The 70,983-nt window shown below is 49.5% G+C and overlaps 4 protein-coding genes, 1 long non-coding RNA gene and 2 pseudogenes across 8 annotated transcripts; 2 read left to right on the top strand and 5 right to left on the bottom strand.

Moving 5' to 3' along the window:
- Positions 1-19,121: 19,121 nt before the first annotated feature.
- On the bottom strand, positions 19,122-19,817 carry LOC136537979 (uncharacterized). Its single transcript, XR_010779181.1, has 3 exons — positions 19,698-19,817; positions 19,394-19,477; positions 19,122-19,317 (listed from the first exon to the last, which is right to left on the bottom strand). It is a non-coding gene; the product is annotated as an uncharacterized lncRNA (long non-coding RNA).
- A 5,123-nt stretch (positions 19,818-24,940) lies between these two features.
- On the bottom strand, positions 24,941-26,194 carry LOC136536112 (uncharacterized). Its single transcript, XM_066528512.1, has 2 exons — positions 26,034-26,194; positions 24,941-25,340 (listed from the first exon to the last, which is right to left on the bottom strand). The coding sequence occupies exons 1-2, from the start codon at positions 26,192-26,194 to the stop codon at positions 24,941-24,943; spliced, it is 561 nt and encodes a 186-aa protein (XP_066384609.1).
- A 476-nt stretch (positions 26,195-26,670) lies between these two features.
- Positions 26,671-44,354, bottom strand: LOC136517390 (protein arginine N-methyltransferase 2-like). The gene is given in 3 exon segments (XM_066510946.1): positions 26,671-26,961; positions 26,964-27,202; positions 43,604-44,354. Coding segments are annotated over 3 exon segments (870 nt in total). The 5' UTR covers positions 44,160-44,354; the 3' UTR covers positions 26,671-26,886.
- On the bottom strand, positions 28,585-38,996 carry LOC136513191 (uncharacterized; annotated as a pseudogene).
- Positions 44,355-44,524: 170 nt separating the features above from the next.
- Positions 44,525-47,330, top strand: LOC136537978 (pentatricopeptide repeat-containing protein At1g77360, mitochondrial-like). 4 transcript variants are annotated; one of them, XR_010779180.1, is made up of 3 exons: positions 44,525-46,150; positions 46,318-46,933; positions 47,299-47,330. XR_010779180.1 is itself a non-coding variant. In XM_066529956.1 (2 exons), exon 1 carries the CDS (start codon positions 44,669-44,671, stop codon positions 46,130-46,132), a length of 1,464 nt encoding a protein of 487 aa, XP_066386053.1. In that variant the 5' UTR covers positions 44,525-44,668; the 3' UTR covers positions 46,133-46,150; positions 46,345-47,196. The 4 variants fall into 4 exon arrangements, 3 of the variants coding, with proteins under 3 accessions (XP_066386053.1, XP_066386052.1, XP_066386054.1); XM_066529956.1 differs by lacking the exon at positions 47,299-47,330 and having other exon boundaries at positions 46,345-47,196; XM_066529955.1 differs by lacking the exon at positions 47,299-47,330 and having other exon boundaries at positions 46,318-47,196.
- Positions 47,331-56,952: 9,622 nt separating this feature from the next.
- LOC136517380 (subtilisin-like protease SBT1.7) lies at positions 56,953-59,697 on the bottom strand. The gene has a single exon (XM_066510935.1). The coding sequence runs from the start codon at positions 59,475-59,477 to the stop codon at positions 57,192-57,194; it is 2,286 nt and encodes a 761-aa protein (XP_066367032.1). The 5' UTR covers positions 59,478-59,697; the 3' UTR covers positions 56,953-57,191.
- A 9,974-nt stretch (positions 59,698-69,671) lies between these two features.
- The window catches only part of LOC136537977 (uncharacterized), a 1,813-nt pseudogene continuing 501 nt past the window's right edge, over positions 69,672-70,983 (top strand).

Genomic DNA, 70,983 nt, shown 5'->3' with positions numbered 1-70,983 from the left:
TGGTTACGTCATGAGCTTCGGGTCTTTTCACGAGCGTGGCCTCGGCCTTCCGGCAGACCAGTTCATGTGGGCGCTCCCACACTACTATGGTGTGGAGCTCCATAATTTCAATCCCAATTCCATTGTGCAGGCGGCCATCTTCATTGCTGTCTACGAGGGGTATCTGGGGATTGCTCCCCATTGGGAGCTGTGGCTCCACCTCTTCCGTGCGGGGCACACCACCAAGCCGACGGGTACGTTGGGCATGAGGAAGGTGGTGAGGGCTGGCAGCTGCACTCTCCAAGTGCACCAGGACCGTCAGCACCTCTACATACCGGCCCAGCTCGCGTCAACCAATCGCCGATGGTACACGAGCTAGTTCTATCTTCGCAATGACGACGGTGGACTTCCCCCCTACACTAGGTGGATCATGGGGAGCTGCTTGGGGAGGTGGAAGTATGGTGTCCTGAGGGAGGATCAGCCCAAGCTGTAGCCGCTCCTATAGGGGCTGGAGAGGCTGTGAGACCATGGCCTTACTATGGCAGTGGTCGTGGCCGCTTTCTACCATTGGAGGGTGCTACCGCTGATGGCTCGGCGGTGGCGCCTGTTCGAGATGAGGCCGGATGAGCTAATCAAGAGCATCCGAATGTCTGCCTCCGCCCTTTTCGATGAGGAAATTCTTCGCCGGGTGAGGGAGACGGTGGAGGCGAAGCTGAGGGGCGGTGGCCTGACCCCCTTCGTGATGTGCCCATCACGGGGGTTCCTCTCGCTGGTAAGTCACGTGCCGCTGCAGCTCCCGAGGCCTCCCCATTTCTCATTGTTTCTTATTCCCTTATCCGTGTTTGTCATTCCTGTAGGGGATGAGGGACGTGCGAGCCTCCCCATCGCCCATTCCTGAGGACACGAGGCAGCAGGCGATCAACTGGGTGCATGCTGAGGCACAGAAAAGGTAGAAGGACACCAAGGTGGCGAAGCGCACGAAGAAGATCCTTGCGCGCGAGGAACTGGATAAGCGCCACCGGCAGCAAAGGAAGGATGATCTCCCATTGGAGGAGTCCCTATCACCGTCACTATCGATGGATGCCTCGGATGGAGATGATGAGGGCGAGATGGGGCGGGGTCCTCTGGACCATCTCCCAGACATTGAGGAGACGGTGCCCGAGGCGTCGGCAAGCAGCCCGACGTTCCTAGGAGGAGGAGGAGGAGCTGCCCCGGGGTTGGCGATTGCCCGCCTCAGGGTCGAGGCCGACACGCCTAAGGCACGGGCACTGGGAAAGCATGCCATCAGCCTGGTGGGCTCGACGGCAGTGGTGGAACAGGTGGCGGCGGGGGCAACGCAACTACCCCCTAGAGGACCGAGGGGCCGCTGGGGTCCGTTGAGGACCGGCCGGCGCTGGTGGATGCAGAGGCCATGCCTCTGCCGCCGCCGCCACCTTTGCATACGAGGGTCGCCGTGCCGAAGCAGTTGCAGCCCTGCTCGAGGTAAGCATATTTTTGGTGGAGCCATAGTATTTTGTCCTTAGCCGGAAGCGACCTGCGGAGGTGCCTACCTTGGCGCCCCTTAAGGTGCTCAAGGTGAACCCTGGCTCCACCACCCACTGAGTGGCGGAGGCACAAGCCGCCCTACAACGTGGTGTAACGTCGGCGAGGGCCGACCCGAAGGAGCCGACCACCCAAGGAGGGGCTGCTAAGGCGGCCCCGACATAGATGGAGAAGGGAGCGCCTTCACCCCACGATGGCGAGGCCTATGAGTTGGATGGGGCCGAGGTGCCCTCAGTTGCCGAGGCCACCGAGATCGAGGTCCCCGGGGTCTCGGAGGTCGAGGCGACGGAGGCCGGGGTGCCTAGGACCGCTGAGGCCGCAACGGCGGTGGCCAGAGCCCCCGCGACCACCGAGGCCACGATGGCGGAGGCCAAAGCCCCCGAGACCACTGAGGCCATGATGGCAGAGGCCAGAGCCCCCAGGACTACCGAGGCCGATGTGATTGTGGTGAGGCTGTCGGCCCAAGAAGTGGAGATGAAGGTGGCGGAGGCCTCGATGGCACCCTTGGTTCAAGGCCCGCCATCGTCGCAGGAGGGCGCCCAGGAGGTGGAGGTCCATACGATCTCCTTCGACGATACTTCCCGGGCGCAGGAGGTGGTCGACACCGAGGTGGCCGGCGCCGTGGAGCAGCCGATTCCGACCCTGGGCGAGGGAAGCTCAGCCCTCGTGCGGGTTCGACTCGAGCCCCATGGGTGGGGTCACCCACGTGTCCTGTGGCATAGCCGGGACAACCCTAAGGGGGAGCCTCTGTTTGCCCTCGAAGACGCAGTCGAGGGTGGGCGATGGGACACCTTCGAGCAATACCGCCAGCTGGCGGAGCGGTCACTACAGACGGCGCTGTCCATGGTGGCCGACGATCTGCCTGGAGTCACCCAGGTTCGCACTTTCTTTTCTCATGTAGTGTTGTCTTTTTTCAAGTTTTCTTGTAGTGAATGCCCCTAGTTCTACTTACACAGGAGCTCGAGATCCAGCCCCTCGGGAAGTCAGTCTTTCTCCGACGGGAGAGGGATGTCTGGGACCAGCTCTAGTGGCAGAAGGGCCTACTTGCCGGCGCCAACGAACTTCTGGTGGCACAGAGCGTGGAGGTGGAGGACCTCCGCCTTCATTGTTCCAATGCAAAGGTCGAGGCAGCCATGGCCTACGAGCAGGTCACCCCTCTGGCGGCATGGGTCAAGGAGTTGGAGGAGGAGCTGACCCGCGTGGCCGGTGAGCGGGACGCCTTTAGGTCCCGGGCTGGAGAAGCCATGGCCTCGGGCAAGGTCCTTGCTGGGCAGCTAGGGGTGGAGCAGAGTGTGCACCAGCTGATGAAAGGCGCCTTGGATGAGTCCCTTACGGTGGCTGAGGCCTCCCGGACCGAGGTTATGGTCTAGAGGGGAAAGGCCGAGGGTGAGTCCTATTCCCCTCATTTTATTTGTTTTTCTTGTGTTTGCTCCCTAACTCCCTGGTGTAATGCAGAGCTAGGGAGAGAGGCTTCCAGGGCGACCGAGGCTGCTCGGGTCGAGGCCCAGTGCCTGAAGGAGAAGGCCATGGCATCTCGGGTCGAGGCCCGATGTTGGAAGGAGAAAGACAAGGCCTCGTAGGTCGAGGCCTGACGCTGGGGGCAGAAGGCCAAGGGTGAGTTCTGTAGACTTCCGCCCTTGTTCTGGCTTGTACTCCTTTGTGCTCAACCTTGTTTCGTTGCGTTTGGTGTAGAGCTAGAGAAGGAGGTCACCCAGGCAGCCGAGGCCTCCGCCGTAGTGTAGGTGGTGCTTGAAACCGAGATCGAGGAGCATGATGCGCTGAAGAGCGCCGCCCGTACCACCTACGAGGCCCTAGAAGTCAAGGGGTCCAGTTAGGAAGCTCTCTCAGGAGTCGCTTGATTGCGTTGAGTGGCCAAGTGGGCGAGCGACTCTGAGGGGTGCTGCATACGGGCGTCAAGCACGCGCTAGCCGTCATCGCTTCGCACTACGTTGGTGTTGACCTCCAAGCCATCAGCGATGGCTACGTCCTGCCCGATGATGATGAGGAGGCCGATGAGGTGGTCGCGAAGCTGATGGAGGCGGCGGAGGGCCTCGGCACAGCACTGGCCAAGCTGTTCGAAGAGGAGGTGGTCCCTCCCCCGCCTTCCGCAGATGCTGGAGGCCGTGAGCCTTGACCTGGGCCCAAGAGGCCATGTAAATAGACTAGGGATTAACTTTGTATCGTGACGCTTGTGGCCGTCAAGGCCTTTTTTAAAGTAATCATGCTTCTTAATCGTTTTTCTTGTATTTCCGAGCCTCTGCCCTCTGTTGTCTCTGATCAGATGTCTTTTGCAAAAAAACCTCTTTGGAACCTAAGCTGCCCCTTGGGCGAAAGGTGGTGAGGGAGTGCCGTAGCCCGGAGGCATAGACCATCTCATGACTCTACTGACCTTCTGGCCCTGAGATAGACTTTCAATCCTTGGGTTTTTCACAACCAATTCGTCAGAGCGTGCTAGAGAGTTTTAGCGTAGGAATTTTTTTTGAAAAATGACTAAAAAATAGTGCGTGGGACTTAGAGGGGGAATCCCCCATCTAGCCCCTGAGGGAGGCTCGGTTCTATAGAAGCAGAGCCATGTCTCCCTTGTGACATTATCGTAATGTCAAGGCCTTTGATGGGCTCGCGGGGTTTCTCAAAGAATTAGAACAACTAAAGAACGCTTCTTAATTGTATTTTGAGAAACCATGTATACAATGCTTGGAAATTTAAGGGTAAAAGTGATGTAGTTGTTCTATGTTCCAAGCATTGTTGAGAATTTCGCCCTTCTCGTCGGCTAGCTTGTAGGTCCTAGGCTTCAGCACTTGGGCGATGATGTATGGTCCTTCCCACGGCGGGGTCAGCTTGTGGCGGCCCTTGTTGCTCTACCTTAGCCTCAACACTAGGCCGCCTACCTTCAGGTCTCGGCCTCGAATGCGCCGGGCCTGATAGCGCTGTAGGGCTTGCTGGTACTTGGCTGAATGTAGTAGCGCCACATCTCGGGCTTCCTCTAGTTGGTCGAGGGCATCTTCGTAGGTGGTGCGGTTGCTTTGCTCGTTGTAGGCCTGTAGCCTCAGGGAACCATATTCCAAGTCAGTGTGGAGGACAACCTCAGCTCCATAGACTAGGAAGAAAGGTCTAAACCCCGTGGCTCAGCTTGGAGTGTTCCTCAGGCTCCAGATGACCGACAGGAGTTTGGCGAGCCATTTCTTGCCAAACTTCTTCAACCGATTGTAAATTCTTGGCTTGAGGCCTTGTAGGATCATGCCGTTGGCGCGTTCTACTTGGCCATTTGTCCTTGGGTGTCCTACGGCCGACTAGGCCACACGGATGTGGTGGTCGTCGTAGAATGTTAGGAATTTTTGGCCGATGAACTGTGTTCCGTTGTCGGTGATGATGGTGTTCGGAACCCCGAACCTGTGGATGATGTCAGTGAAGAATAGCACCGCTTGCTGGGATTTGATTTGATTGATCGGGCGAGCCTCGATCCATTTAGAGAACTTATCAATTGCTACCAACAGATGGGTGTAGCCCCCGGGGGCCTTCTGTAGAGGCCCGACCATGTCGAGCCCCCACATGGTAAACGACCATGTAAAGGGGATGGTTTGGAGGGCCTGGGCCGGGAGGTGCGTCTGCCGCACATAGTACTGGCATCCCTCATAGGAGCGTACTAACTTGGTGGCATCAGCAACCGCCGTCGGCCAGTAGAACCCTTGGTGGAAGGCGTTTTCCGACGAGTGTCCGAGGCGCCGCATGGTGCCCGCAAGTCCCCATGTTCAAGTCCCAAAGTAGGGCCTAGCCTACCTCGGTGGTGATGCATCGTTGGAGGATGCCAGATGGACTTCATCGATATAACTCGCTGTTGCAGAGGACATAAGTTTTGGCTTGTCGTGCAAGCCGCCGGGCTTTGGTCCTATCAGTTGGAAGCTCTCCACGAGCGAGCCAATAAAGGAACAGGACCCACCAGTCCGTGTCCTGGTCGGTCTAGGGAGGCTCTGTGTCGACTTCCATGACCTCGGGCTCAGCCGAGGGAGTCTCGGTGGCAGAAGGGGCGTCGAGACCTGTGGTGGGTTCAGCCGGTGGGCTCTCCTCCACTGCCAAGGCATAGTCGATGGAAGGCTTATGGTGGTCTCTGGCGAAGACGTTTGGGGGGACCGGAGCCCATGCCGACGCCATCTTTGCCAGTTCATCCGCGGCCTCGTTGTATTTCCGCGCGATGTGGTTGAGTTTGAGACCGTCGAACTTGTCTTCTAGGTGGCGTACCAACTTGCAGTATGCCTCCATTTTGGGGTCGAGGCAGTTTGACTCCTTCATGACTTGATCGACGATGAGCTACGAGTCGCCTCAGATGTCGAGATGCCGTACCCCAAGTTCGATGGCGATTTGCAAGCCGTTGACGAGGGCTTCATACTCGGCTGTGTTGTTGGAGGCGGCGAAGTGGAGCCGAACCATGTAGCGCATGTGTACTCCGAGGGGCGAGATGAAGAGTAGACCTGCGCCTACCCCGGTCTTCATCAGGGACCCGTCAAAGTACATAGTCCAGCACTCCGTCTGAATTTGAGCAGGTGGTAGTTGGGTGTCGGTCCACTCAGCCACAAAATTGGCCAAGGCCTGAGACTTAATCGCTTTTCGAGGCACAAAAGTCAAGGCTTCCCCCATAAGCTCGATGGCCCACTTGGCTATCCTACCCGAGGCCTCCCGGTTATGGATTATCTCTCCCAAGGGGAAAGACGATACCACGGTCACTAGGTGGGACTCGAAGTAGTGACGCAGCTTGCGCCGAGCCAGGACTACGACGTAGACTAGCTTCTGGATGTGGGGGTAGTGTGTTTTGGTCTCAGAGAGCACTTCGCTGATGAAGTAAACAGGTCATTAGACGGATAGAGCGTGCCCCTCTTCCTGCCTCTCCACTACCACGACCGCGCTGACCACTTGGGTCATTGCGGCGACATAGAGTAAGAGGGGCTTGTCCCTGTCTAGCGGTACTAGGATGGGAGGATTGGTGAGCAGTGCCTTGAGCTTGGCGAGGGCTTCTTCGGCCTCAGGGGTCCAAGAAAAGCGTTCGGATTTTCTCAAGAGGCGGTACAGAGGCAAGCCCTTTTTGCCAAGGCGCGAGATGAAGCGGCTCAGGGCCGCAAGGCATCCCATGACCCTCAGCACTCCCTTGAGGTCTCGGATTGGTCCCATGCTGGTTACGGCCGAGACCTTCTCCGGGTTGGCCTCAATGCCATGTTCCGAGACTATGAATCCCAAGAGCATGCCTCGGGGGACCCTGAACACACACTTCTCGGGGTTGAGCTTGATGCCCTTCTCTCTAAGGCATTTGAAGGCTATCTCTAGGTTATCGATGAGATCCTCAGCCTTTCTAGACTTGACCACGATGTTGTCCACATAGGCCTCGATGGTTCGCCCAATGTGTTCACCAAAGACCTAGGTCATGCACCGCTGGTATGTGGCCCTGTGTTTCTAAGGCCAAAAGGCATAGTCACATAGCAGTACATGCCGAATGGTGTGATAAAAGAAGTCGTGAGCTGGTCGGACTCTTTCATCTTGATTTGATGGTAACCGGAATACGCATCAAGGAAAGACAGGGTCTCGCATCCCGCAGTGGAGTCAACAATTTGATCGATTCGAGGTAATGGGAAGGGGACTTTTGGACAGGCTTTATTCAAACCGGTGTAGTCTACACACATCCTCCACTTCCCATTTTTCTTCTTGACCAACATGGGGTTAGCCAACCACTATGGATGGGATACTTCCTTGATGAATTCGTCCACCAAGAGCATCTGCACCTCCTCGCCGATGGTCCTGCATTTTTCTTCATCGAATCGGCGTAGGCACTGCTTCACTGGCCTAGAGCCGGCCCGGATGTCCAAGGCATGCTCGGCGACCTCCCTCGGTATGCCTGGCATGTCCAAGGGAGTCCATGTGAACATATCAGCATTCGCACGGAGAAAGTCGATGAGCACGGCTTCCTATTTTATGTCGAGAGTGGCGCTGATCCTCAGCGCTCGGTCATCAGGGCATGCGGGGTCGACTGGGACGAGTTTGATGGCCTCCGCGGGCTCGAAAGTCCCGGCTCGATGCTTGGGCTCAGGCAGCTGGCTACCAAATCGGTCAAGGTCGACGATGAGGGTCTCGGCCTCCACGAGAGCCTTGGTGTACTCGACGCACTCGACGTCGCAGTCGTATGCATGTTCGTACGTGGACTCAATCACGATGATGCCATTGGGACCTGGCATCTTGAGCTTGAGGTAGGTGTAGTTGGGGACCGCTATGAACTTGGCGTAGCACGGCCGCCCTAGGACAGCATGGTAGGTTCCTTTGAACCCAACCACCTCGAAGGTAAGGACCTCCTTGCGGTAGTTGAAGGGGGTGCCGAAGCAAACAGGAAGGTTGATGCGCCCGAGGGGTCACGTGCGTTTCCCCAGCACGATGCCGTGGAAAGGTGTGGCGTCACCCCGGAGCCACGACCGGTCGATTTCTAGGAGCTCCAGGGTGTTGGCGTAGAGGATGTTGAGGCCGCTGCCTCCGTCTATCAACACCTTGGTGAGTCGGGTGTTGCTGATGATTGGGTCGACAACAAGTGGGTACTGCTTGGGATTCAGGACATGGTCAGGGTGGTCATCCTGATCAAAGGTGATCGCTTCCCGAGACCAGTCGAGGTATCGGGGAGTGGCCACCTTAACCGAGAAGACCTCTCAGCATTCTCTCTTTTGCTGGCGCGCCATAAGGCACGCCGAGGGTTCGCCAAAGATCATGAAGGCGTTGTGCACCTCGGGGAACCCTTCGTCCTTATCGTCGTCTCGGTCGCCGGCACCTTTCTTCTTGGTATCGTCGTCGGGGAGCCCGAGCTTGGTGTAATAACACCGGAGCATGGTGCAATCCTTGAGGGTGTGCCTCACCGGGCCTTGGTGATAAGGGCAGGGCTTTTTCAGCATGTTGTTAAAGAGCCTAGGGCCCCTGGGGCCTCAGGGATTCTTGCATTCTACGGCCACGACTAGATCAGCCTCGAGGATCTCTTGCTTCCCCTGGCGACCCTTTTTCTTTTTCCTGGGGAGGCGGGGAGCCAAGGCCTCGGTGGCCTCATCCCTTCGCTTCCCCTTGGCGTCGTTGTCGGGGAAGATGGCTCCAACTGCCTCTTCGCCCAAGGCAAAGTTGGTGGCGATGTCGAGGAGCGCGGTAGCTAAGCGCGGCATGTTCCGGCCTAACTCTCGGACCAAGTCTCGGCAGGTGGTGCCGGAGAGGAAAGCCTGGATGATTTCTGAGTTGCCGACGCTGGGCAACTCGGTGCACTGTTTGGAGAAGCGCCGGATGAAGTCTCGGAGAGACTTGTCCGGTTTCTGGCGACAGCTCTTAAGGTCCCAGGAGTTTCCAGGGCGCATGTATGTGCCCTAGAAATTCCCGATAAAGATCCTAACCAAGTCGTGCTAGTCGTGGATCTATGAAGGAGGAAGGTGTTCGAGCTAGGCTCATGCCGAGTCCGACAAGAGCAAGGGGAGGTTGCGAATGATGAGCAGGTCATCATCCGCGCTGCCTAGCTGACAAGCCAGGCGGTAATTGGCCAGCCAAAGCTCGGGGTTGGTTTTGCCGCTGTATTTTGTGAGGTTGGCCGGTTGGCGAAACTGGGCTAGAAACTGAGCGCCGCGGATGGACCTGCTAAAGACTCAGGGGCCTGGAGGTTCAGGTGAGGGGCTGCGGTCCTCCTCACTGTCGTAGCGGCCGCCTCGGTGTGGACGGTAGCCGTGGGCGGGCCCCTCATTATCGTGGTGTCGTCGCCTGCTGACCACCTCATGGTTGTCCCATGCCTCGTGTCGGTTGTCGAGGCGGTCGTGCAGCATGGGGACCCTATTGATTGCCGGCGCCCGAGCAGGCTTGTGATGAACCGAGGCCACCCTATCCCACCGACGCGGTGCCGAGGGGAGGTACGAGGCGGCTCCACGCCGCCAGGAGGCGGAACTCTCGGCCTGCTGCACCACGGAGATCTCGAGGAGATCCTGGAGCTCGCCATGAACCCGTCGCCCCTCCATGGTAGAAGGCTCGGGCATCGCGCGCACTAGCATCGCCGTAGCTACGACATTCTGGCTAGCGTGATTGAAGATTGGGGGGTGATCGCCCCCTTTGTCGTCATTGATGCGATGGTGGACGTCGCGAGCCCACCACCAGGCTCCTTGACCGTCACCGCGGCCCTGCTGCTCCTGCTCGAGAGTGTTTCAGAGCTGTTGCAAAAGGAGTCAATCTTGCTCGACCTTGGCCTGAAGCTCACGGAGCTGCTCCAGGTTTGGGCGTTGAAGTTATCCGAGGGCAAGGTTCTCGTTCCGCGCTGCCGGTGGGACAATGCATGAGGGCATGGCATTGCCCGTTCCCTAGCGAAGCGGAGTATGGTTGCCTACCCCCTCGTCCTCATTGCTCGTGCTTGGCATCCTGAGTCCGACGTGGAAGCACTCACGAGTGGGATCGTAAGTACCTTCATCGTCAGAGTCGGAGTAGCTGAAGCAATAGTCACTCGCGGCTAGGAAGCGACGCATGGCTTTAGGGTCGTGAAGCCTAGAGAAATCCACTCTGGCCCATGCCTCATCCACCTCCGAGGAGTCAGCGTGGGAGTGAGTCGAAGTCGCGATACCGAAGTCGAGGGCGAAATGTTGGTGGTGTCCCGAGGGCTCCGCGTGAGTGGAAGCGTAGGCATAAGCATAGGAGGTGGCGGCATTTCTCAACTCGAAGGGGTACGGAGATGGTGCCATCACCGGGTTCTGCTCCGCCGGAGCTAGCTCCTCAAGAGGTGGCGGGGCAGAGCTTGGTGGCGGGGCGTTGCCGCACGCCACCGGCGTCTTTCCCTCGTCCAGGCTCAGACCAGATAGGTCCCCAACCAGGGACCTTGTGCCAACAGCTGGGCATGGGATATCGACGGAGCGCGGCGTGTCGCCCTGGGTTCGCGTGGTGTCGACGTGGCCTCGCTCACGTCGTGCCTGGCGAGCGCGACGAGAGCGGCTGCCCAGGCGCTGCCTGCGCCTGGGCTGTGGGTGCGTGACATCATCATCGGCAGGCAGGGCTCGGGGTGTGAGGAGTACCTGTCGTACTTGTGCCCTAGAGACATGAACTCTAGGCTCCCAAACCAGACCACCATGCCGAGACGCAGTGATCGTACGGGGTCGGCCATCCGGAACTTGTTGGGATGATGAAGCTGACACGCAGAGGCCCCTACCTGGCGCGCCAACTGTCGGTGTTTCGGACCGGCGGGCCCTCAACCAACTAGTAAATTTGTACTGCGTGTTCCCAATCCCGGATGGTGATGCAAAGAGACACAAGGTTTATACTGGTTCAGGTAATGAGCACCCTACGTCCAGTTTGAGAGATCGATCTTGTATTCCTTGCACCAAAGTGCTCGTAGTAGGGGGTTACAAGCAGGGCGAGAGAGGGAGCTAGTCCTAGGTCTCTACGTAGAGTGGCGTGGATTGCTTGAGATGTTGATCTCAGATAGCGGGGAAGCTCGAGCGTTTGTTTGTGTGTTCAGGCGTGAGTTCATTGCGTGGGCATAGGCTTAATCGTTCGTCTCCTCCCCTAGAAACGGCCCTGCTCCCCCCTTTTATAGTTGAAGGGGGGGACAAGGGTGGTACATGCGCTAGATACGCAGCGTTGTGCGAACGAAGGCGGCATGTCCGAGCCCTGTAGCCTGTTACTGTGGTGGCGAGGGTGACAGAGTGGTCTCGTCCTTGAAGTACTAGGGCGATGCGCCGGTCACACCCGATCCTATGCGTCGTGGGAGCTCTAGTGTTACCTCAAAGCGGACACGGCGGTCGACGTGCAGGTCACTGTGCATTGACTGCGCGAGAAGACGAAGCTCAGTCGGTGCCGAGGCCGAACCATCGTGGGGGTCTCGGCAGATGTGAATCCCGAGATTGCCGAGACCTTGATGTAGATTGCTGAGGCTTGGAGGGAACAATTGATCTTGTACGCTAATTTCGAGGCTATGGTGACCCGGACTAGACTCCCCATGCCGCGTTGTCTTCGGGGCAGGGGTTACGTGGCACAGTGTAGTGCAGGCGCTGATCGTGGGCACAACACCGGAACATAGTGGCCGGTAACCCCAACCGCACCCGGTCCTGGTCAATATGGCGTTGATGTGACTTCCTATCCCATCGTCCATTCTATGGTGTTGAGCCGTCGTCCGGCTGAGATTGCGGGAGTGGTTGACGCATTAATGGGACGCGACGCGCTGTCGGGGAGGCTGGTCAAGGCAGAAGCGACGGGTTGTTGCCGAGCTGGCTTCGAGCGAGGCGGAGAACCGTCATCTCGTTTGAGGCTTTACGCGTGGGGCCTCGGGCTGGATGGAGAATTGGTTCCCCGTCGAGGCCCTCTGTGCGAGGCCAGGAGCGAGGCAGAGGTTTGGCAGGCCGCCGAGACCTCCCGTGCGAGGCCAGGAGCGAGGCAGAGAGCTAGCGGGCTCGGACGAGGCCGGGGTTTAACAAATGGCTTACCCTTTGGCTCTATTATTGATGGGGTTTAAGTGATTCTTTTGGTATACGCTCGGGGTACCCCGTTTTATGGTACCCGACACCAGTCTTGTGCTATAATATATCGCCCACCCATTTTGTTCTTGATATCTTCTTGAGAGAGGGTCCGAGTTGTAGATAGCAAACCTAATATGACAAAGAAGTTTTAGATAGCATACCTAATATGACAAATAAGACCATAATGGTATGAGAAAATATAGGAAATTTAAAAATTCCAAATTCTAGAGGAAGAATTGCTATCGTACCCGTTCTAGTCCTCTCTACTTCATGTTATTCTTGAGAATGTTCTAATTCATGTTCTTCTTGAGGTGCTTCATGTTCTTCTTGAGATGCTTCAGAAGTAGGAGGAGGAGGAGCAACGGAAGACTTCAAAATAATAGTGGAAACAATAGTGGGTTAGAATTTAGCGCTATTTTGAAGTAAGAAAGATGCAAACATATAGGGTTAGGATTTAGTGTTATTTGTGCATACCTTTGTGAGTTTGTCTGCATTAATGTCATCTCCTTCCTCTACATGTTGTTTAGTGGGTTGAGGAGGAGCAACTTCACCAGCAACTTGAGGAGAAACTGTATCATTTCTGAAAAAGAAGACCTTGCATCTTTGAATTCTACTTTGTTTTACTTCATAAGGTGAATTCTACTTTGTTTAAATTGATAAGAAAATTCATAAGGACAAATGGAAAACTATATACCTGATGTAGAACATGACAAAACCTTCGAGATCAGATATGCTCTCATGATTCAACAAAACCTTACAACACATAATTGAAAGATATAAAAGTCTCAACCTTGCAACACATAATTAAAAGATATAAAAACTATTTTTAAAGACCTATCAAACACATTTTAAGACGTATTTAAAGCATTTTAATATAAAAAAGTATCATACCTCATCGTCATTGCAACAATACCAGGTGTCATTGTGAGTCTTGATATATGCTTTATAATGACCTTCTGTTACAGAACTTCCCACATGAACTATTACTCCGTAGAGATCATATGACATATCCCTAATGTTTTCATTAGTCATAAAGGGACTAAGATTCAGCTTTGTAGGTTGTTTCACACACCCTGGAATCTTCTTGACATACCTCTGAGTCTTCTTGACACCATTCTCCTCGACACTCTTGGACTAAAAGTACAAAGATGTTAAAAAAATATAATAAACAAAAAGGTTAATATGTTCATCTCCTAACCTTGATGATACAAAGACGTTAATGTTACAAAATTATAATAAACAAAAAGGTTAATAAACCTGTTTCCTAACCTTGGTTTTGAATCTATTGAACACAATAGTAAGTATTTTTGGAGGCCTATAAATCAACGTTTTCCTTCTTACTTTGCCCACTTTTCCACATCTGTATAAAGTCAATAAAAGAATAAGAACTTTGGGCAATTGGCTTAACTGCAACAAAGGTTTGGCTATTAAATGAAAATATGCAATTGTTGGAACAAGAAGAATGGAGATTAAATGAAAATATGCAAGTGTTGGAACAAGAAGAACTATATTGGCATAATAGGTGCCATGAACACTTAAAAGAAGACAATAATACAAGCTATTTTCACTAAATCGCAAATGGCAGGAAAAGAAAAAACAAGTCATTTGTTTGGGAAACGATGGCAATTTACACTAAGCTTTTTGGATCACAACATTCATATAGATAGTAACTTGTGGGCTGAACATTAGTCAGTATAACTTTACTCACAAAGTACGTTGAGGCCAATATGTTTGCTTAACTGTGTGTATAAATTGATTACCAAGACTCTTACACTAAGAATAGAGCCTATTGCTGCATGAAACCAAGAGGAAGAAGCAGATAGGTATCATTTGAAAAGGCCTACTATAAAATGAAATGGAACTTTCTCTTTCAATGCTAAGCAGCAAGTTTTTTTTTTAAGTGGTAACCTAACTGGTCCATATATCAAAAGCTTCAAAGGTGTGAGGCAGCACCAATCTTATTCAACTTTGTTGATGTATAATGATTCTTAAAGCACAAAGGAATGGTTTGGTGTGTGGACTGATTGACCACATCATTGAGGGGGAGTTGCAGTTGTGCATGGCACAATTAGTCATTAAGGGGGAGTTGTAGGTGTGCACGGCACAATTAGTTGTTTGAAACATAGTTTCGAAGGGGTAAATTTTTTTTTGACACAATTAGTTATAGTTTGGAAGGGGCAAAGAATTTGAAATTATTATTGTACATTAAAGTGAGATTTTGACAAAGGGACTTCCCCAATTAGTAAGCCCAAGTATCACAACCAAGTGCCCCAAGTAGATTGCACATTAGTGATTGGTTGCCCTTGGAAGAGAAAAGTGTTGATATATAGAAGGGGGGCCACAGATTGATTACTACCAGTTTAAATAAATAATAATAATGTTTAAATAAATAATGCTGATGATAGTCAACACTTAGGCTCCGTTCGTTTCGCTGAAAAAATAAGTCGAAACACTGTTCCGGCTGATTTGTTGTGAGAGAAAAACAATACTCCGACTGAAAAAGCGAACTGAAAAGTACGGATTACATTAGAAACGAATAGGGCCATACGAGTTCTACCACTAGCTGACAAGAAACAGGTCCAGACTCCAAGCTTGCAGCGGGTTGTGTTTTTGAAGATTTTAGCCAAAAAACACAAAGGAGATCGGGAGGAACTGCACGCGCATAGATTCGCCGAAACGTATCGCCTGGCTAATCTGGCATGGCTACTTTGAATTTGAATAAAATAAAGCGTGATTAGTCTTCCAGAAACCCCGTGGTGCCGGACCAGCTGTGCCGCCGATGATAAGTGGACTTTTTGGCGCGCGAAAGGCTGATAGGCCAGCGGACAGGCTGAGCGGCGGGCTGGCGGCAGATATTCGGGAGCGTGGCCCGATGACCCGAGTAGCAGACAGCCGCCGCGCACTCGCACCGCGCTTGCGCAAGCGCAACGGAGCAAGCAAAGGTCACCGCCGCGACGGCAACGTCAGGGCTCACGGGGACTCGGGGAGGTGCCACCACGGCTGCGCGCCACCTGTGCGTAGCGTAGCTCGTGCGCTAGTCGTGGCGACGACCAAGTGGGCGCGTTACGTGTCGCCTCGGTCCGGCAGGCGTCGGAGCGTCGGTGAGCCGGCCAGCCCGTCGCCGCTCACGAGTCCGACGAGGAATGCGGCTCGATCTGTGGGCTGTGGCATACTTTTTGCCGGCCCGTTGCGTGTGGAGAAAATTAAAGGGCGACGCCGGCCGTGGACCGGAGAACGACGTACGTTCCCTGCTTTGTGCTGTGCGCGAGACGGCGAGAGCACTCGCAGGACATGGCAAAGCCTTTTACTTACAGCTTACGGAAATCAGGTCGGAACGTATAGTGGGGTGACCTGCGCGCGCTGCATGTCTTCGACGACGACGACGACGAGGCCGGGCCGTGACGGCCGCACAACTGACGCCGTGCACTCGCGACTATTCGAACGCAAATGAACCTGGCCGCAGGTCCACTCCACCTATCCATGTGCCGTGGACGAGCAGTGGAAATGTGGTGTAGCACCGGCATGGACGTTACGGGTAAGTGATTGCGTCTACTTGATGCGGACATCACCATTCACCAGTCAGCAGGCGTTGGACGAACCGACGAAACGAGGAATATACGTAGTACTCTTCTTTGTAGTCGCTGTTAAGGAACTCGATTTCCATGTGGAAAATACAACCACGCCTATCAGAAAACGACACAGATCAAGTACGTCCAGTGTGAAACCATCCAGCTTTGGCACACCCTCAATGGCTGAAAAGTAGCTCAAGCGAACATGGTTGTTTGACTCATCGCTTTTGAATATTTCAGCATCTACATTCAATTTATTTTGTCCGAAGGTTGTTGGTTATCGACTAGTCATTGGTCTGTTATTGCTATGTGGGTCAGGCATTGTTGATATGTGATAGGCTGATAGTGTACTTCAACAAGTTTCCTAGACTCTGAGAAGTGTCTATATCATGATGCATTACCAAGGATCTATATGAGAACTTGGAAACCTGCTCATTTCTAGTGGAGTTCTTGTGAAATTCTGACGCCCAAGACGCATTGGTGGGGTGAATTAGTTTCAAGTCTAATTATGCATGTGAACCTGTGAAACATGCTATGACTATGCAAATTTATTACCATGCTACATATTACTCTCTCCCCATCTCATAAAGATTGTCATCCTAGTTTTGATCAAAATCAGTCTTTCTATATTTAACCATTAATTTGTAGATATTCCTATAGTTTAGCACCCTAAGGTTTTTGTTTTTTTCTAAAAGGGACGGTATACCTATCGATTGTACTTAAAACAAAGCCTACTTATGTTTTTAGATTCATCGTGAGCCATATTTTTCTAATATATTATTAAAATGTTGTGAAATGAATACTTATACAAATGTTGAGCGGCTCTAGAAAAAATGGCTGTAAAGAAAGACTTCTTGAAAAGTGGCCCCCTCTTGTTTGGGTTTTTTCTCCACGACGTCCTTACACAATCCGTTGGTAGTTTGAAACACACAGATAACAAACGTGCACGTGACCAGCAACCACACCATCATAACAGCACCACATGGCCGTATTCAACGAAATTTGACGGTCACTCACTGTAGAACATATTGCTGGTACTACGCACGAGTCGCTTGGACGGCGGTGCAAGGTATGGTGGTAACGGTGGACACATAGCCTCTACAGGTGGCATAGGAGAAGAACGGTGCACTTGTGAACGTGTGTTGCACGACACGAAGCGATACGTACGTATGGCCAGGTCACTCGGAGCCACAAGTTTGGTACAGTTCACTTTACACAGATGAGCTTGGCAAAAAAAAAAGAAGATCCCAACGACGTGTTAGGTTGTTAATCTTGGCATCTGGCACTACTACGGCAATGGCCAATCATCGATCAAAGTACACCCCCGTGAAGTCTTGCATAGACCCGGTAACTCCGGCCCAGCTCACAGTTGTGACGATAAGCGGACTTTTTGGCCCGCCACCTTGATAGGTTGTTGGGAAAAAAATTTGGATGCAAACCGTATCTACCGTACCTCTATGCATACATGCCATAGATATTTACCATCTGTCCGATCAACACAATCTAACCGCGTATGGTGGAGACGACACATGGTTAGATCGTGTTGACCGGACACATGGCAACTATTCATGGTATGTATGCATGAGACATGATGGATACAGTATGCATCTAATTTTTTCCCAGGAGTACTCGTGGACATGTGTGTGTTTTTTTGCGACAAAAGAAGAATTATATTACAAGCACTCTGGATTACACAAATATCCAGAAACTGATTTTTTATCTAAATTTAACCCACGTTGTGAATAGCTCCAGATCTCAAAACCAAACCTATATGACGCTTTGCAGTATGGATGACAACACATGCAAACACTCGGCAAAAGGCCTGAGAATAGATGCCCAACGAACGACGACCAACATTCATGTAGGCGGAGTTGAGAAACTTCTTCTTTCTGGTGTCTTTCTTCTTCTTCTTTCTTCCACCGAAGAATGAGGAAGACCATTCTGAAACTTAATCTCCATAGTCCTTCATTGTGGCCAGATCTAACCACGATAAAACGGAGAAGAGACCGGAGAAAATTATTCCATGGTGGCGACACCATCTCTATCTTGATGTCACCGTCCGGAAATAAAAGTCTCCATGTCATACTGGTGAGGATGTTGACGCCGTGGTTGTCGCTCTCATGTTCAACAGAGCCATCATGGAGAAGCGATTCCACCATGTCCTCTCGCCGTTGCCGGAAAGGAGGAGGAGGAAATAAATCACCAAAACAAAAAAAAACTTAGCATGAAAAGACCATAACCCTCGGACTCGATCTAATGAAAAAAATTATTAAAAATGATGCATGTCCACTCTCTCTAGCCTCCGACGATACGCCGGAAGGGTAGGGATGGGGGACCAGTGGTGGCGCCAGCAACGCTCCGAGCTACGAGACCCTAGACCCTGGCGGCTGCGTATGGCTGTGGATCGTGGACATGTGTGTTGAGGCGGGGCCGCGGTACGTGGCCGAGTGGACAGGTGTTGCATGCCATCTGCTTCAATAGCGCAACGAACGTCAAAGCTGACGCGACCAGGAGACATTGGGCAACACCTGACGCGACCGACCGGGGGTTCCATGGTGGCCACTCTTCTTTCCTTTCATCGTATCCTGTCAGTGGTGCCTCTTTGGTGAAATCACTTTTGCTCTCAACTGGGAACCTCTCATAAAGAGCTTCCTCAAAGAAATCGGGACCAAGAGGACCCTCCCACCCCTAGGTAGTTTTCTTCCCCTTTCCTCTCTCTCTGGACGACCCTCCAGACATTGGTACTACAACGAAAGCAAATGCTGAGGAGTGTTCTTCTTCCTTATTGTTTATGCGAATGAGAGGGAGTGAGTGGTTATTTATAGGTCAAGAGGAGGAATGGAGGCCTGTCAATGTGCCATGTCAGCGATCCGTGTGCCGCTTTACCTCAGCCCTTGGATCAAACAGTCATAAGATGGATGGTGGAGATAGAGTTTAGTTGTGCTTCCTTGCATGTTGTCCTTGCAGCTGAGAGGTCTATATCAGTGATGTGATAATTCGATGATGTCCGTGTATCTGAAAAGTCTATATTTATTCTCTGAAAATCATAGATTCTCTAAAATGCATAGATTCTTGTACACAGCGTATGTACAAATATTCCTGGATTATAAACGTAATAAATTTATAGTTAATCTGTGAACTACATTTGTGTCTTTGTACAAGTATAGTATGATTAAAGATTCACGTAAAAAATTCGCAAGATACGGTCTTGTATTAGAAGCATCCACAGTTACAAACAGAGACATCAATATATATTCTAAACATTTACTCATCCAACAAGCATAATGCAACCACAACGAATATCACAACTAACATAATATGTCATGCAAAGTACAAATAGTCCACAATATTTATACGGTCCCGAATAATTAAAGATAAGTAAATACAATAGTTCATAGTAACATCTACCACGTCCCTCACTGTCTCCTACTCTTGCCCCTACCCTTGTGACCCAGAGCGCTGGTGCCTGGAGTGTAAGGGTCACGGGGACGGCGTCGCCTAGTGCCTAGAGGCGGTGTAGGATAAGTCGATGGAGCGTCATTGAGCTGAGAGGGCCCAAGCTCATCGTGCCTCTTGTCCATGTCATCGTCGTCCTCGGCCTCCTCGTCCTCCTCCTCGTCCCCTGTAGCTGCTTGACTAGAGGAACCCAAGGCTCCTCTTCCTGTAGAAGGATCGTACACGTCATGCGTCGTGTTTGTCCTGCAACCACAACGACCAGCCGCATGGCGTAGACGACGTGACAGCCTCTGTTGTACAAAACAATGTTAAGTGAAAGAATATAACGTATTAATGATTTGTTTGAAAGAATATTTGCAATCTTACATCTAGGAAGCCAAGTATGTAGTCATCATTGACTCTAGGCCGAACGCGCTCGATCTCTTCAACTGAGCTTCTCAGTGTATTGCCCTGCAACAATGTTTTTAATATTAAGACTTCTGAACACCTAATGTATTACAAGGGTTATATATTTAGTTTTGTTTTCTTTTGTACAAGAATGTAACTTATTACAAGGGTTATACAGCGCGAAGGTTGCAATAACTACAATAGATAACTCCTAACGTCGGTCCAAGAACACATAATGTATTGTTATGTAACTAAACGTAACAAAATAAGTCGATTGGCTTACCACTCTGTCCAAGATCGGTCCTGCCTCCACCTGCCTTCCTGCACGAGTGGACCGGTCGTACGTCGTGTCCTCATCGTCGGAGGACTCGATGTCGGCGTAGTTAGCTTCGGTCCACTATAGTCTGAGCCTGCACCTTGTCGAACGCTGGTACCAAGCTTGGTACCGTCTGAACTCACGGTTCGTGTGCGGCTCATTGTTGTCATCCAGGTTGTCGTGCATCTCCTCCTATTCCTCAATGTAGGACTAGTGGTGCCTCTCCCAGTCAAAAATCTTCTTATTCCTTTGACGATCCAACCTGCATGTATGTCATCGTTACATTAATCCACGTGCGTGGCACCATATTATAATAAATGGACCATCATCATGACTCATTTGAAATATCAAAACACTTACTTGTGTAAATCAACGCCAGTCGAGAATATAGGCATAGGCCAAAGCTGTCTCACTCCAAATTGGCGTGCAACCCTATCTGGCAGGTGGTACTTGATAGCATAGAAGCAGATTAGAGGACACCTCATCCTATAGAAGTAGTCGTCGGCCCCACATACGGTGCTCAGCTGAAAAAGTAGTGCGTCCTCTCCACCATATGGCTCCCACTCTACCTGCATTATGTTCAAATAAGATGTTAGATGGTATACTAATCCTTTTAATAGGTGCATGGAAAATAAAATTTACTTACACTAGACGCCGTCAGCGAATCTAGCTCGTTCGTGTACTGAATGTATGCCCGGTCTATCCTCATGTGCGAAACCCTGACCTGGTCCCAAAGGTACGCCCACGTCGGCTGGCGACTTGGAGGCTGAACTTGGAACCACTCACGACGAGCCAGTACCTCTGGACGACCAACTAGAAAACGAGCCCACATCCACAGCTGTAACAGGTACACGTATCCACCAAGTGACGGGTTCGCCATAGACCGACGACACCCCTCGCACAGCTGCCGGTATAGAAAACACAAGACTGCAGAGCCCCAGCTGTACTGACCCGCCTGGTCCCAGTTACTGAGGCAGTGGATCCACATCCAAGACGCATTGTCACCCGTCGCGTCTGGAAAGAGAACGCAAGCAAAAAGGTGTAGGATCCACGCCCGGCAGTAGTACACAACCGTCTCCTCATCTGCCTCCTCGGGGCACTGTGTGAACTCTGTACGTAGCCATGAGATGGGAACTCTAGAAGTGCGAGCCCCTTGCTCGCCAAGCTCACGCCCAAGGAAGGCCTCCACTCGTGCTCTCCATCCCTCTGACCTGCACTACCCGATGACTGGGTTCCCATGAATCCTTAGGCCTAGCATCTTCTGACAGTCCTAAAGCGAGACTGTCATCTCCCCGAAAGGTAGGTGGAAGCTGTGAGTCTCCGGCCGCCACCTATATTTAAGACCAAGAAAGATTACTTGTCAAACAGTCAATCGCATTAACAAATGGCCATGAATGGAGGCAATGATTCACTTTAATACCTGTCTACCAACGCAGTTATCGCCACTGAGTTGAACTTGGGCAACCCACGACGAACCTAAAAGAAGATGACATCCAGGCCAGCTCTTTGCAGGAATGGAGTGTACCTATCATCGTACCGAATGTCCAAGAACCCACTGTGGGTCCTAGAACGAAGGTGTGGAAGGTCCTGCATCGAAGATAACATAGTAACATGTTACTTCACAAACACATGTACGAATAAAACTTATAGATTATTACCTGCCCCAGCGCAACGAGACGTCCTCTGTGGGTCTCCTCGTACATCGGGTCGAGCAGGTGGAATTGCTCCATCCTACAAAAAAGTGAATGAATTAGAATTGCAATATACAATGAAACATGAACTTATAAATGTATACATAATTGACACAAATACAAGCATAAATTGAGACATGCATAATTAAATATATGATACGATAAAATATAAAATAATACTATAAACCAAAAGTCCTACCTCACTAATCTGCCAATGGCAACTTCGTGAGTTGTGGCCAAGTCTACCGCACTTGCCGCACTCGTACTGCTCAGGATTAGTAACAAATGGAGTTCCTCTCCCACGCCTAGTTCTTCCGGGTATCTGATCCATAACCATCCTATGTCTCGTCCTCTACCTTGATCCACGCTTGTTCCAATGGTAAGCTGGATCCGCAATGTACTTCGGCCCATCATAAGGAGGCCACTCTCCAGGGTCCCGGAAAGGCACGAAGCGAGGGCTCCATGTGTTCACAAGCGTGTTGACACTGAACTCGTTAGGTATCCTCCTCTCGATATTATAGTTGCGATGCCTAGCTGCTGCCACCAAATGCGAACATACAAAGTGGTATTGCCTTGGTTTACCATAAGTGCACTTGAAATCTTGGAGGACAACCACATGTATCCTTGACTCTCGGACCTCGCCATCGGACGTTGTACCGCCCCTATGCTCGACCTGATAAGTCCCTGTGGCGTGGTCAAAGCATGCAACCTCATGTGTACTAGCCCTTTCTCTTGCCTTCTCTAGGTGTGCCTTTGGTTTCGGAGCCCATATCTCTCCATCACTACTCAACTGCAATGCATGGGCGTGTCTATCGTTGAACCAGGCAACAAGCTTATAGAAGGTGAATTGAACAATTGCATTCACGGGCATACCACGTATCCCCAATAGCAATTTATTGAATGACTCTGCCATGTTGCTGTATTGAAACTCATACCTCCAGCCACCATCGTCATGAGCTCTTGTCCATTTCTCCAAATCCCTCATCAAACCCGTGAGCCATTGTCTACCTTCTGTATTTGATGCGGTTCTGACCTGCTCCAACTTTTCCCTAAAGTACTTGTCCTCAAGCTATCGAGCAGCCTCCTGCAACAGATCAAAGTTTTTCTTGACACTATCCTTCCGTAGGAGATTCTCGGCAAGGTGTCGAGTACACCAACGATGGTGCAAAGGTGCATACCCCTCTAACTGCTCTCGCACGGCATTAAGTATGCCCTGATGCCTATCAGATATGACGCTAACCTCCCTGCCAGGGCCAACCACATGTATCCGGACTAGCCTCAAGAACCATCCCCAACTGTCATTGTTCTCCTTCTCAACCAAAGCAAATGCTAAAGGAACCAACTTGTTGTTCGCGTCACAGGATATGGCTATAAGAAGTGTGCCCTGGTATTTGCCAATCAAGAACGTACCATCAATGGAGAAGACGGGACGACAATGCCTAAAGGCCTCGACACACTGAGGAAAGCACCAGAAGGCACGGAAAAATATCTGCCTCCCATCCTTCCATGCATTAGGTTTTGGGATGTACTCATAATGCATGCCTGGATTCACCGCTTTGATTGCATTGAAAAGAACTGGCAACTGCTCATACCCATCCTCCCAGTCCCCATATATCATGTTCCACGCTCGCTGCTTAGCCCTCCATGCTTTACCATAAGTTATCACATATCCTCCATACAACGCCTCAACGGTCCTGATAATTGTTCTCACCTTCATGTTGGGTTCTCCCTGCAAAATTCCCATCAACCGCTTGGCAATTAGGGTAGATGTCAACTGTCGATGCCTCAGTGTCAGCTCATGGTCAGCACAATTGTGTGGCCCAACTACTTTTGTGATCTTCCATTTTCCGGTCACCTGTTGCTTCCTTGCACAAACCCTCCATGGGCAGCGTTCCTTGTCACACACAACTGTGTAACGGCACTCCACATATAAATGCAATACCCTGTAAGGCCTCTTTCGTATCACTGCAAAAGCCTGCAACCATCTCTTCAAAGCAGGGAGGTCATTGAACACCCTCCCCTCCTCAATTACCATGTTAGGACCGGCCTTAGGAGCTTCTAGGAGCTCATCATCACGTCCTTCTGCAAACGCCAGATCAGAATAAGCAAGATCACTAAACTCATGAACTCTAGGATCACGGCGGTCGGGAAAGATACGTCTCATCATCTCAACATCACTCTTCGTCAGCTCTCCAATAGGACGATCATCATCAGAATCAAGAGCCCTAGCCATCTCATATGGCTCCGAATCATTCATAATTTCAACATTATTAGAGCCACGAAATCCATCTGAAAAGTGCACTTGCGCAGCAACATGGGGCACATCGATATTCTCAGGAATGTCTCCTGCAACGTCATTACAGAAATGAGGAAAGAATGAAAAAAATACCATGATTCTGATGAGCTCCCAAAAACCGTGCGGTTAAGACACTTACTCGGATGATTCTGTGTCAAAGGGATCTCATAAAGAGGATCTACCACGAAAACATGAGTATGACAACCATCTCCAAATAACGCATTGGGGGCAGATTGAGCATCAGGAACCATAGGCGCAATCTGCATATGCAGGTAAGGTTCTGGAACGGGAGGGTCGATGTGTGCCGGATGATCCATTGCTGGGGTAAACCCATGAGGGATTGGATCAACTAACACCCGACGAACAACCACGTCCAAACATTGCAGCTGGCTCTTCATAGCCGATCTCACATAATTGTCCCACTGATCCGCACAACCAATTGAGATCATTCGCCTGAAGATGTTCGGAGGACAACCTAGGTGCAGTACACCATCAACTGCAATGTCATCATCTCCAAAGCAATGCAGCTCCTCCCGAGCCCTTGCAACCATATCACTAAATGAAGGCCTATCATTGAATAGCACAGGCACGCTTTGCATGTCAAGAAACTCAACATATCCATAACGATCGCTTTCAACCGTGCCTCCATGATATATGGTCACTAGGTTGTCCATCTATTTAAAAAACGTAACGAAATACATGTCCTTTAGTCCAAATTATACGATAGATAGTACCTAACAAGTACTTTCTAACTACAAACTAAGTAATCATGATAATAACTACGTATATATTTATAGTGTACTCACTAAATAGCAAGATCATATGTAGGTAACTACAAATATAACTACATATCTAAGTAGCTATCTAACTATATCTATTTATCAATGTATCTATGTTTCTATCTATCTACATATATATATAACCATATCACTAACAAAGTCATCACAATATAACTAGTCAATAATATACACCAACTAAATAAGTACATTGCATATTCATATTTTATACCTTTCCGGGTCGACGGACGATGGGCGTAGGTCAAGGCGAATATCCGAGACTGCGGTGGCGCGGCCAACGACAGAGGTGGCGCGCGGCGGTCGCGGGGTGGCCGGCGCTCCGTGCTGGGAGACCGGCTCGACGGCCGCGGGAGGCGGGGCGAGGCGAGGACAGCGGTGGACGTCGACAAGGCGGGGCGAGGCCGAGGCCGACAGTGGAGACAAAGGCTACGACGACAGTGGAGGGCGTGGCGGCTCGGCGCTGCAGCCAACCAACGGCCAACAGCGCGAGGGCACGGCGACGCGGTGCGGGCTTGGGCGAGGGAGCGGAGGCAGCGGCGCGGGCTCGACCGTCGGAGCAGCAGCGGCTCGGACGGGCCCGGCGCGGCGGGCGCGGCACGCGGCGCGGGCAGGCGCGCGCAGGCGCGGGGGGGCGCGGGCCGCGGCGGGCGCGCGGCACGGCGCGGCGAGGTGGGCGAGCGGCGCGGCGGGCGCGCGGCGCGGCGGGCGCGCGGCGAGGGCGGGCGAGGGCGGCGGGTGCCGCGGCGTGGCGCGCCAGGCGGGGCGCGGGCGACTCGGGCTTGGGCGCGGCGGCGGCGGCGGCGGCGGCGGGGGCTGGCTAGGGCAACTAGATGAGGAAGAAGGCCGGCCGGGTAGATATTTAGGCCGAGCTCGGCGCCATCCGCTCTGGCGCCGAGCCCCTTGCAGGCCGTTTGCCCGTGGCCAGGAGCTCGGCGCCAGTCACCGTGGCGTCGAGCTCGGCGCCAGTCACTATGGCGCCGAGCCAAGGGTCTATTTCTGGAATTCTTTCCGCCAGGGGTCTATTTGAGAGAAACTTTCGAAAAAAGGGCAAAAAAAAAAAAAAAAAAAAGTAAAAAATTCGGACATTGCCCCGTGACGAATACCCTGGCGTGAGCGAGTCGGAGTCGGGCGCCTGCTGGGCGGTGGGTGTGGTGGGGGTCCAGCCGGGCCAGCGGGGTCCTGTCTCGCTGCACGGAGGGAGGGGAGACACAACTTGGCATTGGCCATTGGCAGCTGTGAGCTCCATGTCCCGTCCTGTGACAGGTTCGGTATTTGTTTGGTACGAGTACTGGACCGTTGGGCACCGTGTCCGTGTGCGAGTGCGAATGCCTTCGCCGAACTACCTGATCGATCCAGCGCAGGTGCCCCCGGGCCCGCAGGGCTAGCTAACCAGCCGTACCGGGCCGGTGAAGACCACACGGACAGCGACGGTTCGGTCGAGAAAGTCCCCGGGTTCGACCGCTATCACGGGGAGGCGCAAGGAGAACTCTGACCGCGTCGCTCCCAACAAACGACAGACGGTCGCAGCTCACGAGTTCTAGGGATGGGGCACTGTACTGTGCCTGTAGCCTGCGTGCGCAGAGGGCGACGCCGACGGCACGGCGGTATGGACGTCGCAACGTTCTGAGCAGTGAGCGCCTGCACGGCGGCGGAGAGCGAGAGCGAGAGCGGAGAACCCATGCCTCCTTCACGGAAACGTACTAGTAATAGTACGCGTTGGTCAATTGTCATCAATAAGGCCGCACACAGGAAACCGGGAGCGGAGAAATCACCACGTTCCATCGAGCTTTATCTGCATCGTGTAGCTATTGCGAGTTGCGACATCGAGCAGACGATGGAAAAGTCTTGCACAGGATCCCTCACAACAAAGCTGCGTTCGTCCAGAACATGAAAAGGCATGGAAAACCAAGGCACAGAGATCAGTTCCACGACAACGACATGCACCGCAGAGTCAGCACGGCATCGACGAGACCGACCGTTCCAGCTTTGAAGGTTAGTCAGACACCCAGACCACCCTCCACTGACCCAGGCACTCAGGCAGTAACAGTGACCCAGTGGCGCCACTCGATGTGAAAACCACCAGTCGGCAGTAGGTGAGTTGGAAGCCTATTCTGAACCACACGGTCCAACATGACAAGGGAAATGATTGTCAGGGAACCAAATTTCACAAGGATTCTTTTTTATGGACCACGAACGCACGCATCAGGAGCATACAAGGGCAAATTATCACATGCAGAAAGAAAGTTCAGCTCCTGAAAGTGAAACGGTACTAATTTGAAACACAGCATGCCTGAACAAATGTAGCAGCTCAAAACAGACAACAAACTTCAGAAGCAAACTACAGATACCCCATTACTACTTTGACAGAATTTTCACTCTGATTCTGATTTTGATTGGCAAGCAGGTAGGTAGTAGGTATCCAGTTGCCAGTATTTCTGCTTCACGCCCCCTTCCAAACTTCTTCCGCCAGGCAATCTTTGACCGGCAAAGGGATGAACTGCGTTGAATAACCCAGATTCGCGAGCTCTAATGCAACAAGCTGGCAGTACACCGTGTGGAAGAACGCATTGTCGCCGCAGAGGCCATTGAAGTATGAGTAGATGCCTCCAGGCTTCATTAGCTTAGGAAGGTGTTGGTGGAACTCTCTCATGTCCTCGTAATATTCTCCGTATGTGTCAAAAAATATGCCTGCACACATAATAAAACAATGGCATTAGAGATGATTTCCCTACTATGGTTTTGATGGCTGTACTCGAGGAAAGTCAAGCTATTTTATGGTAGTATCCATTCTGAGCGTGAATTCATATTCATCTCTGACGGTAAATAGATGATAACTTTTGCTTGATTACAAAATCAAAAGGAGATCGTTATCGCATTGACAGTTAATCAGTTACATATCAATTTCAGCTATCATAACAAATACTATAACATAGTTGGTTGCAGGTTCCTTTCTTCCTTCCCTTTGATATTTTCAAAGATAAAAACTAGGTAAATGGTCTATGTGCAGTTCAAAGTCTCAGAGATGGCAAACTGCACTTGGTTTGAAATATCCGAAACTAGATTCATAGAGGACATATGTGCTCATACTTCAATAATTTATCCACAGAGGATGGTGACTAGGGTTTGAAATCAATCAATTGCCATGCACTGGCCTACTTCTATTTGAACATATATTATTCATCACTCAAGTTACCATAATAATAATTGGCAAGCAAGATTGACATCTTCCATGGCATTGTTATCTATGCTCATAAACGAAGTATGAAAAAACATGATGTTGAAATATGCATCCACAGCATTAGAATGGACTCAAGAAGATGCAAATCACTTATTTTTCTTTTGAGACGAAAGAAGAATTGTATTAGATAAAAGCTGGGTACATCAACACATTACAAGCACTCAGAAACTGATTTTCATCTAAATTGTACCCACGCTGTGAATAGCTCCAGATCTCAAACCCAAACCTGTATGACGCTTCGTATAGATGACCGCACAGGCAAACACTCAGCAAATGGCCTGAGAACAAATTCCCAGCGAACGACGGCCAACATTCCTGCAAGCAGCAATGTTTTCAGATCGTATTATCGAGGCTAGTCGTATGACCACCGATCAGACGACTAATCGCGATTAGTCGTCGATAAGGGTTGATTAGTCGGTCCTAATCGGTCTAATCGGCTAGTCGGACATTTAGTCGTCCTTGTGCCTAGATGACCTGATCGACCATGTATATACTATATATATGATGTAAATATATGTAAACATGGCCATAATAAATAGGTAAATGTTAGAGGCAAGCAACCAAGCACAGTTTGGCATGTAATCATGTTTGCAATGAATCATTATCATGGTGATTTGGCCACTTACCTGTAACTGCTGCTTGCTGATGCCTGATGGTGTCATGGTGAGTGCTGACTGCTGACCAAAGAAAAACTAGTTGCTGCTTGCTTGCTGCTGCTTGCTGAATCTGATGTTTGAACTCTGAAACTGCTGACCAAAGAAAAACTAGCTGCTTGCTGCTGCTTGCTGATGTCTGAACTCTGAAACTCTGAATCTGAAATTACAAAGAAAGAAGATATTCAGTTAAATAGGCAAAATAGCAGAAAAACAAAACTGTAAAGGCTAAAGAAAATGTAAAGAGTAGTAGACAGTAGAGCATGGGAAAACAACTTAACCAAGTACACAAATTTAACAAATAGGAACTAACAGCAGTTTAGCACAGTGCACACTGTGCACAGCAGTACACAACATAAGTAAACTAGCAATTCAGCCATAAGTAAACTAGCAGTACACAACATCCAGTCCACTGATTCATAGAACCAGCAATTCAGCCATCTAAAGAAGTAAATCTGCGTCCACATGGAAGTCTTCATTTCCATCATTTGTTGCAGGTCCGCCTGAGTCTTCCTCCCCTCCCTGGTCCTCCATTTCTTCATCTGTTGCACTTGCACCTTGTGGCTGTTCTGGTGCAACTCTGTTTTCCTCTTCTTCATGATCACTGCTTTCAGTTGCTGGTGCATCTGACCTTGGACTTGGACACTTCCTTTTGTTATTCCTCCCATATGTGCGGGTGACAGTATTCCTCGCACGAGCAGCAGCGGCCCTAGGCAAATTGCGACCTCTAAGCTGGTCGGTTGCACCAACAGCTTCATCAACATATGTCCAAAGCATATCACTGCCAATAGATGCATGAACTGGGTCACAGTTGATGTCTACCCACTCATTTTCCCATTGAAACTCTTCTAGCAGCAATGGGTTGGATTTCTTGCCTTTAGAACCGAGCTCACGAATTTTCTGAAACCTGAATGCCATCTTACGGTTGTAGCTAACAAATACCAACTTATTCAACCTAATGTGCTCCAAACGGTTCCTCTTTTTAGTATGCACCTGCAGCCATAGAAAATAGGAGCAAATTCATTAGATGGCTGCAGCATATAAGAATGCATTAGCATGCACCTGCAGCCATAGAAATTGCACTTACATGAGCAAAAGCGCTCCAGTTGCGCTCACAACCAGATGCCGAACAGCAGAGGCTTACAATTCGTTTTGCTAAACTCTGTAGCTCGAATGCAAGGCCACCAAAAGCATCCCACCAAAGAACTGTAGTTGTAGATTACAAGCAAAACAATAATATAATCAGTAGCTCATCACATAGAGAATTATAGCTTAATTAAAAGAAAGTGCTGACTGCTGAACTGCTCATTACTTACTAGGATTTTTGCTATTTCTCTCTACTATTGCTAATCTCTTTGAGAAACATTCACCCTCAGCCCTGTCATAATCATCAGCTTGCTTGCTTATTTTCCTCGCTTCACTCTCATCAGGCACCATCTTCCATATAATGTCATTAAACATGCACCTTAGCTTTGTAGCTTGTCTCCTATCCTTTTCCTTTATGGCAAAGTACTTTCCAGGATTCAAGAAGAGGGCTGCTCCATATAGTTTTTGCTCCATCTGGTTCTCCCATCTCTTGTCATAGCATTCCATTACATCATTCAGTAATGATGATTTGTCTCGCAAAGTTTCCTTGATGGTCTTCTTTGCAACATCCATTGCTGCCATTATCTCAGGAGCTGCTGGTGTTTCATCACCATATGCTATCCTCATAGCAATGAGAAGGGGTTGTGTTGCTTTTATACAGTACTCCACTTTTGTCCAAAATGGTATGGAAAGGATTGTGTTCTCAGTCTGCCACCCTTCAGCACTTTTTGACAAGCTGTTGGAATGCCATTCCTCACTCACAAACAAACTCCTCAGCCCCTGTTTGTTCTTATGCATGCTTGCTAATGTGAGATAGGAAGTAGCAAAGCGAGTAACAGCAGGCCTCACAAGATCACCACCAATCTTCTCTCGCATAAGATCCAGAATTCTCCCATGCTTGTAGAGAAACCTACACACCTTCTTAGCCGAATTAATGCAAGAGCTAAACTCAGGTATCTTCCCAATGTCCTCCATCATCAAATCCAAACAGTGGGCAGCACATGGTGTCCAAAACAAAGTTGGGATCCTCTCCATAAGAATTCTTCCAGCAGCCTTGTAGTTTGATCCATTATCTGTGACAATTTGCACCACATACTCCTTCCCAACCTTGTCAATTTGTTTCTCTAACAAGTCTGCTAACATAGAAGCATTGGCTATCTCACTTGAAGCGTCAACTGAACCTAAGAAGAATGTTCCAGCTGGGCTATTCGCAAGAAAGTTGATGAGATGACGATGGCTAGTGTCAGTCCATCCATCTGACATGATTGTGCAGCCATATTCCTTCCAAGCGTCCTCATGCTTCTTTCTCAGCTCCTCTGTCTTGTTCACTGCCCTATCAAGTAGTGGATTCCTAATCTCATGGTATGAAGGTGAGCGATACCCAGGACCATATTGCCCAATGGACTCAAGCATAATCTCCTAGCTTCTTGAGTTAATAGCATTCAATGGTATTCCATTCTCATAAAAAAATCAGCCACATGGTCATCTACAATTTGCTTTGCTTCCTTGCTCTTTGTGGAGTACTCAAGAGTGGGCTGTGACATCTTGGACTTGTGTCTTTCTGCAACCACTTCTTCTGGACTCTTGCAAAGCAAAGAACTCACTGACTTGGAATGCTTCTGTGTTTGAGGTTTTGGTGGAGCAGAAACCACAAAGTTCATGATTGATGCTTGAGCTATCTTTTTTGCTTGCTTTGATTTTGTCCCAGAACTTGGAACTTGCTTTGACTTTGTCCCAGCATTTGGTTCATTTTCAGCAGCAGCAGAAGCACCACCTCCACCTTGATATGTTTCTTCTTCTGTTTCTATCTCCACCCCCGAGTCCGCAGGTACCTGCACCTGAGTCCTTGACTTTGTGACCAAGGAACCATTCATCTCACGCCTAATTAGTTCAGGTGCTTCACCACATTTCACTGCATCAGAATAGCCCCCGACAAGGTGTTGCTTGAACCTTTTAATGCCTGAAGGGACAACCTTTTTGCAGAAAATACATTGGATGAACTCTTTCTTCCCTATGTCTGGCCAAAACCCATATTTCCATCCAGGATCTGATGATTTTGCCTTCCTCTTCTTATCTTCAGCCATGGCAGCAAGATCTGGCGGCAATTTAGCTAACGCTTGAGCTATCAGAGATGCTTCAGTTGGAGCAGCTGACGACGCTGAGGCAGCCCCTCCTGAGACAGCTTCATTCTCAGGTAGAATTACCTCAATAACTGCACGCTGTCGAGCATCCTCGGCAGAGCGGCACAGCCACACAAATGTGTCACAAATTGGTGGCAACAGGCAATAAACAGCAGCAGAGTAGCAGACGGAGACAATAACCTTCAGAGGAGGCAGAGTGGTGGGACTGGTTGCTCATCTTGATGCTTGAGGCCTCCCGTGTCCGTCCTCCAGGCGTCGAGGAAGGAGCCTCAGAGGCGGGCGGAGCTACTGGGTCCCGGCAGGGGAGAAGACAGGAGCGAGCGGAGGTGGAGGCGCGGGCGGAGCTGCTCGGACGGAGCTGCTCGGATGGAGCTGCTATGGGCGGAGCTGCTGCGGACGGACGGACGGAGCTGCTGCGGACGGACGGACAGACGGAGCAGCTGCCGGCGGAGCTGCTGCGGGCGGAGCTACTGCGGACGGACGGACGGGCAGAACTGCTCGGACGGAGCTGCTGCGGGCGGAGCTACGGACACCAGCGTGGGGCGTGGCCGGAGCTACGGACGCCGGCGGCTGCGAGAGAGAGGCAGAGAGCAGCGGGAGCTGGAAATGTGCCGTCACTCAGTCACTCACTCCTTTCTTCTTTACCCTAATGGGCCAGCTAAAGGTGGGCCGAATTCTTTAGCCGGGCCAAATTCTCCCTCCACCGAACGAGTCGTCCGGCTAGTCTGATCGGACGACTAATCGTGATTAGTCGCAACTTATCGGACGATAAGTTTTCTAATCGGTCTAAACTAATCGAGGGCCCTTATCGAGCACCTGGTTACGATAAGGACGACTAATCGCGATTAGTCGTCCGATCTGAAAACATTGGCAAGCGGAGTTGAGAAACTTCTTTCTTATGTCTTCCTTCTTCTTTCTGCCACCGAAGAATGAGGAAGCCTGATCTGAAATTTATTCTCCCTAGTCCTTCATCATGGCCAGATCTAACCACAACAAAACGGAGAAGAGACCGGAGAAAATTATTCCATGGCGGTGATATCATCTCCGCCTTGATGTCGCCGTCCGGAAAGAAAAGTCTCCATGTCGTCGTGCCGATGAAGTTGTTGACGCCGTAGTTGTCACCCTCATCTTCAAAAGCGCCGCCATGGAGAAAACGATTCCACCCTACCCAAGAATTAAAAACACAGTGAAGACAAAGGGTTTTGCTTATAAGGAATGCTTGGGTGTTGACGAGTTGTGTTGTTTGGTAGGGAAGTCCAGGTGCTTATGCTCTTAATATACGAAGAGCAACAAGGAAAAAGGAGGAGAAAGAGACATGGAGAAAGCACAGTAATATAAACAGATAGATTTCCAGGTTCTGTTTTCACAGTTTCCCATTGCATGTTGACTAAAATGTACACACATCACATTTGTTTATATGTATTGCAGTGTCTTCTAAGTTCCTATGTTTTCTCAACTACCAATTGCAGTGTTTTTGTATTCTTTTTCGCATTTATGCATTCTAAAGAGGTCTTATGGCCAAAACACTAACCAACTATTCTTATTTGGACTAGCACAACCACCACCATGCCCACCATGCCCAAAAAAATGGTTACTTCAATGGATGAAGAAAGTGTTGGCTAGAGTGTTGTCCGCTACTGAAGGTCACTAGATGAGATTCCCTTTCTAAAGAAAATGTTGGCTATCATCAGGTCAAAAGCTACCGTGAAGTCCAGAACTTCCTCCCCCTCCTGACTCCTACCACCATACACAAAACCTCCATGAACTGCCTCGAAACCTGCGCTTGTAGTACCTAAATGCCCATTAAGATCTCATCCTATAAAAAGCTTCTCACTACTAGGTACAGCTCTAATTAGGCCATCTAAGTCTTTTTAGAACTGTCTCTTAGCACTCTCATCGAGGCCTACTTGGGGGGCATACGCACTAATTACGTTCAAGACCATATCACCAATGACAAGGTAGACTAAGATAATCATATCTTCTTGCCTTCTCACTCCCACCACACTATTCTTGAGGCTCTTATCAATCAAAACTCCTACTTCATTTCTATTCGCAACTGTCCCTGTGTCCCAAAGCTTGAAACCTGTATTGTCCACCTCCTTCGCCTTCTGATCCTTCCATTTAGTCTCTTGAACGCATAATATATTTACACGCCTCCTAATCGCGGTATCAACTAATTCTCTTAACTTACCTGTAAGCGACCCTACATTCCAACTACCTAATCGGATCCTAGTTGGTTCGACTAGCTTCCTTACCCTTCGCACCTGTCGACTCAGATGTGAAGACCCTTGCTCATTTTTCACTACACCCGGGCACCGATGTAGCGCGCCAGTGCGCCACTAAGGAAGCGACGCCCCGATCCTTGCTTACTTGACAGCATGCCCAGATCGCGACACGGCGCGTCACCAAGGGGGTGCCGACCCGGCCCTTGCCCATTTAACACCATGCTCGGGTTCCGATATAGCGCGTCGCTAAGAGGGTTAGCGCCCAACGGTTTTTTTTCGGGTTTCATCTCCATTAGAATGGCTAGATTTAACGTTAGCTCGCCACGCCTATCATAACCCTCCTCCTTTACCAGGGCTTGGGACCTTTGTCCTCGCAAGAAGAAAGAACAAACGAGCATGCTTGGGTTGCAAGGTGATACCAGGGGAGTGTGTTGTTTCTCAGCATAAGCTTTTAGTGGCAGACTTTCGTTTTCAGGTGCATACCCGTAGGGATAAACAAGCAAAGATTGAAAGAACAAAGTGGTATAAACTGAAAAGGACGACGTCAGAGGTATTCAGGGAAAAAGTTATCAAAGAGGGCTCTTGGAAGGAAGAAGAGGACATAAACAACATGTGAGAGAAGATGACAACCAACATTCGAAATGTGGCCTCAGAGGTGTGTGGAGTAACCAAAGAAAGTGGAGGCGAGGCTAAAGATACTTGGTGGTGGAACGAGGAAGTCCAAAGAGCTATTAAGGAGAAAAAAGAATGCTATAGACGCTTGTACCATGACAGAAGTGTGGACAACATAGAGAAATACAAGGTGACAAAGAAGACTGTAAAGCGAGCTGTAAGTGTGGCAAAGGGTAGAGCGTACGAGGATCTTTACCAACATTTGAGTACGAAGGAAGGAGAGAAGAACATTTATAGAATGGCTAGGGTTCATGAGAGAAAGACAAGGGACTTCAACCAAGTTAAGTGCATTGAGGATGAAAGGGAGCATCACTTGGTGAAGGAGGATGAAATCTGACATCGATGGCAAGACTATTTTGATAAATTGTTCAATGGTGAGAATACGGACACAACCTTTCAGTTGGATTACTCTTTTGATGACACCAATAGACACTTTGTGCGAAGAATCCAAGAATCTGAGGTCAGAGAGGCGTTGAAAAGGATGAAAGGAGGTAAGGCGATGAGACCGGATGGTATCCCAATCGAGGTGTGGAGATACCTCGAGGACATAGCTATAGTATGGCTAACCAAGCTGTTCAACCATATTTTTCGATCGAACAAGATGCCTGACGAGTGGAGGAGAAGTATATTGGTATCGATTTACAAGAATAAATGGGATATTCAAAGTTGTACTAATTACCGGGGAATTAAGCTAATGAGTCATACTATAAAATTATGGGAGAGAGTTATCGAGCATTGCTTGAGAGCAGTAACGCAGGTCTCTATGAACCAATTTGGTTTCATGCCCGGAAGGTCAACCATGGAAGCCATTTTCTTAATAAGATAAGTTATGGAGCGGTATAGGGAGAAGAAGAAGGACCTACACATGGTTTTTATTGATTTGAATAAGACTTATGATAAAATACCATGGAATGTTATGTGGTGGGCTTTGAACAAACATAAAGTCCCAACGAAGTACGTCGGGCTCATTAAGGACATGTACAACAATGTTGTAGCTAGTGTTCGAACAAGTAATGGAGACACGGATGACTTCCCGATTATGATAGGACTACATCAAGGGTCAGCTTTGAGCCCTTATCTGTTTGCCTCAGTGATGGATGATGTCACAAGGGACATATAAGGGGATATCCCTTGGTGTATGCTTTTCGCGGACAATGTAGTGCTAGTTGATGAAAGCCAGACATGAGTGAATCAGAAACTGGAGTTATGGTGGGAGACTTTGGAGTCCAAAGGTTTTAGACTCAGTAGAACTAAAACTGAGTATATGAGATGTGACTTTGGCACTACTACTCGGAAGGATAAAGATATTAGTTTAGAATGTCAAATAGTGCTTAGAAAGGATACCTTTTGATATTTAGAATCAATGCTACAAAGAGACGGGGATATTGATGAAGATGTTAGCCATAGAATCAAAGCATGGTGGATGAAGTGGCGCCAAGCATCTGGTGTCCTATGTGACAAAAGGGTACCACAGAAGCTAAAAGGCAAGTTTTATAGGACGGCGATTAGACCTGCTATGCTGTATGGTGCAGAATGTTGACCTACAAAAAGACGACATGTTCAACAGATAAGTGTTGCGGAAATGCGTATGTTGCGTTAGATTTGCGGTCATACAAGAAATGATCGAGTTCGGAACGATGATATACGTGATAGATTAGGGGTAGCACCAATTGAAGAAAAGTTTGTCCAACACCGGTTGAGATGGTTTGGACATGTCCAACGGAGACCTCCAGACGCACCGGTGCGTAGTGGAATCCTAAGCCATGATAGTAACGTGAAGAGAGGCAGAGGAAGACTGAAGTTGACTTGGGTAGAGGCAATAAAAAGAGACTTGAAAGGATGAAATATACCCAAAGACTTAGCCTTAGATAGGAGTGCTTGGAAAACAGCTATTCACGTGCCTAAACCTTAATTGCTTCTGCTGGGTTTCAACTCTAGCCTATCCCAACTTGTTTGGGACTTAAAGGTTTTTTTTTGTTGTTGTTGTTGTTGTTTTTGTTGTTGTTCAATGGATGAAGAGAGATGTCCAAAAATTAAGAGTAAGATTACTAAAATAAACGAAGGTCCACCTTTTAAATAAGTTTCATCAAAAGAAAACAGTAGCTCTGTGCATACTGTTGCAAATTACCCCACCTGAGTGAGGCTAAACAAGGTTTCCAAGTGCCACACAGAGCCATGAAATGGCTGTTTGCAACTATTAGAGGAAGGCCAAACTGGCTTAGTATTCCTTAATCAATAGATTACAGAGGGTTTACACTTATATAGAGATTGGAGACAGCCGAAAGGGCCAGCCCAGCCTGGCAGGCGGCACAGGTAGCCAGGGGATTACACGGGTAGCTAGGAGATTACAGTAAAGGAGTAATTAATTCTAACACCCCCCCCCCCCCCCCCCCCCCCCCGCAGTCGGAACGTCGGTGGAGCCAACGTTCAGATTGGAGCGAAATTCCATGAACACAGAAGAAGGAAGCCCCTTGGTAAAGACATCGGCGAACTGTGAGGTGGTGGGAACGTGAAGAACACGAACAGCACCAATAGCAACACGTTCACGGACGAAGTGAAGGTCGATTTCCACGTGCTTGGTGCGCTGGTGCTGAACGGGGTTGGAAAAGAGGTAGACGGCGCTGACGTTGTCGCAGTAGACGAGGGAGGCAGACTGCAGAGGGTGGTGCAGCTCCTGTAGGAGTTGCTGCAGCCACGAAGCTTCGGCGACGCCATTGGCAACAGCCCGATACTCGGCCTCGGCGCTAGACCGAGAAACAGTGGGCTGCCACTTGGATGACCAAGAGATGAGGCTGCCACCGAGGAAAACAGCATAGCCAGAGGTGGAGCGTCGAGTGTCAGGGCAACCGGCCCAATCCGCATCAGTGTACACGACAAGCTGTGTTGGAGCAGACAGGGGAATGATCAGACCGAAGCTGAGGATGCCCTGAAGGTACCGAAGGATCCGCTTGGCAGCCACAAGATGAACTTCCCGGGGATCATGCATGTGAAGGCAAATTTGCTGAACGGCGTACGCAATGTCAGGCCGGGTGAATGTCAGGTACTGAAGAGCACCTGCAAGACTGCGGTAGGCTGTGGGATCAGCAACAGGAGGACCGGCATCTGCAGGAACTTTGGCACATGTGTCGACAGGAGTGGAATAAGGCTTGCAGTCGCTCATCCCATGGCGAGCAAGAATGTCCAGGATGTACTGACGCTGTGACAGAGTGAGATGATCCCTGTGGCGCTGAACTGCCACACCAAGAAAATGATGAAGAGGGCCAAGGTCCTTCATGGCAAACTCTTTCTTGAGCGCCTCAATCACACGATGTAAGAGCTGCTCGGAGGAGGCAGTGAGAACAATGTCGTCGACATAGAGGAGCAAGTAGACTGTTTCAGTGCCACGGCGGTGTATAAAGAGAGATGTGTCTGATCTTGCTTCACTGAAACCCAGAGAGAGCAGGAAGGAGGCAAACCGGCTGTACCATGCTCGCGGAGCCTGCTTTAGACCATAGAGGGATCTGTTGAGCCTGCATACATGTCCAGGAAGTGCAGGATCGGCAAATCCAGTGGGTTGAGAGCAGTACACTGTTTCTGACAAGGTCCCGTGAAGGAAGACGTTTTTCACATCAAGTTGATGGATTGGCCAGTCCCGGGAGTGAGCCAAGGTGAGAACAGTACGAACGGTAGCAGGCTTGACGACGGGCTGAACGTCTCGTCGTAATCAACACCGGGACGTTGGGTGAACCCGCGAAGCACCCAGCGAGCCTTGTATCTGTCCAGGGAACCATCCGCATGAAACTTATGCTTGAAGATCCATTTGCCAGTGACCACATTCGCCTTGGCAGGACGGGGAGCGAGATTCCAAGTGTTGTTGTCCAGTAGGGCAGCATACTCGTCTTCCATGGCCTGACGCCAGTGAGGGTTGGCGAGGGTGTCACGACAGGAGCGCGGTAGTGGTGACAAGGCCTCAGTGTGCAGAGTGAGGCGCGGCTGTCGGTAACCGGACTTCCCGCGGGTCACCATGCCATGAGTGTTGGCGACCGGCGGGATGGAGATAGCTCCTGTTGGAAGAGGAGGATCACTCTTGATGTAGCGAGGCGGGGAGGGAATCATGCTGGAGCGTCGAGGAGGTGGTTCAACAGTGGACTCAGGTGGCGAGCTGGGGGCGGGTGGACGCCGGGTGTAGACATGGACGACCGATGGTTTGCCGAAAGAGGGCGCCGGAGGCGGCTGTACGGGAGGCGCCGCCATGGGCGCCTGTACAGAGGGTGCTGTGGGCACTTGTACAGAGGGCGCCGGGGGCGCCGACGAAGTGGACGCTGGGGGAGCCTGTACAGAGGGCGCCATGGGCGCCGGCGAAGTGGGCGCGTGTACAGACCGAGCTGGAGAAGGCTGGAGGGTGCCTGGTGGCCGGGGCACGAAGAAGCCCGGCGGGGGCGGCCTGAACGCCGGTGTGCCCAAGTTGGGCACCGGCTGGGAGGGCATAGGTGCTGGCAGGGTGCCAGCAGCCCCCGGTGTACCTGTAGGTGGAAACGAAACTGACGAAGAATCGTCGTTAGTTAGAAAATCAAGCTCATGTGTGGGTGGCGAAGGTCGACGAAGGGAGAAAGGGAACATTGTTTCGTCGAAGACAACGTGACGGGAGATGATGACGCGGTTTGTGGCGAGGTAGAGGCACCTGTAGACCTTGTGGTCAGGAGAATAGCCAATAAAGGCGCACAAGGAAGATCGTGGAGCGAGCTTGTGAGGAGTGGTGGCGGTGAGGTTGGGGTAGCAGGTGCACCCGAAAGCCCGAAGGTCATGGTAGGAGGGGAGAGTGCCATGGAGAGCGAGAAAAGGAGTGCTAATGTTTAGGGTCTTGGTTGGGAGACGATTGATGAGGAGGGTGGCGGTGGCAAGGGCATCGGCCCAGTAGGTGGGGGGCATGGATGCTTGGAAGAGCAAGGTGCGAGTGACATTGTTGACGGTGCGAAGCATGCGCTCGGCTTTGCCATTTTGCTGCGAGGTGTTGGGGCATGACATGCGAAGGGTGACACCTTTGGCAGAGAAGAAAGCGCGAGACGAGGAGTTGTCAAACTCACGCCCGTTGTCACACTGCACAGACTTGATGGTGCAACCAAACTGAGTGAGCACAGAGGTGAAAAAAATTCGAGAGAGCAGAAAAGGTGTCGGACTTTAGCTTAAGAGGGAAAGTCCAAAGAAAATGCGAGCAATCATCGATAATTACTAGATAATATTTAAAACCGGATACACTGACGATCGGGGATGTCCACAAATCACAATGTATCAAGTCGAAATTTTTAGTTGCGCGCGACAAGGAATTGGTAAAAGGCAAGCGAACATGGCGCCCAAGCTAACAAGCATGGCAGAGGGTGTTAGCATTGGGCTGGCTGCAGATGATGGAGGACGACTTGGCAAGGGTCTGAAGAATGGCCTTCCCGGGATGGCTGAGATGACGATGCCAAGTAGTTAAGGAAGGAGTAGCCACCAGAGCGTAGGAACCGGATGGTGACGACGGGAGCTGCAAGGTGTATAGCGGTCCCGAGCTGTCACAGCGAAGGAGGAGGTTCCTGGTGCGGAGATCCTTCACAGAAACACCGAGAGAGTCAAACTCAACAGAGACAACATTATCAGTGGTGAATTGCCGAATTGACAAAAGATTTTTAATGATGTCAGGGGCAATGAGAACATTGTTGAGGCGAAATGGGCCAGTGAGGTTTGAGTAGCCAGTGCCAACAACCGGAAGGGTGGCACCATTGCCCACAACAATGGAGGAAGGAAAAGAGGAGGTTGGTGACATGGTGACCATACCAGGATTGCCGGCTATGTGAGAGGAAGCGCCCGAGTCGAAGACCCACTCAGAGGAGCTGGGCGGCGGAGTGAGGGCGACGGTGCTGAAGGCGCTGGCGAGGGACTCAGGGGTCCAGGGCGACCAAGCCGGAGAGGCCGCCTGAGGCGGCGCCGGGTAGTATGTCCCAGGAGCCGGAGGAGGAGCGTAGTAGGCTGCCAGAGCGTGCTGTGGCGAAGGGACGCGAGGTGGGGGGCCGCGCGGACCTCCAGGGGTGGAGCCGGGCCACATGTGAATGGACCCGGTCCACGGGTTGAGGAGGGAGGGCCACTGTGTGCCGCCCTGTGCAGCGCCCTGCGTGCTGCCCTGGCCGCGCCCGCCGCGGCGACGCCGCCCGCGACCGTTGCCAGACGAGGCCCCCCCGGCCGCCTAGTGAGGGCGTGGGGAGGCAGGAACAGAGGCCGGCTGGGGGGAGGGGTCTTGCTTGACGACAAGGCGACGAGGGCCGAGGGAGGACCCAAGGGAGGTGCCATGTTGAGCTCGGCCAGGCGCAGATCAGCACGGACATCAGCAAAGGAAGGGAACGACTTCTGTCAAGTGACGAGCTGCGACATGAACTGGAAACGGTCGTTGAGGCCGCGCAGGACGTTCAGTACAAGGGTGCGGTCCAGAACGGGCTCGCCAAGATCAGCAAGGGCATCCGCCATGGTCTTCATCTTCCGGCAATAGTTGTCGATGGAAAGGGCGCCCTGGCAAAGGGTGCGGAACTCGGCGTCGAGGAGCATGGCGCGGGACTCGCGGTTGTTCAGAAACTGCTGTTCAATCCCGAGCCACGCCGCCCGAGCGGTGATGCCATCATGTTCATGGACGACGTCCAGGAGGTCGGGGGAGATGGTGTTGAATATCCAGGAAACGACGACGCAATCCATGCGAGCCCACGCCGGATCGTAGAGGCGGGAGACATCGTTGAGGACGTGGTCCTTCAGGGCGAAGCGGCCGAGGACGAGGAGGACGTAGCCGCGCCACTTGGAATAATTGGATGACTGGAGATCAAGAACGATTGGAATCAAATTCTTGATGTTCTGGACCGCGGCGGCCTGGCTGTGCAGTGAGCGATGGCCGCGGCCTCGGAGGTGACAGAGCGGACGTCGTCGTCGTCGAGCGAGTCGTCGTCGCGCTGGGAGTCGGTGCGAAGGCGATCCCGGAGAGCGGCGGCCTGCTGCTCCAGGGCGTCCGCCTGCGCGCGCTCCTTGTCAAGGGCGGCAGCGGCGGCGCGGACGCGCTCCTGGGCGGCGGCGGCGGACTTGAGGAGGTCGGCCTCCGCTTGGATTTGCAGGCTGCGCTCCTCATTGGTGGTGCGCAGAGAAGCAGCCTCGGTCTCAAGCTTCTGGGCGACGGCAAGGGCCTCATCGCGGAGCTTCGTCGCGGTGGCCGCGGCGGATGCGCCCGAGCTCGAGCCGCCGGAAGGAGGGGCGGCCATGGGCGCGCGGCGGGTGCGGAGGCTCGCGCGGCGGGCGCGGAGCAGACGCGGCGCGGGCGCAGCCCGAGGCGCGCGCGATGCGAGGAGTCAGGCGCGGCGCGGGTGGAGCGGAAAACAGGGGAACGTAATTAGTCTGATACCATATTAGAGGCTTAGTATTCCTTAATCAATAGAATACAGAGGGTTTACACTTATATAGAGATTGGAGACAGCCGAAAGGGCCGGCCCAGCCTGGCAGGCGGCACAGGTAGCTAGGGGATTACACGGGTAGCTAGGAGATTACAGTAAAGGAGTAATTAATTCTAACAGCAACATAATACTCATGTGGTAAGCACTTCTATAGACGCCTTCCAATGTAAACATGTATTCAGAAACTATGTAGACGCACACTTTTCCTGACAAAAGGTCCAAATTTACCTACTACGAAAACTTTTAGAAATACTAGCTTGAAAACTTTGAATATACTCCCTCCAGTCAATAATAGCTGATGTTTGTCAGATTCTGGAAAAGTGCACCAATACTTGTCACTGGATAAAATTTGGTCTAATTAAACGCATCATATCCATTTATGCCCTGCATCCCTATGAGCTCCACGTCCCGTCCTGTGACAGCCACCATCTCCACGGCTGACAGCGGCAGTCCCTCTCCTCTGAACATGCTCCTCTCAGTATCCTCAGGTACAGCTCGGAATGAGCAGTAGTTGGCTAGCGCAGCCTGTGGGGTTCACACAAAGATTGCCTGGATGGGGCCGCTTGTGGAGACACAACTGAATATTGTCACCCAGAATGTCCTGCTTCTATCTCAGGTACAAGCTTACTGGTGGAAGCCCTTATCTTGAGCATCCCACTCCCCATTCATTCATCTTTCCTCCTCTCCTTTCAGATCTGAGGTCCAGCCGTGATGGAGGCCCAAGCTTCTGTGAGGGCATCGATGGAGGCCAAGGAGTTCTTAACGGTGGTGAAGCATGCTGTACTCTGATGGACTAGGTGAGGAACATGAGAGTCATCCAGACAGGATCCATGGTCTCCGCAATTCACTCTCTCAAATCAATGTTAGATGGCCATCCCTTTGGCTGAGAACAACAGCATCAGCGCAGGAGGTGAACACTGGGAACCAGCGACATTAGTTGATGCGGTCACTGGGCAGTGAGCACCAGTACTGGTGGAGTCATGCCGGTGGATGGTGGAACAACAATGTGAAAAGTAACATTCAACGGGGAAGAACAGGGAGAGTAATTGAGGAATGGTCAGACGGGGAAGCACCAGAACCAACTGGAAAACTAAAGCTTCTTTATGATTCATTGAAAACATCGAATCGTATCATGATCAAATCCTATGTCATTCTACAGAACATTACTCCAGAAAGGCCACAAACAGAGAGAAAACTCTTGTTAGATACTACCAACATCTTCATGCTCCTGAATTCCTGCTAGAGCAGGCCAAGGATAATGCAACCTATGGAAATTTCACCTGAGACATACTCCAGAAATTTCCTATCTTCAGCTTTTGCTCAACTTCTCTATACTCCTGAATCCCTACTACGGCATGCCAAGGATAATGCAAACTGTGAAATTTCACCTGAGACATACTTCCAAAAAAAAAAAAAACCTATCCTTCAGCTTTTGCACAACTTCTCCATACTCCATAATACCTACTAGGGCATGCCAAGGATAATGCAACCTACGGAAATTTCACCTGAGACACCCCTAAGACATTCCGCAACAGAAAAATTACCCTCAGACAAGAAAGCATTTAGCATTGCAACATCGATTACCAAACATGACAACTATGAGATGAATAAGCAAAGGTAAAAGGTATGTTATACCGTCATAAGATCCGAGCTGCTGCATCACGTCCTGCCATCGCCCGAACACGATTCTGACGTTCTTCTTCTCGCCCCACCCGAGCTTGAGCATCCGCTCGTACACCTCTGGGTGGGCCTCGACGATGGTGTGCTCCTCGGGCTCGTACCTCTGTATCGCCTCGTCCACCAGCCCCATCCCGAACCCCACGTTGAGCACCTTGCCACCGCCTTGGCACACCGCCCGCGCGTGCGCCTCCATCAGCGGCCGCTCCCACGCCATCATCACTGCCTTGCTCTCCGCGTCCAAAACCCTCTCCTCGCTGAACGAGACCCTGGATTCGAGGTAGCTCTCCGCCGGGGGGGCGTCCGAGGCGTTCGCGGGGGCCACTTGCCGCCGCGCGACGGTGCCAAGGACGAGCTCGGAGCGGAGGGAGTGGTCGAGGAGGAGGTCGTAGGTGTCGGGATCGGAGGCTAGGTCCCCTGCTGAGAGGCCCGAGGGGGAGAGCGCGTTCCAGGGCGCACCGCAGTCGAGGAGGAGGCGCGCAACGGCGGCGTGCCCCCCCGCGGCCGCGTGCATGAGCGGGGTCAAGCCTTCGGTATCGAAGTGGGTCGCGTCAGCTCCTGAGGCAACGAGTTTAGCGACTTCGTCCTCTTCACCGGATTTCGCCGCCGCGCAGAGCAGCTCCTCCGGCGACTTGCTCTCCGGCGCCGCCGCGATTTTTTGGGTCGAGCAGTGGAGTCTCCCCTTTTCTCGCTTTCTGAAGTTTTAGCTCACCAGCATTGGGCCTCATGATTTCTCATTAAACCTATGTCGGCCCAATCAGTTCACCAGGCTTAAAGCCCGTATGCCTTTTGACTTCGAGGTCACTCCACAAAACGGACCGGATCGCACTCGCACAGTCGCACCTGTTCCTCTCTTCGATTTGGCGGTAGCTGCGTAGCGCCCGCTCAGTCGCCGCCGCCGCCGATCACGGCGGAGCAATTACGCCTTCGCCTCGCCTGTGTGTCCGGATTCAGCGAGGCCTCGACTGGCTAAGCTTAGCAACAGTCTCGGTCACAGCGGTTTCGGTGGGTGCCGGAAGAGAAATGTGTGACTTCCACCACACCTGGTTGAAGGCACGCAAGGTGTTTGTAAGAATGCTTAGGAGTGGAGGCGGGCCCAGCGTGGGCTGTGATACATTGCTGGACGCCTCAGACCTTGCCAAGCGCCTCTGCAAGCTCATCATCTCCTGCCGGAAGGCCTCGGCCCTCGAGCATGAGCTCGACCATAGCGGCGTCCGCGTCACGCCGGAGGTCGCGGAGCACGTCCTCGAGCGCATCGACAACGCCGGCATGCTCGCGTACCGCTTCTTCGAGTGGGTGCGCAGGCAGAAGCGCGGTGGGTGTGCCCATACCGTGCGTTCCTACCACACGGTGGTCACGTCCCTAGCCAAGATCAGGCAGTACCAACTCATGTGGGACGTCGTGGCCGTTATGCGCAAGGAGGGTGTGGCCAATGTTGAGACGTTCGGCATCATCATGCGCAAATATGCCCGGGCGCAGAAGTTCGATGAGGCAGTTTACACGTTCAACATCATGGAGAGGTATGGTGTTGCCCACAACCTCGCTGCCTTCAACAGCTTGCTCGGTGCACTGTGCAAGTCTAAGAACGTACGCAAGGCGCAGGATATCTTTGACAAGATGAATAATCGGTTCAGTCCTGATGCCAAGACCTATAGCATCTTGCTTGAGGGTTGGGGGAGAGCACCCAACCTCCCAAAGATGCGAGAGGTTTATAGTGATATGCTTGCCGCTGGTTGCCAACCTGACATTGTCACATATGGTATCATGGTCGATGCACTCTGCAAGACAGGCCGAGTCGAAGAGGCTGTCTGTGTCGTGCAGGACATGAGCTCCAGGGGATGCCAACCGACAACCTTCATATACAGCGTCTTAGTGCATACTTATGGAGTTGATATGAGGATTGAGGATGCTGTTGCAACATTTTTGGATATGGAGAAGGATGGGATTGTGCCTGATGTTGTTGTGTACAATGCGCTCGTCACTGCCTTCTGCAAAGTGAAAAAGTTTGACAATGCCTTCAGAGTCATGGATGACATGGAAGGCCATGGAATCTCCCCGAACTCAAGGACCTGGAACATCATCCTAAATACTTTGATTAGCCTTGGAAAGGATGATGAGGCATATAGGGTCTTCCGCAGCATGATTAAGCGCTGCAAACCAGACTCTGATACTTACACCATGATGATAAAGATGTTCTGTGAGAATGATAAGATAGAGATGGCACTGAAGGTATGGAAGTATATGCGGTTGAAGCAGTTCTTGCCGAGCATGCACACATTCTCCGTGCTGATTAATGGTCTCTGTGACAAGGGTGAGGTTAGCCAAGCTTGTGTCCTGCTTGAAGATATGATAGAGAAGGGCATTAGACCTCCTGGTTCAACTTTTGGCAAGCTGAGGCAGCTACTTTTGAAAGAAGGAAGGAAGGATGTGCTTGACTTTCTTGTCGAGAAAATGAAGATCCTCATTCAAGAACCTTTGTATGATTGACCCTTCACTTCTCCATTGGTAAGGATGCTTACTCCTGTCATCTATTTGGATACACATGGTTAATATGGGGTATATGCTCCAAATACCTGCTCTTATTTCTTCATTCTTTAATTTGCAGTGCTATTTATTAATCTATATCTGAGTTTCTGTTGCTGATTCTCTTCATGGTTTATGTGCCACTCCAGCTGCTGAGCATATCTGTTATCATTTAGGCTTTATGAATAAAATCTCCCAGTTGAAGGTTGAATGGATGCCCAACCAAGCCATGGCTGTGTTTTTAGCGTCTCACTCAATCATTATGGCTATCAATTATCAAACACCTCATGGCCAAAATGCTGAACTGCTGATATTTTAGCTCACCGGAAACTTTTGTATTGTAAGACTCGTACTTGAGTCCTGCAAAAGCAATGAACTGTGGTCAATGGATCAAGAGGAGCTGTTCAGCACAAGAATCCTACAGGACCGGTGTCAGTCACAAGTGTCCATGTGCTGAACTCGAGAACTTCGTGCCAAACTGCCAACTTGTTCAGGCACAAGTCACTACTACTACTCCATGAAAAGGGCCGAACTGCCAACCAGTATATCGAAACTTGTACTAGTCTGAGCACTTGATCTATGAAAAGGGGCACCGCATTTCTTGAGTACAAAATGGTGGCTGGAATTGCTCTTACCTGCAGTACAAGTAGCTCCATGCTTTCCTTCCGAAAGGATAAGTTGACGTTCATGAAGAATACCAAGGAAGTTACTGAGCTCAAGAAGACTGTGAATTGCGTGTTTGGTGTCCCTGTGCTGATAACAAAGGTAACATAAACGACTTGCTAATGTTTTTTCCCTGTTTAACTTTATTTTTCCTGTTACGTGTGACAGACTTTTTTCCTCTTTTGTCAAACCAATTGGCATTGCCCTGTGCCCCTGTGTAAAGCTAGATGACAGGCATGAAAAGGTGAATAAAAAACGTTTTGGTGTCGTACAAGTAGCCAAGTAGTTGACCTTAGGTTCTTAGCATTAGATTAGATGTGCAACTACCGAGTGGTCTTGTATCTCTGTACTTATGATATAGAATTTGACAGCTCTTTCGGTCCAGTAGGGCTGTACATCATTTGAGTCTTAGAGAAATATAGCTATATTAAATTCAAAAGATTTGAATATCCTATTTCAATTTACAGGATTGGAGAAGCACCTTTTTTGCAAATCGTGTGCAGTCCATCTATTTCAGTTCTGACAATCAGTAATTCTTAGATATTGTGGTCATTAAACAGAATTAACATTACCAGCCTCGTCTCAGAAAGTACCTCTGTTACAGTAGCACTCTCACTACGGGCTAGCTTGGAAGCTTGGGGATTAGCACCCAGGGAAGGAAACCCAGGAGGGGGAATTTTGTTGGCTCTAGAGATCCCCGTCAGTTCCATGGGAAGGAATCCCCTTTGGGGATTTGTTCCCTGTGTCTCTTTGGAAGACAAGGGGCAGAAATTCCAGGATATAAAAAATATCTCAAAAAATCAAAAAAAAACTTGTCACATTCAAAACTACACATGCTGTCCAAATGAAAACATTAGATTCTTTCTGAAACCAAAAACTGGAACATGCAGAACTCAAATTTAACCAAAAAATTTTGACAACATTTCTCTGTACTTTATGAAAATTCTACTAAATGAAATATATCACAGGTCTCTCCATACAAATAAATAGGTAATTAAAATATGAAATAATCTGAGACTATCTGCCATAATCAATTAAAACTTTGACACTTTTGCAGCTTCCTCAATCTTGCAGACAATTTCTTTGGATCAACATCTTGATGTAAACCTTGTTTCTCTGTTCAACTCCCGCTGATACATTGAGTAAAAATTAGAATAGAGACTACAGAATAGTAAGGTTGCAAAATCATATCATGATAAGTTGATAACCATATGTTGAATGGAAATACTAAACTGAGAAAAAAGCGTAAGAATGTTCAGAACTAACATTCTAATCACATAGGCATATAGAACTAGAATTAGCTTGCAACATCCTTTGTAATTGTGTAATTGACTTTTACTTTCATAATTCAAAGGAAAACCAAGTGCACACCACACAACAGTCAATGTCCTTAGAAAACCATGATGATTTAAGCTATCGCACGTTGCAATTCAAAAGTTCCAGGTTACTACAGAGGACTCAGGAATATCCTGTACTTGCTCTGTACCACACAGCAGCCAAGCAGGCTTGTTTTCATGCGCAAGCTTCTTAAACTTGTCCGCAATAGCAGGCCTCTCTTGAGACGCTAACCTTTCCTCTAGCGCAGCAATAGCATGATTTGATCTATATGATGTGTTCCAGCTTAAATAAAGCTCAGATAAAAGTTTTGTGAAATCCTATTTTTATGTGGTGTTTACATTTGAATGTTTTGAGATGATGTAAAACTTAGTTCCAATTTGCCAAGTCCGAAAACAGTTAAAATGTTCAAGGTTTGGTGTTCATTTTAAAGAAAATTTATTTATGAACTTACATGTCAATAATTCACCCTAAATTTGAACTATGTGTTTGGCCCTATCAAATAATGTATTCCTTGCTGATGAACGATCTAATTAATAATTTGAACTGAACAAAAATGCTAGAGAAAGTTGTTTGATATATCTCTGAAACTTAGCTCTGAACTATGAAGTTCATATCTGAAAACAAATTTTCGCAAGTAACATTTGAGCTCCTTGATCTACCAGTTCAAAGACTAATTCATATATGTGCTTTAACAAAAAAGGTAGAGATATAGATCAAGAACAGAACAGTTTTGCTTATGGTTGTATGGACCACGTGCATATAGGATTGGAAGGAATTTTGTGTGGCACAGTTAAAGTTTGACCGTAAACCTGAAACTATGAAACCTGTACCTGCGACTCTGAAAACAAATTTGACATTCAGTTTTGGAAGCTAAGTCTGGAAGCAATTTTAGGAATAACATGTCTGGAAATTTTGAAACAAATCTATAGTATCAATCTTGGTATATCAAATGGCCTTGTTCAGGTTAACTAACATATCAGGATCGATAGTTTTGAAGCCATTCATACCAAAAAAAACCACACTACACATGTTTGCACCTTTTTAGCTCTAGGCCTCCTCCATCCATGGACCTCATATGGACAACAGAAATTGAATTGTCGTTAATTTGAGATACCAGAAGAACCAGCTGCAGAGGATAATCAAAACATTGGTTTCTTTATGGTAATTTTCAATGGTACACATATCCACATAATATCCATAATACAACTCAAAAATACACATACTCTCCACTGCACGGTGTTTGGAATCCCACACTGCAAACTAGAAACACACATCATCCAAATACATAACAATGCAATGCGTGTTTGGATACAAGTGTTTCTGCAGCCATCCAGAAAGTGAAATACAACACGTATCTCTACTATCATCACAAGAATGAACAAGTTGCCGTCGGGAAAACAAATGAACTAGTTGCTACTCTGCAATAGTTCACACCAAGGCCGCGTTTAGTTCGCCGAAGTTGGCACCGTCTGAGTACTGTTCATTCCTGTAGTGCCCTGTAATGTTTCGTTTGTATTTGGTAACAATTATCTAATTGTTGACTAATTAGGCTCAAAACGTTCGTCTCGCAAAGTATAACCAAACTGTGCAATTAGTTTTTGATTTCGTCAACATTTAGTACTCTATGCATGTACCGTAAGTTTGATGTGACGGGGAATCTTCTTTTTGCATAGTGTCAAAGTTTGTATTTTGGGGCGCGTTTAGTTCGGCCACCGAACCGCCGCCGCCTAATTTGCTACGCTACTGTAGCTACAGTAGCGTATTGTTTTAATTTGGTAATAATTGTCCAATCAGTGACTAATTAGGCTCAAAACGTTCATCTCGTAAAGTACAATCAAACTGTGCAATTAGTTTTTGATTTTGTCAACATATAGTACTTCATACATGTACCGCAAGTTTGATGTGACGAGAAATCTTCTTTTTGCATAGTGCCAAATTCTGAAATTTTGAGCAACTAAACATGACCTTGTGGAACTAAACGTGACCAAGGAGTATGTGAATACTACCATTTCGTGTGGGCCAGCTAAAGCACGATAGTCCTGCCATTTCGAGTATGATGGCCACGGCCGTCCTTGCCTCCTCGGGGAGCTAACAATAAATAATAACACCGCAGCATTTAGCGGTGTTTCTCCCCATGAAGATTTGACATATGTATAGTATATTAAATATATATTATTTATAAATAAATTTTATAATTTATATTTTATTAGTATTTAAACATCTTATGCATCATCTTATGTGTCAGCTCCTAAACTTAAGTCTTCGGATCAAACACGTCATTAGTATGGCCGTTGCTTAAGATGTCAGGCAAAGCCGACTGAACGGGTAGAATAATGGCGCCGCGTCATGGGGCCATGGGTAGCGGCGTAGGGCGCAGTAGAGCCTGGGCCGTACGAGATCGCCGGACGCCGCGCATCTACCGAGCTCGCCGCATTAATTTCCGCGCACGGATGACGGGATTCGTTGCCTGGTAGGTGGTGGCAGCGGCGGCCGCCGGCCTGCCGCCCACCTCGACATGACATGCCCTGTTTACGGTTTACCCGCCGATCATGCTTGCCAATGCCCCAACGGCTAGTCCGTTCGCGGCAAAGGCGAACGGCACTGCGGACAATGTGGAGCACAGTGCTCGCGTCTACTCACTGGTCATATTGAGGTGACTCGTGAGCCCCGCCATTGCTGGAGCTAGTGACACGGGTAGCCCGTAGATGGGCCTCCGTTCCAAAAGGTAAAATTAACGCAACTTTAGATTTAAATCAAGTTTAATAAATTTATAGAAAAAAATATCAATATTTATATCTCTCAAAAGATTTGCTATGAAAATAAATTTTATAACTAATCTAATGATACTCTTAGTGTATGTATCAGAAATCTTAGTGCTTTTTAGAGATTTGATTGAAGTTAAAATTGTTTGATCTTTTGAAAAACCAGAATTACAATTTTTTTTGAACCGAGGGAGTATATGGCAAACAATTTCTTATGAACCTAAACAACACGAGTTAGACATGTACTTCCCGCATCCCAAAATAAATTAACTCCTAGAACCATCCTAACTTAAACTATTTTTGCGTTTGACCAACCTCATAGTGAAGAATTATACTTATGACACTAAATAAATATTTTTCTAAAAAATTATTCAGAAGTTGATTTATTTTAAGACAGAGGGAACACTACACTAAGCGCAACCGATTAGGCTGAATGAAATAACAGTGCTTTATCAACTTGATTCTAAGGGCATGTTTGGATCTATTACCACTAAAAATTAGTAGCTAAAATTAGTAGCAGTGGATCCAAATAGACATGCTAATAAACCAGCTAAAATTAGTACTAGTTGATCTAAATAGACCTGCTAATTATTATCTAGAGTACTGCTAACTATTAGTTACATTACCAGGTTTGGGATTACTAATAGGAGCTAATAGTTCATATGCATCTTTAACTTAGCATTCAACCTTTTTATTAGCAGGCGCATTTAAACAGCCCCGCTAAAAATTAGCTAACTAAAATTTAGCATCTTTTAGCTATTAGCTAGCGCGCCCTGTTGAAAGGTCCTTGTTTGGTTTTGGTAATTGAGTGACAACCTAGGTGGATTAATATGTGTTTATGTGAGATACGCAGGTGATTAGTCCATAAGTACATGTGTGTGAGCAATATATGCCAATGATGGTGAAGATGGCTTGGATATGTTGCAAGGCTCACACATGTGATGAAGGAGCTCATTGCATATGAGACACGACATTGAGTCATATGACTAAGGTGGAGAAGATCAAGACAAGACTTGGCTTGATAGACCGGTTGCAACCGTGAAGGGCAAGTTGGAGGCTTTGGAGCGATGGATCGTTTGGCGGTAAAGCTTGAGCAAGACTTGACGTCGATGGACGAAAGCAACGATGAAAAGTAAGTGAGGTCAAGATCGATGAACCAATACGGTCACGTGATGATATGAAGTGGATCATATCATTTGGTGATTGGTTGGTGCATGTGTTGCATCAACAATGGAGGAGTTGGAATGGAATGCGCAAGGCAAAGGTATAACCTAGGGCATTTTATTTCATCGGTCATAGGTTGTGTAGAGAAGTGCTTGACCGGGTTTAGGATAGATGGTCGTACTATCAAGAGGGGCAAACTTGTTTGCATATCGGTCATCCAGTGTCACTCGAGTGATCTAACTTTGCATTGTTGCTAGGATCGAGTGGTGCGGCAAGTTGAGTGGTTAACTCATTGAAAAATGTTTGTGAAAAGCTAACACACGTGCACAAGGTGTTGTACACCTGGTGATGTTGGCACATTTGCAAAGAAGAAGTCGGTGAAGAATAGGAGTTGATTGCGCTGGTCACGGGGTGATCAGACGCGTCCGACATGAATACCGGACGCGTCCGGTATCTGACTCAGGTGGCGGTGTTCCCGATGTAACCGGACACGTCCGATATCGATACCGGACGTGTCCGGTATTTTGGCCAGGCGCGGGCAGAGTTACCGAGGTGATCGGACTGTCTCGTAGTAATGACCGGACGCTGAGCAATCATTGTTTAGCGTCAGGTCATGGTGACGTGGGGCACGAGTGTTGGTCTAGAGAGGACCAAACGCAGGGGCGCGTCCGGTCGGCCACACTGGACACGTCCGGTCATAGTTGAGCGGCTCTGGGAGCTCTCTAGACTCGACTGGACGCTACCCTTCCCGCGTCCGGTCACTTCACTGCAGTGCGTCCGATGCGTCGCGTCAGAGCGTGTGAGAGAGGGCCATTGGGCGGCAACGGCTATTTCGTTTGAATGGGACACGTGGCGGTCAAGCAGTGACCGGACACGTCCGGTGCACATGACCTGCGCGTCTGATCGTCCCGAAATCTACCCAGTGTAGGGGGTAACGGCTATTTTAGCCCGTGGGGCTATAAATAGAAGTGTTGGTCGGCCTTTGGCCAAGAGCAGAGCACCCTTGAGCCTTGGTGGCTTGTGTAGGTGTGCTTGGAAGCTCTCTAACTCACCTGAGCTTGATAGTGTTCATCCGATCGAGTGAGTGAGCGATTCTAGTGCGATTGCGTCATGAGGTTGGATCGAGTGGCACTAGATGATCGAGTTGCAAGCCGGTGGTGCTTGTTACTCTTGGAGGTTGCCACCTCCTAGACAGCTTGGTGGTGGTCTTCGTTAAAGCATGCAAAGAAGATTATACGGTGTTCCAAAGAAGTGATTGTGAGGGGGATTGTGCTCACCCTGCAGGAGCCGCGAAGAGCAAGATGCGAAGGGCGACAAGTGGTCTGGCCGGGTCAAGTACTAGAGCTTATGGTAAGCACTCCACATGGGAGAGTGTGACTTGCGGGTCACCACTAGCAAGAGGACCGACGATAACCTTGGAGCTTATCTCAACGAGGACTAGCATGTTGATAAGCACGTAAACCTCGGGATAAAAATCATCGTGTTATCCTTGTTTCTCGTTGGTTTGCATCCTCGTTACACAAGCTTGTATTTACTTCATTTACATTGTGTTTGTGTAGTTGCTCTTGTAATTAGTTAGCTTGTGTAGCTTGCTAGTTACCTTCTTGCTTGTGTAGCATAGAAGTAGCTTCCTTGCGTGACTAATTTAGTTTGAGTAACATTGTTAGTCACATTGCTTAGTTTGTATAGCTAAGAAATTTGCGCTCATCCTCATTATACAAGCTTGTATTTACTTTATTTACATTATGCTTGTATAGTTGCTCTTATAATTAGTTAGCTTTTGTAGCTTGCTAGTTACTTTTTTGCTTGTGTAGCATAGAAGTTGCTCCCTTGCATGACTAATTCGGTTTGAGTAACCTTGTTAGTCACATTGCTTAGTTTGTGTAGCTAAGAAATTTACGTTCTATAATTTGGCTTGTGTAGCCTTATTATTGAGCATTGCTAGTGAGCTTAGGTGGCTTTGTGCTTTTGCTTACTAGCATGTGTAGAAGCTTCCTCGATGCTTGAAGTACTAGTAGCATAGGTTTGTGTGACATTGCTTCTAGAATTGGTTAGATGAGCTCTATCTAGCCTGACATCTTTGTTGCCTAATTAGGATCTCTATAAGGTGCTTGTGAACTTTGATAGAAGTGTGTAGTCTTGGCTAGACCGATTATTTTAATTTTGTATTTATTTCGGTTAGCCGGTGCGATTAAATTTAGAAAGGACTATTCACCCCCCTCTCTAGTTTGCCATCTCGACCCTACACCTGTTCGCTTGAGCTACTTTTCAACCATGGAACATTGTTTTTCTCTCATAACATTTCAGCATAACACATCAGCATAAGCGAACAGGGCCTCAGAGCTTGCCACCGATGGATCACGCCTGTCAAGAGCTGAAGCAGATCCACACCATCAATACGGCGCACCACGCGACTCGAGCATGGATCACGCCAATCTCATGCCCACTTTCGCGGCGACGACCGTGATGAATGAGAACGAAGAGACCAGTCGGCAACATCCCTCCCAAGCCGATGCAGGCAGCGGTCACGCGTCTGGAAGGCGAAATGCTAAGGAACTATTTCTCAAGGCTCAGTTTCATCCTTGAACTTTCAAAATGGTTGTTTTAGTCATCAGACTCTAATGTTAGGCTCAGTTTCATCCCAAAACTATGAAGATGTTCATTTCAATCCTTAAACTTTGCATTTTAGGCTTAGTTTCGTCCTAGAATTATAAAGATGATCATTTCCATTCTCAAACTTTGCATTTTTTGTCTTTAAACTTTATTTTTAAACTCAACTTTGTCTATTGTCCTATGTGGAATGTTGTATTGTTGCACCTGGTCAGCTTCAACACCACCAGCCATCGGAGATAGAAAAATAATATTCATCTAAAAACTCTTTACTGGCCATTAATAATTTCAAGTTGTTATTTTTATTATTACCTTATAATGGTACCGTTTATATATATTTGACTGTAAAATTTTTTGTTGGAGCAATTACAGTTGCTTCAAACGCTATTCCTTAAGAATATATGGATATTGTCAATGCGAAAAGTGATCAATAAGTAAATATTTGTAGTTTTGCCGTGCGTTGTGATCGGATGTGGCCTAGCACTTAATGATATAGGATTTATACTGGTTCAGACAACGTGGCCTACGTCTAGTTTTAGTCTGTCGATGACTTTATTTCTGAGCTCAGGTGCTCAAAGTTTGTTGTGGGATTAACGAGTAGTAATAAGAAGGGGGTGTAAAAGGCCCGGTTGGACTCTAAACCGAAGGGCCAGAGTGACGAGGGTTCTAACGTGCGCTAAGTATTGGAGCGTATGCTCTGTGTAGCTTTAGAGTTCTAGAACTATTTAGATCCAAAAATCAGACCTCTTTTTAGGAGAGAGCTCATCCTCTTTTATAGTCGAAGGGGATGGGCTCTTACAAGTCAGAGAAAGAGAGAGAAAGTATACGTGTGCTACCTAGTCTTATTGCCCACGTTGTTGGGTACGAGACGGTTGTCGGCACCCACAATACTGTTTGTGTCCAGATGCATGCGGCAGGCTCTACTGTGTTTGCCTGGTATGGCGAATGTCGGTGCCTATAATACTGTTTGGGTTCTGACACGCCTGGAATGTTGCATAGTGCCTATCTGTCATGCCTGGTGGCACCGTCCTCCAGGTGCGCAGGATATGGCAGGGTACGGTCCTCGGTATTGCGGTTTGACTTGAGCGCCTTACCTTATCTACTCCTGCCTAATCCCCGTGCCCTCACCGAGCGGGCATCACCGAGCTGGACAAAGGATGAAGATGTGCAAAAATGCATTTTGATAATCCGTGGATGAAATTGAGCCTAAAATATAAAGTTTTCTTTTTGGATAGATAAAATTGAGTTGAAAAATAAAAGTTCAAAGATGAAAATGCACTTTGGTGGTTTATGGATGAAATTGTGCCCAAAATACAAAGTTTGAAGACTGAAACGATTATTTTCATAGTTTGGGGATGAAATTGAACTTGAAAGTAGAGTTTGAGGATTAAAACGGACGATTTAAAAATTGAGGGATGAAACTGAGCCTCGTGAAATTATTTAGGGACCGAAACGACTATTATGCCAAATATCTACGACCACCCCTGTCGCAGTGTCGCGTCCGTGATCCATTACCAGCTCGTTATATCCGCCTGTGACCACGGCACGGAGACACGCATGTGAGCCTGCAGCGCCACGGGCATGTGGGTGGTAGAAAGCGAGCAGCCAGCGCCCAGCGCGCGCATGGTTGCAGCACGGCACACCGCAGCGAGTACAGTACTTGCCGGGCGGCGTAATCCAGCGAGGAAACGGCAGCGGATTTCGCATCAATGGCGCTGAAGCATACGGGACGCGGAATTTAAGGATAACGGATCGCGAGATTTTTTTTGGCCTCATTTTTTATGATGTTGACTTGTTGAGGCCTGAAAAGTACCATGTCATGGTGCGTTGCATACTTTCGTGCTTCATGCAAACAGCGTACGCTGGTGGTCTTGACGGTTTGGGCCAGCTTCTTTTGCGTATGGTTTACTGCTGGCCTTCAAGAGCGAACGGTGTGCTAATCTGGGAATCAAGTGCTTGAATCCACCTTAAGACCGACCACTGTCAGCGAGCTGTAGTATACTATTATCAGATTCCTCAACTTGGAGGGGATAAAGAACATGAGCCTTGCTACAGGAAACATGCTGCTGTGGGTTAGGGGCAGAGCAGCATGTTCTGCAAGATGCGCTGCACGGCCCAAATACCCAAACGTTGACAAACTTATGACAAAACAAAACGCCGGAGACATTATGATTATTCTCCTACAAATTCGGGCCATTGTTCTGTTTGCTTTGTTAAAAAATCATGGCTCCTTGATTCGGCGTGAGAGAAAAATACAAACATCATACACACTGAAAGCCTGCAAGACTGCAACCCTTTGAGATTAATTGCTGCATCACCACAATCGGGTCAGTTACAGATTACATTACACCGGCAGCTTACACCGGAGCTAATCAATTGATCCAATACAACAGCACTCCTCGACGATATCCGCCGTCTCTTGCATTCGAGAATGGCGCTCGCCATTGCCATCCCCAATCGGATGCCATTGCTACGGCCGCTAGCTATTAGGTCCATGTCGCCGCAATCGGGCTGGCGACCACGTGGTGGTCGCTGGACCAGACGAGCCGGCCGAACGCGTTGGTGCCCGACGGCATCCCGCCCGCCGTGAAGCTCACCGTGTAGCTCTGCTTCTCGCCGGCCTTGCTGAAGCTCAGCGTCGACGGCTCCACGGACACCGTCACCGGGGTGCTGCCGGTGGCGGCGCTGGCGGTCACCTTGTAGATTCCAGGCTGCCCGACGTTGGTCACCGTGCGGGTGTGCTTCACCGTGCCGCCGCCGGCGGCCGGGAACGCCACGGAGAAGGACGGGTAGTTGAGCGCGGTCACCGTGTACGTGCGGTTGGCCCTGCACCCCTCCGACGGGTGCTGCCTGGTGAGCGCCGCGATCTGAGCCGGCTCGTAGTTATTGGCGCAGAGGAAGTCGACGTAGTCGGCCGCGGTGATGTCGTACACGAGCCCCGGGTCGACGGCCTTCGCGGGGTCGACGTGGCCGGCGCCCACGTCCAGCGGCGTGGCCGGCCGGCCCGTGGCCACGTCCAGGATGCCATTGCCGCCGGGGTACTCGTTGTACGCCGTCGTCATCAGCGCCGACCGGATGGCTGCCGGGCTCCACTCCGGGTGCGCCGCGCGGAGCAGCGCCGCAAGCCCGCTCACGTGCGGGCACGACATGGACGTGCCGGAGATGATGTTGAAGCCCACGCGGCGGCTGTCGCCGGGGAGCGCCGAGGGGCCGATGGACCCCGACCACGCCGCCAGAATGTTCACGCCGGGCGCGATGATGTCCGGCTTCAGGATGCTCGACGTCACAGTGTTGGGGCCCCTGGAGGAGAAGGCCGCAACGACGGGAGACGGCTTGATGCCAACCTTCGTGCCGGCGAACACAATGGTGGCCGTCGCCTTCGGATCCGACATGGCGTAGTCCCTCATGGCGTTGCCGGCTTTCTCGCCCACGCCGGAACCCGGGAGAATGTGCGCGTCAGCGACGAGCTCCTCGCCGTTGGCGGCGGTGTTGGCGAGAACCATGCCAGCGCCGCCGGCGTCTTTGACGACGAAGCCCTTCTGGACCCTGGCGTTGGTGCCGCGGTCGCAGAGCACGATCTTGCCGGCCACCTTCTCCGGGATGAGGCTGCCGGACATGCAGAGCTGGCCCATGCTGCTGTTGGACGCGTTCCCCGCGTAGATGAAAGGCACCGGCGTGGTGGGCAATGGCTTGCCGCTGTACAGGGACACGCCCGTGTAGTTCTTGCCGTTGCCGAGCATGATGTAGGCGGGGAAGTCGCGGTCGATGGTCCCGGCGCCCACGGTGGTGATCCACGGCGCGCCGTTCGACAGCGTCGCGGCGCCCGGACCGGCATTGCCTGCGGAGCAGGACACGAAGATCCCCTTCTCCATGGCGCTGAAGGCGCCCACCGCGATGCTGTCACGGTAGTACTCCGCAGTGCCGCCGCCGAGGGAGAGCGAGAGCACGTCGACGCCGTCCGTCACCGCGACCTCCATGGCCTTGAGGATGTCGGAGCTGAAGCAGCCGCCGACCCAGCACACCTTGTACGTCGCGACGCGAGCGCGGGGCGCCATGCCCTTGGCCGTGCCGGCGGCGTAGCCGAGCAGGTCCGCGCCCTGGACGGCGCCGCCCGCCGCGGTGCTCGACGTGTGCGTCCCGTGGCCGTCGTTGTCCCTCGGCGACCGGGATTCCTTGGACGTGTCCACGGGGCCCTTGGCCGCCTCGTAGCCCGTCAGGAAGAACCTCGCGCCGATGAGCTTCTTGTTGCACGCGGAGGCGTTGAAGTCGTTGCCGTCCTCGCACTTGCCCTTCCAGGCCGCCGGCACGGGGCCGAACCCCGTGTCGTCGTAGCTCGGCCTCTCCGGCCACACGCCGGTGTCGAGCACCCCGACGATGACGTCAGACCCGGTGCCCGACTGCGGGAACAGCGCGTCCGTGCCGTCCAGCCCCAGGAACTCCCACGTCCGGGTGGTGTGCAGCTCGTACCGCACCTCCGGGTTGACGACGAGCACGCCAGGCTGCGACTCCAGCGCCGCGGCCTCCGCGGGCGTCAGCCGCGCCGAGTAGCCGTGGAGGAGGGTGTTGTAGGTGTACAGCACGGTGGCGGCATCCGACACCGCCTGAAGCGACGCGGCGTACCATTCCTCATGCTCCACGAAATCACTCGGCATGGCGGAATGGGACATGTGGACGATGTAGGTCTGCCGATCCTCCCGTCCGGCCGCGGCCGTCGCCAAGAGGGCGGCGGCGGCCACAGCAAAAATCACGCATACCTCGCCATGGCGCCACATTCTGAGTGAGCGAGTGAAGGTAACGGAGTGGCGATTCTTGGCAGTGGAAGTGAGACTGAGGTAGATCGGGACAGTTGATTTATAGAATCAAGAACGGGGTCTCGAATGATTGCAACAGGACAAAGGGAACAGATGGGCCGATGCTACAGCGGCAGCGATCGGACGGGAAGGCGTGAGGGAGGAGACGGATGGGGATGACCGGAAGAGAGAGAGAGAGAGAGAGCGAGAGTGGCCGCACTGCACATGGCTGGCCGCTTTTAACTTCTGTTTTTTGGCATCACCACCACATGACCGTTCCTGGAGCCAAAGATGCTGCTCGCAATCCGTGAAAGTATTCACTGGTCAAGAGCTGTTGCACATCGATCGTGTTGCAGTTGTTAACTTCCCCCGCGACCGTTGTCGGACGTCGATGATGGTGGGAGGTGGCGGTGGCGGTGCCTGCCTGCCGTGGCCATCGAGCCAGACAGTGGGTCGTCACCGGCTTGGATGACGGCATGGCTTGGCTGGCCGTGGCCGCAAGCGAGCTACTGCTAGAAAACAACAATTCCTCTCGCCGAACCCATGTTCGGTTGTTGCCTAGCGGACGGCGAGTTCCACGATTGCATGGGCAACTGCTCGTCCAGATCGACCCGGACGAACGCGGCCTTGAACTAAAGCGAGCGAAAGCCGTCGTGCTTTGCTCGCCGCGTGACGGTTCACACTCCACAGTTCACACACACACCTGGATCGTGCGTGGTTCGCCGGAAGGAACCGGCGATTTTCGGGTGCGGTGTGGAAGGGAGAAAGAAAGGCGGCTGGCTCGTAGGCCCGAGGCTTCTTGGTTGGGTGGGCCGCCTGGCAACTGGGCTACGGTGGAGTGGGCCCGAAGTAGCCGTAAGACATCAGGCGCGGAGGAGCGAGAATCGAGTCTCGTCGACCGTTGCAGCAGCAGCAGCGGGTTCGGGGAAAGACGTCGAATCTTTTGTGCCCATTAATCCGCCACCGAAATTGCTTATACTTGGTTTTACCAAACCCAAAGTGTGCCTTGTCAAATTAGGCAAAAATGGTTGCCAAAATTTGGCTAGATGAATGTGAGATACTGGTGAACTTAAGTAGCAAATTAGTAGCTACTAAAATGTTAAACTTTACTTCCTCTGTCCTGTAATATAGTGCATTCTAGGAATTTTAAGACAAATTAAGGGGGAATATAAAAGATGCATGTATCCTTATTTTATTTCCTAATCAGACGCTATCATCAATGTGATCAATGGTGATCGATTGATAAATGGAAAGTATTTAATGAAAACTGGTTTTTGTCCTCTAGAATGCATTATATTTGAGGATAAATTTTGAATGATAGAATGTACTATATTATAGGACGGAGAGAGTAGACCTGTTTGGATCTCTACAAAACTTAGCTGCGAAAAATTTGGATCCTCAACTAAGTTAAGTTAACACTTTAACTACCACCCAGCTAATAAATTAATTATTAGCTTGTTCTCATAGCTAACATAGCTAATAGTTAGTTGGATAGATCAATATAGGACCTTTACTATCAAAAATTTGGCTTACTCGTATTTTGATTATTAAATTTTAGGCTTTAGACAGACCCATAGTACCATCATGTAATTATTTTGAGCCGTTGATGCATACTTGTTTTCGATCTTGATGTGCTCTTAACCTTCATCGCCTGAGAAGTCGGATGGCTAAGGGTGTGTTTTGTTTGAAGGCAAGGATGGATGAGATATGATCACCAGTAGATTTCGGGATAATATTGCTTGTTTGGTTAGATGGATGGGACAATCCATTATTCTGTTTGGCTGTGGATGAGAGTGAATGAGACGAGAATAATTAACTAATTATATATATTATTTAAAGTAACAACAACTAATTATACACCAACACTATTTTTATCATGATAATCAATAATTTAAAATAAAATATGTTAATTAGCACTACTACTACCCTAATTGACGCACAAAATGTGCGCTAATCAACATATTAGCACTTATCAAAACTAATCTTGTGATTATAATTACTAATTAACCTTTATTTGTTTGCTAATGATAAAGATTAGAAAACATGGATAAGTTTATCTGTCAGTTTTTTTTTGTGGCAACTGTATCCAGCATCTAGCAGGAATATTTTCTGCATTGGATATCCATATCCAGCCAAGCCATCGAACCAAACACCATCTATCCACCTATGGTTCTCTCTATTCATAATATCTATCCAACCAAGCACACCCTAAGACGAGATCCAATGCGTTTTCAACTTTCAGCGGGTCTTCTGGTCGTCAACTTTGCACCAGTGGCTTGCAAATTGCCGCTTTGCCAGTTGCACGTTTGCACTGGCGTCCCCTGCTGAAAGCCCACCGGCCCGGGGCCCAGGCCATCTCCTGCCTGGAATGGCGCTGGCGACCTCCCTTTCGGTTCTCTTTCCTGGGGCGGCAGCTTTGTTGGGTCGCGTACTAGCGTTGCGTCAGATCGGAGTGGGCGAGCCCGCCGCGAGTGGACGGCACTTCTCACTTTCTCAGAGCCGCGTGCCCGTGACTGGACTGCGTCTGGCGAGGGAGAGCCGGAGAGGAGAGGGCATACTATACTGGGGAATGCACTGGTTCCCTAGGCCAAAATCGTAGGGAAAGTATGAAAATAGGGATTTGCTAAAATTCAGGTGTCTGAGTTTTATTTTTTGTTAGACAACGATTATTACATATATTTTATATTAAATTTATAGATTTTGTTTGTTGTAATTTTTGTAAACGCAATCTGTAATTTTCGAAACTGAGAATAAAAAACCCGTTATACAAATCCACAAACCCGATAAATCTGATTTGTGTTGGCACAATGACAATTAACAATTTACAATTATTTTCTATAGGAAGACAAGGATAAAATTTGATATGTTATAACACAAAGATAAATATTTAATCATAAATATAACAATTTACTTATACTAATTAGAGATACAAAAATGTTACCTAAAATTCAAGCACCTGAAATATAAAAAAGTGCGAAAAATACCGTAGGGAAATCGTTTCCCTCGAGTTTTGGTAGGGAAATCTTCCTAGCCAGAAATTCGACGGGAAAGAGCTAGTGCCCTATGGTTTTTCTTCGTTTTCGTAGGGAAAGATTCTTCCCCTAGAGATTTGAAACCGTAGGGAAACTTGCTCAGATGGCTGCATAGCACACGTGGAAAGGTTAAACTTCCCTAGGGAAACCGTTCCAGCAAATTTAACATTGAAATGCACAATTTTGTATTTTAGTGCTTATTGAGCAACATTTTTCATATATTGCAATCCTGGTTGATAAAAAGATTTATATGGGAAGATTAATTGTTACCAACGACATTATTTATTACTTTGGATTGAAATTATTCATCAAGATCACCAGTTACAAATTACAATGGCAATCGTAGAGGAGAAAGAAAACAAAAAATTGGAAAAAAAAAAGAGCAATCCTTCTATGTCGCAGCTTGCCGTCACTGCCATGCGAACAACTACTAGCAAACACACTGTGGGTTGCGAGCTCATCGCTGAATCCATTGATGCATCCCCCCAGCGGCGGATCCACAGGGGGGGCTGGGGGGGCTCCAGCCCCCCCTAATTTCTTGATTTCAAGCCTAATCACTGTAGCAAAAGCTTGATTTCACCATTAAATCTTCATGCAAATCAACATCTCCATTGTTTTAGCCCCCCCTTATCCCGCATCGTGCATCCGCCACTGCATCCCCCGCACAAAGAATTGATCAATCTGCATAGAAGGATTAGGGCAAAGAATTAACCAATCTCCCCATAAAAAATGAATAATCTTTCTTGTTCTTCCCATTAAATGTTTCATGCAACCGCAACAAGAATATAAAGGAAAAAAATACATTACTCTGACAAAGTTTCAAAGTTTTGGCCAACAAGATTAGGAATTTTACTGGTGTACTCACCTCACTTCAAGGCTCCACGAGGCTTTGTCTTCCTGACTTGCCGCAAGCGCTGCATGCATGGACTCCGTGAGAGCGACCACAGCGCACATCACCTGGCCGGAAATAGCCAGATCCACTACACCTAGAGTGCCGCTGCCGCAAGAGCTTGCACCACGAACTCGCTGGAGACGCAGCTCCTAGGCCCGCGTGACGCCACCGCCGCACGGCCGGTGCGCCGCAAGCCGGCGTGCAGCCGTCGTCGCAGCTCGGCTCGCACAATGGCGCACAGCTTGAAAAAAGAGATCCGGTGGATTGGAGATTGAAGAGAGAGCGAAGACTGAAGAGAGGATGAGATGCAGCACTGGCGCGAGGATGTTGAGAAGATAAGGATGAAGAAGAGGAGAGAGAAACTATTAGAGGCGGTAAAATTTTTGCTAAGGAAAATTTTTAAAGTCCCGCGTTCAACATATTTTCCCTACCGTTCTCTGGATTTCCTAGGGAAACAATGTGCTTACATGGCACACATGTCTGAGCCTCTCTTGATTTCACCCGAGGAAAACGATAATTCCTAGGGAAAGCTATGTTTCCCTACGGTTTCTAAATCATTTCCCAGGGAAACAAACGTTCCCTAGAGCTTTCTAAATTTCCTAAGGAAAGAAAGAAAAAACTCTAGGAAACTAGTGGATTCTAGTAATGCATGCGGGTACGTGCAGTGCGAGCAGCCGTGGGCCGCGGCGGTCAGCAGACAGAGGCACGCGGGCGGCTAGAGCTCGAGCCCCGAGGGACAGGGCACGGCACGGCACCGCACAGAACAGCAGCAAAGCGTGGTATGGCTCGCATTTTTATTTTCCTCGTTTCTCTGCGCGGCTGCAGATGACATGGGGCCGCACACGTGCTCCAGCGAACCTACGTAGGAGTACTCCTACGTCCCGTGCTTGTCACCACGATTTGCATACTAATAAATTTGACTTAATTTATAAAAAAATATGTACAATATTTTTATCTTTAGATAAATTTATTAAAAAACTAGATTCAAACATCAGTCTAATTATATTAATTATATATATAATAAATATTAATATTTTTAATATATATTTAATCAAAGTTGTTTTGGGGGGAAAACAAAAACGACACACGTTTAGTAACCGAGAGAGTAGGTGGATTCTTGTCAATGCCGGCAGCGGCTGGGATATGGCAACCGGCGAAACAATAGTGCTATCTATGGTATCCAGTATATCCACATCGGGAATACAGGATGTGGTCTTGTGGAAGGCTCGTGCGGAAGTGTTTTTTTTTCTCCCCTGAGAAATACTATCCATTAATGTGTTACAACACTCCGTTTCTCTATTTTTTTTCTCTCCTCTTCTTTAAATCTGGCGACTCTCCCTCTCTTCTTCTCCAAATCAGACGGCCTTAGAAGAGGAAATCGATAGAGACAGGCTGACCAGACGGTGGGAATGGAGAGAGGGCAGCGTTAAGGTTTCAACAGCGGTAGAGGCGATCGGCCAGGGCGGGGCGGGGGCACCCATGGCCATGACGGCGGCGGGAAAGGGGGAGAGAAGGAGGTCAGGCGGAGCCACGTATTAGCCATAGAGGGCTCCGGCCCCCCTTGCCCCGTAAAAAAATGAGGATATATGCTGTGGATGTGCAAATCCGCTAGCTAATTTAGCCCACCAGGTGATGGGCCATGTGCAAGTCTACACTTGGGAGTTGGGACTCGGGCACCTAGGCCCTGGCATCAGTCAACACGAGCAAAATAATCCACGGAGTGACCGAGACGACGAAGGCGACGAGCCGAAAGCCGAAGGTCGGAGCACCGGAGCTGTCGATGCCTCGAGCTGGAATCCTTGGCGGCGGCGGCCTTCCTTGACTCGCTCATCGGCGGTCGGCTGACCGGCCCCCGGCGCCCCAACGCGGCAACGCCCAGGCAGCCAATAGCAGCCATGCTAGAATCTGTACCGTCAGAGTCAGGTCTCACTGAAATGCCCCCTGTATTTGGCTCCAAGCTCCGCCACCGGTCACCGCTGGCGCGATAGAGTCTTGACAGAGCTCCGACAGGCGGTGGACGGCGGCAGGGTATCGGAGAAGGAAGAAGAATAGTAAAAAAATCAAGTGCTCCCCACCGGTAAAACACTTGAGTGCTAGCTAGATAGATTCTTTTTTTCCTACGGCCATGGTGCAAGACATGGTGCAAGAGTGTGTCTTACAAACCGCTTTCGCAGTGTGCGCTCCATCGGGTTCGACCTAGGACTGCTAATGGGTAGGGCTTCATAGGTCTTTTAAGGCGGGTTCTAAGATACTACTGTATGTGTATGCGGATGAGGGGAAACGAGTTTTACGAGTTTGTGAGGTACTACTGATGAAGTGTAACAGGGTGGAGTAGATTTCCAACATATGTGAATTAGGGCAGGTTAGAAAGTCCTCGGCAATTGTTCTCGTGCCCATCACACTTCGATTGAGCAAGGGTGTGTGTTCCCGCACAAGCCTAGTGTTCTGCTAGGGTTCAGGTGTCGGACTCAGACATGTGGCCAGCAAAATGGCTTCATTTTGGTTTTATAGACTCGGCGCATTTATTTTCCTACAATTCTATTACGTCTCCTCCATGTACTGACATTGAGAAATTTATGATCGTTGTACATAATGGTCAAATGATGTTGTTCTATCATGCAGCATGCACGCGTTAGGAGTGGAGCTAAAACAGATTTGAATGGGGTATGTTGGCCTTGTACTCCTCCTAGGTGGATAGATCTTTACTGTTTGTGGTGCTTAGCCTCTACATAGCTCCGCCTCTAGCAAGCAGCCTTTTCTCTAAGAAAAAATTGTCCCATTTTTAGAAAATAATATTATAAAAAACTGGCGAGCGGGGTGGGCCGAACCCTACCCTGACGACCTCCCCGCCGTTGGCGCCGGCGCTAGTGCCCCTACCTCCCCCTCCCCTTCCCCTCCCATGCCGACCATCGAAGCCAGCGCAGGATCTGCGCGTGGGATGTGAGCCCCGTGAGCCTCTACAGGAACCGCCAGCCACGCCACCACCGCGACCTCTACAGCCGGTGGCACTAGATTCATGACCAACTTCATCGGATCCAGTGCTAAGACATCCCTGTGGCCCTCACCACCCCCGCAGACGCCGTTGTCGGGCCTCGCCAGCGCGCCCATCAGCTGTGGCGAGCCCTCGCCCGTGGGAACCAGTGCTGGAGGCCCTCTACGGGCGCCCTCCCCGACCTCCACCACCGGCGGCCCTAGGTCCACAGCCCCGCGCAACTCCGTGGCCCCTACCCCCACAGACACTAACAACAGGCCCCACCAGCATGGCCACCAGCTGCGGCGTGCCCTCCTCCATGGGAACCAGCGCCAAAGGCCCTCCGCAGGCACCCTCCCCGTCATCACTGACGACGACGCCGGGCCCCAACGGCATGGCAACCAGCAGCAGCACTGTTGAGCTCGCCGTCGTGGGATCTAGTGCTGATGCACCTCTATAGATTCCCTCCTCGCTCTCGCCCCATTGAAAGGTCCTAATGGCTAGAGGAGGGTGAATAGCCTATAAAAATTTCTGTACTAACACTAAACAAAATGGTTAGACAATTATAAGGCGAAACAAATATTGCGCTAGCCTACTAAAATACAAGCCACCTACCATAATTCTAGTCTTTATGATCTCTAGGCACACAAAGGCTATGTCACTACACTAAGTTAGTGAGATCTCAATGACTAACTAAAGAGACTCACTAACCACTAGATACGACACAAGCTAGCTCTCAAAAGTAATTACACTAAAGAGCTTAGCTACACTATGAATGTAAATACACAAGTGGTTGAGATGTTTATACCACCGTGTAGAGAGCTGTATCAATCACAAGATGAAGCCAATCAATTACAATAGAGTCCCGGTGACAAGAGGTGACACAATGATTTTTCACCGATGTTCACTTGTTTGTCGGCAAGCTACTTCCCGTTGTGGCGATACACTCACTTGGAGGTTCACGCGCTAATTGGCATCACACATCAAACCCTCAATAGGGTGCCATATAACCAACACAAGATGAAGATCACACAAGCCACGAGCAATCCACTAGAATATATTTTGGCTCTTCACCGGGGAAAGGTCAAGAACCCCTCACAATCACCACGATCGGAGCCGGAGACAAGCACCTTCATCAGCTCAACGATCCTCGCTGCACCAAGCCGTCTAGGTGTCGGCAACCACCAAGAGTAACAAGCAAAATCCACAGTGAAACACGAATACCAAATGCCTCTAGATGCAATCACTCAAGCAATGCACTTGGATTCACTCCCAATCTTATAAAGATGATTAATCTAAGATGGAGATGAGTGAAAGGGCTTTGGATAAGCTTACAAGGTTGCTATATCAATACAAATGGCCAAGAGAGTGAGCTTGAGCTGGCCATGTGGCTTAAATAGAAGCTTCCACAAAATAGAGCCATTGGGCTCTCACTGCAGCCTAACTCGCGACGACCGGATGCACCGATCAGATGTGATCGGACGCATACCTCAGCATCCGGTCATCCGATACCGTCCACGTGTCACACCCGTTTCAAATGCTAGCCGCACGATGTCAACGGCTAGTAGCCATTCTCGCGTGCTTTAAGTCACGACTAGATGCGCCGTCGCGCAGACCGGACGTGCCGGTGCCAAGTTAGCCATGCGCGCGCGCCACTGCTACGCCATGACCGGACGCATCTACGCCTGGAGTCCGATCACTTCCAGAGATGTTCTAGAGCGACCAAATCATGACCGGACGTGTCTGGCACATCTCGACCAGACTCTTCACATCGTCCGATGCAATACCCTACGTTACACTGCCTCGGCCTCTACTGACCGGACTCATAAGCCTATGTCTGGTGACTGCGAGAGCAACGTCCGGTCACTGAAAATCAGTGACAATCACCTTCTTTACTTCACTAAATTCTCTACCCTTGCTCAAATGTGTCAACCACCAAGTATATCATCTTGTGCACATGTGTTAGCATATTTTGATAAATATTTTCAAGGGTGTTAGGACTCCACTAGATCTAAATGCATATGCAATGAGTTAGAATATCTAGTGGCACTTTGATAACCGTATTTCGATACGAGCTTCACCCCTCTTAATAGTATGACTATCGATCCTAAATATGATCACACTCACTAAGTGTCTTAATCATCAAACCAAAAATCTCCTATCAAATTTTACATTTACCTTGAGCTTTTTGTTTTTGTTTTTCTTCTTTTCCAAGTCCAAGCACTTGATCATTATCATGGTCACACCATCATCATGATCTTCATCATTGCTCCACCACTTGTAATAGTGCTACTTATATCATGATCACTTTGATAAACTAGGTTAACACTTAGGGTTTCATCAATTCATCAAAACCAAACTAGAGCTTTTAATCTCTTTCTTTTTAGTAATTGATGATAATCCTTTCACAAAGATATGAATTGAAATTCATTTGAATCCATGTTGCTTATCAAAGCATATTTACCATGTGTAAAAGGATATGGACAAGTTTCATGAACCCTAATCGGTAGCAATTACTCCCCCTACATATGTGCTAAGAGTTTGGATTGAAACTTACACATATGGTTGGATAGAAAATATAGAAGTCAATGTCTACCAAATAATGCTAAGGTATAAGAGATGGACCTTTGAAGCGTGATACCAATCAGAGTGCACTAATATACCACCCTCAGTACCATTAGTAACTAGACATGCACATAAAAACTAGAATACCCCATGAGATCAACATTAGAAGCAAGAGTTTAGTTTTCGTAATATAAACAAAAGTCTAGTCACTCAACCTATGCATGCTAGTTTTTTATTTCATCATTCAAACCTACAACTAGCATACACCACATAAACATGGATATTAAAATTTAAAACTTATACCATGCAAGCAAACATATGAAATGTACTTACAAATCCACCCATCAAAATATGAAATACACCAATCAAGTTTATGAGACCTGTCTGAGGAACCAGGCGCGTCTATCTGAGGCCCTCCACGCTGATCGCCCCATTCACTTAAACTTATCGGTCATACTGTTTTCAGTATTTTTCTCTCACAACGAAACAGCATCAGCATCAGCATCAGCATTAGCATTAGCATTAGCATCATCATCGACATCGCCTTTTTTTTTCAGCCGAACAGGGATCGTCTTCTGAGGGCGTCTTCCTCGGTCCCTCCCTCTTCCGTCCACCACCGCATTGGAACTTTGGAAGGCCGTTGCATCAGTGCCTACGTCACTCGGGCCCACTCCACAGAACCACGGAAGCAGCAGCGGCAGTCGGCAGCAAACTCAATGGCGCTTCGCGCCGTTGAGCTCCGGCGATTCCTCCTCCCGCGCATCGGCGGCGGCGAGGCGGCCCTTCCTCCTCTCGCGTGCAGCGGCGGATCCAGGAAATATTTTAGGGGGGGGGGGCTGAACAACACTGCTGCTCGATCTTAAGTCTCAGCCCCCCTACACTATAGAACTTTGCCTAAAAATTCATAGGGGCTCTACAGTAATTTGCACTGATTCGGTTTGGGTAGGGGGGGCTTGAGCCCCCCCCCCCCCCCCCCCGCCCCACCGCTGGATCCGCCCCTGCTCGCGTGGCGCGGCCGGCCGGCGAGCACCTCCGCCCCGGCGGACGACGAGCTCGCGGGGAAGAGCGCCTACGAGGTCCTCGGGGTTGGGGAGACCAGTTGCAGCGCCGAGATCAAGGCCTCCTTCCATCGCCTAGCCAAAGAGACCCACCCAGACGTCGCCGCGGCTGCTGGTTCCCGACGGTTCCTTCAGATCCTTTGGTCACGGAATAAAGACACATGTCATTATGAAGCACCGGACATTGATGGTATGAACTATGAAAACATTCCTATACTATGCACATTGTTTTTTCTAGAATGCGTACATCATTCAAATACTCTTGCAAAATAAATGGTGCCTTTGGTTATATGACCACATGATGGTGCAACAGTAATCTTTGGGCTTCTATAGTATTGAATGTTGTCTGCGTGCATATGTTGCACAGGTTAAACACATGCACTGGTATCAGGTTGGAGATAAAGTTTCACCCTGTGAGTGTCGATGTAGTAGGGCCCGATTGCCACCTAGCAGGTATGCACAATTTACTATGCTGCTTGTGTGCCCATGTTGCACTATGCCGGACATGTATATATTTTTCTGTATCAAACGAACCATGCAAATTAGTCATTCCAGACATGATTGAAATGCTGATGAGGCAATGGTGTGAGCACAAGCCTTAAATTTGAAACCTTTAGGTTAAACAATTTAGAAGATCTGATGCTGCCCGACATTACTTTTATGTGCAACAGAAATATAGATGCCCTGGACATGTTTTGTTCAGCTACATATATGATTGGTAGGGACATGGAAGTAAATCTTTGGCCTTTCTAAATCTTCCATTCTATGAAGTGAAAGAAAAATGACTTATGATCCAAGATTTCCTGGTTATAGGACCAGAGAGGATATCCATGTCATTCGAAAAAATATGTGTAATTGAGCAATTGATCAATCAGAAGTAGTATTCTGAACCATGAAAAACAACCCCTCTAGTTTTCCCTCGTCTTGAAGTAACCCAGCAAGTAATGCATGCTAAATTGCACCTGATACA

This window comes from Miscanthus floridulus, chromosome 2 (genome assembly GCF_019320115.1).
Source record: "Miscanthus floridulus cultivar M001 chromosome 2, ASM1932011v1, whole genome shotgun sequence".
Taxonomy (NCBI): Eukaryota; Viridiplantae; Streptophyta; class Magnoliopsida; order Poales; family Poaceae; genus Miscanthus; species Miscanthus floridulus.
This window is presented reverse-complemented; position numbering and strand designations above follow the sequence as displayed.

Bases quoted from the DNA above. Each gene is read 5' to 3' on its own strand.
- LOC136536112 (XM_066528512.1), bottom strand. From the start codon at position 26,194: ATGGGTTCTCCGCTCTCGCTCTCGCTCTCCGCCGCCGTGCAGGCGCTC. The intron at 25,341-26,033 runs GTCTGTCGTTTG...TTCCTCATCTAG, and splicing joins AGAACTCGTGAGCTGCGACC to TTGCCCTAGCCAGCCCCCGC.
- LOC136537978 (XM_066529956.1), top strand. From the start codon at position 44,669: ATGTGTGACTTCCACCACACCTGGTTGAAGGCACGCAAGGTGTTTGTA.
- LOC136517380 (XM_066510935.1), bottom strand. From the start codon at position 59,477: ATGTGGCGCCATGGCGAGGTATGCGTGATTTTTGCTGTGGCCGCCGCC.